Below are 71074 nucleotides of genomic sequence, written 5' to 3'. Positions count from 1 at the left end.
CCTGTGGAAAATCGGTTGGCCGTAGATGTATGGGTTTATTTCTGAACTTTTGCTTCTGTTCCATTGGTCTATATGTCTGTCCTTATGCCAGTACCACACTGTTTTAATTACTGTAGCTTTGTAGTAAGTTTTGAAATCAAGAAGTGTGAGTCCTCTGGCTTTGTTTATGTTCAGTATTGTTTTGGAAATTGTGATGTATCTTTCTTCATGTTTCTTGTGCTTGGAATTATTTGAGCTTCTTGGGTTCCAACATCTGGTTTGTAGGAGTTCCAGAAAAGAGGAAACAAGAGAGAAGGAAATCACCAGTGAAATAATTCAAGAAACTGTCTCAGACTGAAAGACACGAGTTTGTAGATTGAAAGGTTCCACCTAGTACCCAGCGCAACGGATGGAGAAAGACCCACACAGGGAACGTCACCGTAAAATGTTAGATCACTTGGGACAAGAAGATCAGAGAAAGTTTCCACTTAGGGGTGGGGAAACCCAGCTCACAGAGAAAGTCTAGGGAATGAGAAAGGGATCCAGCTTCTCCATCTCTAGCATGTGGAGGCTGGGAGACAAGGGAGCGAAGCCTCAAAACATCTGAAAGAAGGGACGTGGGCCAGAATCCTGGATGCAAGCACGCTCTCCCTTAATCCTGGAGGGAGGATGTAGACGTTTCCCCCGAGGCAGGTGGCCTCCGGGCCCAGGGGAGCACTGGAAGATGCACTCCACCAAAATGAAGGGGGAAAACAAGGGCCCTAGCAGGCCATCAAGGTGGGTACCCCTAGAGTGATGGGGAATGGGGCCGGGCAGCCATAGATATTTCGATAGATGGACACAGCATGCAGGACATGCTGAAGACGCAGCCCTGAGGGCCCACTCTCGTTTCCTACACGCCGGAGACGGCCCCTTCCAAGGCCTCAGACCACGTGGGCAGGCCGAAGATTCGACGGGAGAGGCCACCGTCCCTCGGGAGCTTTCTGGAGGGGCTGGGCTGTGTGGAGGGGTTGCTTACAGCTGCCTGACCCTGTCCCGGCCACCGTGCTCCATCCATCTTCTGGGAAAGGCCTCCTGTCGTGGACGTGGCTTCACTCCTCTGTAAAGAGCCCCAGGAACAGCTGGGTGTGCCTTTTGGGAATGGCCAGTTCCTTAGTCGTCAGCTATTTGTCTCTTAAGACCGAGGCTCCTCCCGGGTGTCCTGCAGCCCTGGGCCCCCAGCAGCCACGAGCAGGCCACACGCCGCTGTCCCCCGGGGTCTGTGCGGGAAGCCATCCCGGTCCCCACAGACAACCCGGCAGGCGGAGGCCTTCCCCACCAGGTCCGAGGAGGGCCTGGGACTGCATAGAGCTGGCGGGAGATGTGCTCTGACCTCAGGGGGGCTCATTTGATGATTTGACTGAGGATGGGGAAGTTTTTTCAAAAAAATATTTTTCAGTAGAACTGTGGTAGGACAAATAAGAAATATCAGGTCCTAATCCCTGGAACCTGAGAATGTTCCCCTCTTTGGAAGTGTCTGCAGGTGTGATGAAGGTAAGGCTCTCCAGATGGGGCGATTATCCTGGGTCATCCAGGTAGGCCTAAAGGCCCTCAAGTGTGCGTCAACAAGGGTCCGTCTAGGGGAGAGGCGAGGCAAGACCTGAGACATATGGACAAGAGGAGGAGGATGTGGCCGTGGAGACAGAGACGGGAGGGATGCGGCCGCAAGCCAGGGATGCCTGGAGCCCCAGAAGCTGGAAGAGCCGGAAGGACCCGCCCCCAGAGCCTCCAGAGGGAGCACGGCCCTGGGACACCCTGATCTCAGACTCCTGGCTTCCAGACTGGGAGGGAATGAAGGTCTGTTGCCTTCAGCCCCCTGTTCGTGGTCCTTTGTTTGTTTCCAGTGCTTTACTGTGACACGTGATGCGGCCATAAACATCTCTGAACACAGTGGCTAAACCTTACAGATCACTATTACGAACTGGCCATTGTTCTAAGCATTTCATGTGTATTCACTCCGTTTAAGTCCCGTGATTTAACCTCTAAACTTCTATGAGAGAGAAAGACACTCATTCCTCTGTTGCATAAGCCACTGTTACTTTGGGTCTGTGCTACTTACACCTGGGCCCGACCCTCACTGGGATGCTTAGGCAGGAGGAGGGGGGCTGCTAGGAGTGATGGTGTCTTCAGTTTTTCCAGAAATAGACGGCCACCTGCCCCCCACCCCGCATTAGCTAGAGCTGGTGTAACAAAGTACCCCAAACTGGGCGGCTTAAACAACACAAATTAATCCTCGCACAGTTCTGGAGGAGAGAGGGCCAAGGTCCAGGTGTGGGCAGCGTTGGTTCCGTCTGGAGGCTTTCCTAACTTCTGGGGGTTTGCTGGCAACTCTTGGGCTTCCCTGGGGTGTAGAAGCATCACCTTGACCTCTGCCTCCATCTTCACATGGCGTCCTCCCTCTGCATGTGTCTCTGTTTCCAAGTCACCCCTTTTTATAAGAACCCCAGTCATCGGGTTAGGGCCACCCTAATGACCTCATCTTAATTAACTGCATCGATAACTACCTCATTCCAAACAAGGTGCCATCCAGAGGTGCTGGGTTAGGACTTCAACCTATGAATTTGGAGGGGACTCAGTCAGCCCCTGACACCCCCGACATAACCTGCCCTCTTCCCTTTGTCAGTACTTCTGAAGTCATACACGACACTTCCACGTGGATCCTATCGGCTGATCCAGCTGCCAGCACACAGGGTACCTTTGGGGGAGTTTGAAAAAGGCAATCCCTCTACTAGATGCAGCCTTGAGGGTACACAGCTTGGTAAGGCTACAGTGCCTTTGTGCAAATTGGAAAAATGGTGAATTAGTCCATCACTGCCATTTCTCCAGGCAGACTCGGGATGCAGGCCTGTGCTGGGGACCCTCTAGTGTGAGCAGAGGTCAGCCTGGAGTCAGCTAGCCTCACCCTCTGCTCCACACCCTCGCTCTGGCCACAGCAGTATTAGCACAGGAGGCTGCCCTGCCCACTGGCCTGAATGTGGGAACGTGTCCCACCTTAGCTGCAAGGGAGGCTGGGCAGTGGAACATTTATTCTGTGGCCACAGGCTCAGCTTAAAATGGGGGGGGTGTCTAAGGAAGCCCTAAGGAAGAAGAAAAAGTAAAAATTGGGTGCCGGTTTCAGTCTCTGCCATACCCTCACCCTTTCCCAAGGTGCCTTTTTTAATGAAAACCCAAATGACAGATAGCTGGCTCAGGACACTGGTGTCCCAGAGAGCAAGCAAACTGATGGAGCCCCTTGGGCCCAAAGCCATGGTCAGCCCATGTGGCTTTCTCTAGTTGCGGTGAGTGGGGGCTACTCCTCATGGCGGTGCATGGGCTTCTCATTGCGGTGGCTTCTCTTGTTGCAGAGCGTGGGCTCTAGCCGCGCAGGCTTCAGTGGTTGTGTCGCGTGGGCTCCAGAGTGCAGGCTCAGTAATTGTGTCTCACAGGCTCAGTAGTTGTGGCTCATAGACTCAGTAGTTGTGGCACACAGGCTCAGTAGTTGTGACTTGCGGGCTCTAGAGCATGGGCTTGGTAGTTGTGGCTCGTGGGCTCAGTAGTTGTGGCACATGGGCTCAGGAGTTGTGGCTCACAGACTCAGTAGTTGTGGCTTGTGGGCTCAGTTGTGGCATGTGAGCTCAGTAGTTGTGGCTTGCAGGATCTAGAGCGCGAGCTCAGTAGTTTTGGCTTGCAGGCTCTAGAGCGCAGGCTCAGTAGTTGTGGCTTGCAGGTTCTAGAGCAGAGGCTCAGTAGTTGTGGCTCACGGGCTCTAGAGCGCAGGCTCAATAGTTGTGGCTCGTGGGCTCTAGAGCACGGGCTTGGTGGTTGTGGCTTGCAGGCTGTAGAGCATGGGCTCAGTAGTTGTGGCTCGCGGGCTCAGTAGCTGTGGCATGTGGGCTCAGTAGTTGTGGCTTGCAGGCTCTAGAGCACAGGCTCAGTAGTTGTGGCACACGGGCTCAGTAGTTGTGGCATGCGGGCTCAGTAGTTGTGGCTCACGTGCTCTAGAGCATGGGCTCGGTAGTTGTGGCTCGTGAGCTCAGGAGTTGTGGCTCACGGGCTCTGGAGCACAGGCTCAGTAGTTGTGGCTCGTTGGCTCTAGAGCACGGGCTTGGTGGTTGTAGCTTGCAGGCTCTGGAGCGCGGGCTCAGTAGCTGTGGCATGTGGGCTCAGTAGTTGTGGCACGCAGGCTCAGTAGTTGTGGCTCGCAGGCTCGAGTGCAGGCTCAGTAGTTGTGGCTCATGGGCTCAGCAGTTGTGGCACGCGGGCTCAGTAGTTGTGGCTCGCGGGCTCGAGTGCAGGCTCAGTAGTTGTGGCTCATGGGCTCAGCAGTTGTGGCACGCGGGCTCAGTAGTTGTGGCTTGCGGGCTCTAGAGCACAGGCGCAGCAGTTGTGGCGCACAGGCTCAGCTGCTCCGCGGCATGTGGGATCTTCCCAGACCAGGGCTTGAAGCCCTGTCCCCTGCGTTGGCAGGCGGACTCTTCACCACTGCGCCACCAGGGAGGTCCTCACCGCAATTTTTAAAAGAAAGAAAAAGCAAGCAAAGGGTTGGATCTCTGGGAGGCAGAGTGGCCGCGTTTCCCAACAGACTGGCGGGGCTGCCCGGTGGACAGCAAGGGAAGAGCCCAGCGAGCTGAAGGTACGGAAGGTGCACAGGCCCTGGGGCAGGAGATGCTCTCCAGGTCAGGGGACGGGCCGGGGACCAGATGCGCAGAGGGAGCAGGGTCGGAGCCGAGTCAGAGGGCAGCCCCGCCGCTGAGGTGGCCCGTCGCTTCTGGCTCGGTGCTGTTTCCTGCAGGAGCACGTCTGCCCTGCTCTGAGCCGTGCACCCACCAGAGGCTGGCTTTGGTGGAGTTCACATCGGCTCTGTGAACGGAAGCCCCGTGTGGCATGTGTGTGCCGGTGCTCTGGACAGGGCAAGTCCACGGTGTGCAGAGGTCTTGCCGAGCATCTCCTGATGCTGTTCTTACAGCAGAGGCCACCAGAGGAGGGGCCCAGGCCGGCGGGCGTCGTCAGAGCAGCATCACCAGCTCCTCCTTAATCCTTTACCACAGGGGTCCCCAACCCCTGGGCCACGGACCGGTACCGGTCTGCGGCCCGTTAGGAACCGGGCCGCACAGCAGGAGGTGAGCGGCGGGCATGAGAGCGAAGCTTCACTGCCGCTCCCCATTGCTCCCCGCCGCTGGCATCACCACCTGGACCGTCCCCCACCCCACATCAGTGGGAAAACTGTCTTCCACGAAACCGGTCCCTGGTGCCAAAAAGGTTGGGGACCGCTGCTTTACCAGAATGGCCGGGAGGACAGCAGGGGAGCAGAGAGGGAGGCCGGGCCGTCAGCAAGGCCAGGCAGGGAGAGACAGCCCGGCGTCTGGGCGCTGGGGAGAGCCAGTGGGCGTGATGGGGTCGGTTCTGTAGGAAGGTTGGCCCTGCCGCAGAGATTGGTACACCCACCCCCCAGGGTCCCTAAAAGCTGGCCGTGGAACTGGAGCTTTGCTCAGACGGCTCAGTGTGCCCCCCAGGGCCTCCTGGGCAGGACGCTTGCGTGGGCTCTGCCAGTGGACACGCCTCCCTCGAGTCCAGGAGCCCCGCCCTTGAGTCACGAAGACCAGCACCGTGGGCAAGGCGGGCGGGCGGCGTGCGTTTGTGAGTCGATCTCCTCAGAACTTAAGTTCTCTAATTTTTTTGAAACTTAAAATTAAGTTAGAATTTCAGTATTGTGTAATAATAACAAATACATGTCAGCTATTTTTAACTGGGTGGGTAAAATTGAAGAGTGCAGTTTTTTGGAACACGTATTTACTTGAAGGTTTACAACTTGAAAGAAAGGGAGAGATGGACGAACCACGTGTGCCACTGGAAGACCACCAGAACCGTCAAAGGCCCATTGATGAGCCCCGAGGGGACGAACACACCCCGAAGGGGAGCAGCTGGGGAGGAGACGAGGAAGCGCTGCGGGACCATCACATCTACGTCCTCCACGCATGATGCCGCAGCGAGGGGAACACGACGCAGGGTGGGGCCCCGCAGAGGCACCGCGTCTCCTTGCTTCCTGGCCGGGGTCGTGCAGGAGCCTCCAAGGCAGGACAGGAGGAGGAAGCCGGGGTCCTGGACGCTGCTGAGCTCTCCCAGCCCCCAGCCCCTCCCTACAGCCATGACATTGGGGATGGGGGCGGCAGTGACTCCCCCACCCGGGGAGGGGCCTTGGCTCAGCCAAGCCCTCGGTGCCTGCGTCCCCGGCCGGGCACGTGACCTCGTGGGACGGGCAGCCCGCAGCCCCGGTCGCTGCGGCCGCCACTGCAGCACGCGGAGCCTCCTGGGCAAGGCAGGCACTGGGGGGTCCGTGGAGGGCGGCCACGTGCGCATTTGTGCAGCCGTCGGCTGTTCGAGAACACGCATCATCGCTTCAGAGACGCGGCGGCACTTAATCGCCAGGACGCACAGGCTGCTCGTTACAGACGGGCCGTTATTTAAACAAGGCCCTAAAGCCTTCATCCTAGGGACACCTGATTTGCCACTGGCCCGTTTCTTGTGCGTTTTAGCGACAGGACTGGTCTCTCTCTGAGGTCTAGGGCTCAGCCTTCTCATGGACGCCTCCGGCTTCCGTGGTCTAGCCCAGCCATGTCCCCCGGTGGGACCGGGCCCGCCCACGTGGGGATCGCCACATCCACCTCCTCCGTCAGGTCAGGAGTGTCCCAGGCAGGGCGGGCCTCCTGCAGCCCCAGCGCAGGCCGTGGCCAGGAGGCTCTCAGCAGGCAGGGTTGAGTTACAAGCGCACCGGTCGGGAGGGAGCGGGTGGGAAGCAGAGCCCCTCGCCGCACAGCCCGGATGCCTGTCCTCGCCAAAGACACCACCACAGGGCCAAACGTGAGCTCCGCACCCTGGACGAGGCAGGTGACTGGCTGGAGGGCGGTGTCCCTGGCAACATGGGCCCTTCGAGCCCCTCTCAATGCCTCTTCCTGGGCCCAGTATCAAAGTGGGGGGAAGGTTAGTGACTGGATCCAGACCGGCACCAAAATCGACGTGGCTCACTGTCTTCTCCTGGGTCCACAGTGCCTGACGTGAAGGAGAAGGGGCCCCGCAAAGGCAGGGCACCAAGGCTGCCCAGGTAGGCACCCCCAGCAGCGTCAGGCAACGACGACATCTATCTGCTCACACTCCCCACGTCGAGCAGCTGCCCCACCTCAGCGCAGCTCCCAGCGTCTGCGAGGCCACCCACCTGTGCGTGGCAGGAGGCTGAAGCCGTGGCTGGGACCTCTGCACGTGGCCTGGGCTTCCTTACAAGGGCACGCGTCCCGAGTGGTACAGCGCCAACAGGACGCTGTCCACTTTGGTTCTACCCTCAGTCACCAGCGTCACAGACACGCATCCTGCCTGACGTCAAGGCGGAACCAGACCTCACCCAGTTTCTAGAGAAGGGGACTTGCTCGATGGAGAAAGTTCTAGAAGAGCACATGGGCCTGGAAAGACGGCTGTGGCCACCATGGGGAAATTAACCTGTGGAAACCCCAAGGCGTGCCGTGAACAAACATTGCCGGGCAGAGTCAGGATGGGAACGGCTTCAGGTGGCTCAACAGTCAAGTGGGAGGCGACCAAACAGCCCCTTAAATTCCCAATAAAAACAGTCTCTAGGCACAGTGCTTCCCACTCCCGATTCCCATTTTTAATTCCTGACCTGCGGTGCAGAGAGTTCGTTGTGCACTCCGACCCCGTCTGGACAAGGCCCCACCTCATCTGAGACGGGCTCATCCTCAGGACCCACCCCTAACGCCTGCCCTCCCCCCTCCCTCCCAGGCAGCCTCCCTGGGACCTTTGGAAAGATACGTATCCTTGAAAAACAGCGTTTTGTACATTTCCCATGTGCCTAAATGGTGAAATAGGTCTGGTTCCACTTCCTTTTTCTCCACTCACACCGATCGTAAAATCTTGTTTTCAGTAATCATTTTGGGGCCCCAGTTCCATTTTGGATGTAGAGGCCATGAGAACACTTCACAGCCTATCAAGGAGAAAAAGTGGATAATCTACAACACCTTTAATTCTGCTTGAGCTCAGAGAGCTGCGGTTGCAAGGCGAACACGTGACTGAATCCGAAAGAGGGACAAGCCCCCCAAGGCGGGAGGCGGGGTTGCAGACTGGTTCCCCTTTGGCATAGCTGGCAGCCCAGCTGCGAAGGGCACCGCCTCGGCCGGCGAGCGTTCTCTCCCCCGTGTGCTGGGGAGCAGGGCAGGGGCTGGAGACCTCCCCCCGCCCCAGCCCGGTGCCCCAGGAAGCAGGCGTGAAACACCGCCCACCACCCTGACCTTCCCCTCCTTCGAAGCAAAGCCTTAATCCAGCGGGGGAGGGATAACCCCCCGACCCCACCCAGGGGAAGGCTGCTGCTTCTGGGGAGGGGCAGGGAGCCTCTCAGCCCCAGGGACACGCCCCCAAACCCCGAACCCCACCCAGACACGAGGCAGGGGCTGCGGCAGAGGCGGGAGGGGGCAGGATGGCTGGAAAGGCTGACCCCTGGGCCCCAGGACCTGCCTGCGACCGAGCCTGGACCAGGAGAACACCTGCCTCCACCTGGGGGGGCGGGACGGGGTGGAGGGGACAGAGCAGAGAGACACGCCTCCCCCCCCCCGCCCCGCCCCAGGGCCGGCAGAAAGCCGGAGGCCGGGCAGGAACACGGACGGAGACCCTCTGGCAGGAGGAGTCTGAAGGCCACGAAAGCAGCGACAAAACTAAACCCCAAACCCAGCACAAGGGCCCAGCAGATGGACTCGGCCCCGCACCCCGAGCCGGCCGCTGGCTGCGCCCACTTCCGCGCGCGAAGCCTCTTGGCTTTGGTCTCAGCTGTTCTCCAAAAAGTGTCCAGCATTCGGTCACGTATCGTGAGACACGCGGCAAAGAGGAGACAACCCCTCGTCCTCAGAACCAGCCCCAAGAGTGTCCACATGCCACCTGTCGCCGTCCGAGCCTGGACCGCACGGCCGCTGTACTCGGCAGGGACCCCCAGGGCGCTTCCCTGACTCCTGCTGCCGCGGACAGCACGGCCGCGGGCACCTCTGCAGGTCCTCGCGTGACCCTGCAGAGGAATTCTGGCAGAGCCTGTAGGACCAGAGCCCAGCTCCATCTCCCTGGGGACCGCTAGGGCTCCACGACGGCCGTCCCAGTGATGCTCTCACACTCGGTGCCACCTTCCCAACTTTTGCCGGGTAAGGGGCAGTCTCATCGTGGTCTTGATTTAGTCTCTGGTGGTGGTGAGGCCCAGAACGTTTTCACGTGCTTGTTCACTGCACGGGTTTTCCTTTCAGTGAACTGACTAAAGATCCTCTGCCATTTTCTTTTGATTTCCAAGAATTCTCCCTTTACCCTCAATACGAACTCCTTGTCAGCTTTAAATGTTAGCAAAGAAAGCGAGGGAGAAGCGTTTCTCCCCAGGTGTCGCCTGTCGGCGGTCCAGGCTGTCGCCCTTTTGATTTGGCCGCGTCCACAAGGGCACGTCCTCTGACTCACGCATTCGGCCTCGTAGGTCCTCCTCGCCCGGTGGTAATGACGGTGAGCTCCTCCATCAGCTTCCGCTGGCTTCGTGGCCACTGGCCCTGGGAGCCTGGCCGCCCGGGTCGGCCTGGGCCCCGCGTCCCTGAGGCTGCTCTCATCGAAGCGCCAGGGGCGCCGTCCCACATCCCCACACTCCGCTCCTCCTGGGAACACCCCTTCCTTGGCTTCTCCGGCTCGATGCCGGGGAGCGTTTCCTGCAGCTGCAGGGCTGTCCTCCTGCAACAGAACTCTCTGGCTGGAAAACTCAGGTCTACACTCAGAGCATAAACTACGAAGGGCTTCACCACTTACTTGGACTGACTGTGGTGTTAATATCAAAAAAAAAAAAAAAAAAAACCCCAAAAAACCTGAGTTAACATGAAGCAAAATATTTTTAAAATATACCTGATTTTTTTCTACCAACCATTTTCTAAAAATGTATAAGCAACTAGAGCCATCAACATCACTAAAATGTTCCTTTTCAAAGACACTGGGATAAAAGAATTCCTAATTTAGCCCTGTATATTAAAGCCATTATTGGCTTTTATAGGCTGCACTCTTGGGTTCGTTTAAACAGTGATATAAAAAAAATGGAAACATCTGTGCAAGAAATGCCTTCTCAATACTATCTGTATGTAAAATACTTACCAAATTATTTCATTAAGCAACACTAACTAGTCCTTTATAGACTAACAGGGAAGAGCTGGGAGAGATCTTGCTGAGATGGCCCTGGACCCTCCCCTGCGGAGGCCGGGCCTGGGCTGGGGGTCAGTGTGATGAGCAGAGCAGGCTCCCGGCCGGCAGTGGGCGGAGGTGCCTGCCCCCAGGCCAGCATTCATTAAGTGATTACGCTATAGCTCTACTGTTCTGCAAATTTTAGTTTCAAAATGGTACGGAGACCTTAGGTCTTAGTGAAAATAAGAGGATCTGTTTGTAAAAGGACAAAACTAACTTGTGCTAAGAATTTCTTCTTAAGAGTGTATATAACACAGCACGTGGGCTAAACATAATACATACATTATTTAGGACATCTCATAATGCAACAAAATGCAAAACACTGGATATTTGGTCCAAATTCAGTTCTTTCTTTCACGACTTGCTAGCTCATTACTTATTCACTCAAGCTCTCTCTAGACAGAATTTTATTCATCAAGTATTACTCTGAGCTAGACCAAATCTTATAAACCAATTTCTTCCTTTTATAAACCAACTTCTTCCCATTTACAAATGAAGCACTTGAAGCCTAGAGGGGCCCAGGGCTGAGCCAAGGTCTCACCTGGTGAAATTTCATGCCTACCCTCTCACCTCTGACCTGAAAAGAGTTGGAGAGAGAAGAGGGTGACTCCCTTTTTCTGTCAGATGGATCCGAACCATGTCCTGGAGCAACACATTTCAGAGCTGTCCCTCCTCATTCCAGCCAAGTTCACGATTTCAGATGCACTTTAAAAAATTACTTAAGTCTGGGCTTCCCTGGTGGCACAGTGGTTGAGAATCCGCCTGCCGATGCAGGGGACACGGGTTCGTGCCCCGGTCTGGGAGGATCCCACATGCCGCGGAGTGGCTGGGCCCGTGAGCCACGGCCGCTGAGCCTGCGCGTCCGGAGCCTGTGCTCCGCAACGGGAGAGGCCACAACAGTGAGAGGCCCGCGTACAGCAAAAAAAAAAAAAAAAAAAAAATTACTTAAGTCTGCTGACTTTAGCTTGTAAGTATAAACGGTTTGGGAGTTAAAACTCTCTGACAGTGTTTCAATGGACAGCCCCCTTCAGTATGTCTGGAAACTGCTCTGGCGGGTAACGTGACAGCGTGAACTATTGAAGGCAATTCCTTGCTAATGAATCATTTTCTCATTACTATCAAAATAATTAGATTTGTGGTGAACTACAGTAAAAAACAAATAAAAACTTCCCAATTTTTCTCCTGGAAAACCAATGACAACCTGAAGAAACTTAGAAAAGAGTCTTGAAAATGTAAATGGGCCTGAATGCGCCAGGGCAGTGCAATCCTAATTTTAAGAATGTGCGGGGGTCACAACGGACCCCAAGTGCCACCAGCAAACATGTCAACATCTGAATGTTCTTTTTTTTTTTTTTTTTTTTTTGCTGTACGCGGGCCTCTCACTGCTGTGGCCTCTCCCGTTGCGGAGCACAGGCTCCGGACACACAGGCTCCGCGGCCATGGCTCGCGGGCCCAGCCGCTCCGCGGCATGTGGGATCTTCCGGGATCGGGGCACGAACCCGTGTCCCCTGCATCGGCAGGCGGACTCTCAACCACTGCGCCACCAGGGAAGCCCCCTGAATGTTCTTAAAATGGAAAAGCAGCTGCGGTGACACGAGCTTTAGAAAATAAAACGTCCATGAAGCATGTTTCTGTTTTTAATTTTTTTGCTTTGATAAATCAGTTGCTTCACAAAAATCCCTTTCAAAGACAACAATCCAAGAAAACAATTGTTACAGTATTCACATCTAAAGATTGTCAGTTCATAGACCAAACAGAACTAAAACGGGAGGATGGCAGAGTTATTTCTGTCCCTAACTGCCAGAGGTGGGCCGTACTCACCTTCCGGGGATGTCTGAGCTTGTCTAAAAGAAAAAGTGCTCCAACACTTTCTCGCCCAGGTAAGAGTCGGGTCATGGGCAGGTTATGCAGAGAGGACCCCCGGAACCCTCGGGGCTGAGGTTCCAGCATCAGGGCTCTGTGGTCTGTGAGCGAGCTGGGGCCGGGGCCCATCTCACTTTGCACGCTGGATAAATGCTTACACTGTCTTATTTCTGGAACCAAAATACGGAAAGCTCCGTTAGCGCAGCAGCTGGAGCGTGGCCGGGGCACGGCCCAGCCATCCGCTACCGGCTCACAAGCTAAGCAGCAGGTAACACACCGCGCTTAACCTGGGTCTCAAACCACCGTCAAAAGCATCCTTCACAGGGAAAGAATTTAACAGAAGCAAAGTCAAGGTCGAATTTGTTCGTTTAAAATGAAAGCTCGACGGGGTCGTGCTCTCACAGATGCTCTCAAAAATCCGAGGGCTGGAAAACGGGTATTTATTAGGCACCAACTGACCACCAATACGCCGGGCGGCGGTTAGCAGTCTGCCTGTCGGGTTGTTTAAAATCCCCTTGGTTACTCATGGGAAGAGCTTAAAGGAACCTCAGGCTGTGTCCAGGGCGCCTTCTCTCGAATGACCTTCATCCTTGTCCTCTGAATGTGGCGAGCAGCACGCAGACTTCGGCTGGAGGGAGTGTGGCAGAGACCCCGGGCACCGACGGCTGGACCCCCATGCGGCCCCGCGTAAGCGCTGCCGTGGCCTGTGCAGCACGCACCCTGGGACAGGATTTCTGCTGCAGGGAAACGCGGACCTGGAGCAACCACCTGCCGCGGTCACTGATCTGAGCCCAAGGGCTGAGGGATGGGTGGCGGGGGGGAGGAGGCGAGGGAGGGAGGAGGGAGGGAGGGGCTGGCCAGCTTCCACAGGGCCTCGCCTTAAATTCTAACTTCGTTGGACTTCAAATGATCTTTTAAACTGGTGTAGACTTGACTTAAAATATTTGAAATTGTTTACAAATGAGGAACGCAATAGCTGCTTTAAAATGTTATTTTCTCCCCCAAAAGAGTCGAGAATCAAGTTTTTCTTCTAAATCTCCTGAAATATTTTAAAAGAAATTTCTGTGTGTTTCTTGCTTCCTTCTGAGTTACCTAGGAAGTGCTCTCCTATGAGTAACTTTAATTATTAATAATTTCGGGGGGGGGGGAAGTCAGTTCCAGAAAACAATCTGCACCAGCTCAAAATACCCGCCATGTAGCCTTGGTCCACAACCAGTTACTGTCACTGCTTCTCAGGAACTGACGACCTTCCCGACCGTAAGACTGTCCTTGAGAAGTGCGCTGAGCTTGACGGTTACACAAAGATTTCCTCCGTGAAACCAGGGCCTCTGTTTCCTCTCTGAGAAAAAGCCCCACTTGAAAGCAAACCAACAGAAACAAATGAAAACCCAAGGAAACAAACCCAGTCTGCTCTTGTGGTTCGTCTGGTCACCAGGAACCGAAGTCCCAACACTACTCCAGATCTGATGTGATCAAGTCAGAGGGAAGAACCACGTGCAGGAGAGAACGCCGACCCCAGGACCAGTGTGAGACACGGCAGCAGGGCCACCGTCACCCCATCCTCCAGGCCCCGCTCGTTCCCGTCCCACAGTGGATGTCTGTTAATCGTGTAACAAAGCCGAGGGTCCCGGCTCTGAGCCAGCGGGATAGAGGACACTTTATATTAGTTTATCATAAACATTCTACACGTAACAGATGGCTGACTAAAAAATTCTAAAACAACACCCAGCTAACATGGTACACCAACCATTTAACTGTGGTCCAATTTAAATTAGACTGAAATATGTCAGTAAGAGCTTTTAACAGACCACTGGCTACCATTTCTTAACTTACCTAAGCTCTGCTTAGCAAGTACCTTTAGATGTATGTTTAAGATAAGTGTAGGATGCAATCTGAGCATTTACATATAGACTAAAATTTGAAGATATCAAAACTTCATTAAGTAGGTGTTTCTTTTATAGGAGTAAATGTAAATTGCTGCCCTGGGATAGCAGAGAGCCATGGAATGCGAGCTAACTTTGGGCAGGTTCGTCAAATTTGGTCAATTCAGAACATTCCGAATTGACACAGTAAAGCACGTACTGTTTCTCCTCTAGAAATTTCATCCTCGATATAGTCATCATCCAATTCATAGCGAATTTATAAAAATAGCTTTTTATCCAATAATTCCAGCAAGGTAAAAATAGGAGTTTCTTTTCACATACAGCAAATGACACAGGCTCACGGAACACGAGCGAACGGAACCACGTTTAACTCGCCATACATTCGCCACCAGGTCACACGCGGTTTATTGCTGTGTGTTGTCATCCGCCTCACACTGGCAGTTTTCAGGGGCAGAAGCTTCTTCCTAATCCACGGGCTCCACGAATAAACCAGCCCACTGAGACCTGCTTTTACCACAGAACTAAATTAAAACTGCATAATTTTTTAGAAAATGGCAACACTGTTCCTTAATCTAGTCAGGGGTTCAGGGGGCGGGGAAGGGGATCCGTCATTCGTCATACTTTTAGCGTTAAACCTTGAAAGAATTTCATTAAAAACACACACGCACACACGCACACACACACACACACCTTGAAAGAAATCGCTGCACCAGCAAAGACGCCCTGGAAGCTTACTAGGAAATACAAAAGTGCACTCTTCTATGCCTACATATAAAACATATTAGAAAGAAAACTGTGTAAAATGTTTGCTGTGCCAACTATAAAACGCGGGGCGGGCGGCCCTACTGCAGGGAGTCGCTGTTCTCCAGCACCAGCCCGCCCAGGTGGCCGGGCGCCAGCGCCGCCCCGCCGTCCCCCGTGCTGTCCACCGAGTCGTCCTCGCTCTGCTCGGCCATCATCACCTGCTGTACCGCCAGCGTGGCCCCGTCCGACGACAGGGATTGCAGGCTGTCCACGTTCATGCTCACGGGCGCGGTGATGGTCACGACGGCTCCTGTGGCACAAGGCGGCTGTCACCACGCCATCGGTGCTCGGATGCAAACCATTACCCCTCGACCCGTGGGGCCGGGCTGCCCGACCTCCCGCAAAGCCCCCTGCACGATCCTGGGACCACCCGCAGGGAGTTAAGGACCCGTGTCTCCAGGATGGGCCCCAGACCCTGTGCGGCTAAGCTCTCAGTCTACAGAGGGTCCGAGGGTTGGGACGGTAAAGGGCACAAACGGCCGGGGCGCAAAGCGAGTGCCACACGGAGGACAAGAGACCCAGGACATGGGAGAGGCCATGAGACAACAAGGCGGGGAGACGGGGTGGGAGGACTGGGTCAGAGGAAGGCAGGCCGGTCTGAGAGGGAGAAAGAGAACCTGCGACACGCGTTCCTGCTCCCCCGGCCAACAGCGGAGCGGGGAGACCACCAAGGGCCCGCGAGCGGGACGCCGATGAGACGCGCTGGGCCGAGGACGGCGCTGCGCTAGGGACCCCCACACGGCGGGTCACACGTGCCCGTCCATAAAAATCTCCACAGCACCAGCGGGTGAAGAAAGCAAGAGGATGTCATCTGTGGTATACATAATTCATATAGTATAACATGTTCAGGAAACTTTTAAAAACGATTCATTCATGCATTCATTCTTGTCTGTGCACAGACCACGGCATCAGACACGCACTGGGAGCCTCCACGGGAAACTGGTGCTAAGGGTTGTCTCTGGAGAAGATTAGAAGCCAGGGTGGAGGAAAGGTTACTTCTCACTGGATATCCCTGCCTGAACTTCTTGCCCAGTAGATAGGTATTGCCTTTTCCAGGAGCGGGGCAAGGGAGGGGGAGAGAGAGAGAGGAAAAAAACCTTTCTAACTAATCCTTGAATTAAAAAGGAAAACAAAAACGGAAAATACAAATGATTTAAGTATGAAGGTAAAACGACTGCCTATCAAAACCCAAATAAAGAAGCCAAAGCTTTAAACGCACATACCATGAGGGGCCCATTCCAAGCCCAGGGCCAGCCCAGCTCTGGGACACCCTGAGCATTGGCAGAGGACAGATGAGTGCATGTGTGCAGGAAACAACTGAGGCCTGGAAAAGAATCAGCCCCAAAGATCACAGAGCACAGTGTCCAGAGCTGGCAGAGCTGGACTGGACACACCCTGAAGCACAGGCCCTGGGCCAGGCACTGACAGGTCTTGCCTCTGTCTGTTGAGGGGGAAAAGCAGGCCAGGACCCAGCACTGCCGGGACCACCAGGCAAGAACCAATTGCAAAAGCAAAGCACAAGAGGATCAGAGAGAGCCGAGCAACCTAACTGCTAGAACATAGCTCAGGAAGACCTGGAGCCACACGGAAGCACCCATCCCCCGATACGGTAACACCCACAGTGTCTGGCGTCTAGTCAAAGACTACCAGGCATGCAAACAGGCAGGAGAACAACCCGTAATGAGAATTCAGTGGACAGAAACCAGCCCGGAGCTGACAGATGTTACAGTTAGCAGAGGAGGTCATCAGAACAGTTACTGGCCGCCGTGAGCTGCTTGTTCCAAACTTCAGTAGACCGTGAAAGATCCAAAGGCTCACATGGAGCTTCTAGACAATGTCCAGCATGAAAACCACAGGGATGGGATCAGCGGAAGATTAAACATCACAGAACACAAGACTGGGGAAGCTTCAGAATAGAAACAGAGAAACCATCCAGGATGAAACAGAGAAAAGGAATCCAAAATCCCGGAAAAAGCAGCCATAGCTGTGTGAGTTACAATGCCCTATCATACGGGCAACTGGAGCCCCTGGGGGAGGGGATCAGAAAATATATTTGAAGAAATAATGGCCCCAAACTTTCCCAACTGAATAACAGTAAACTGCTGAGCGGAAAAAGTCAGAGGAGAACGAGAAGGTAAGAATGCGATAGTAACACAAGTTATTCCATTTAAAAATACACACAACCATCTGAGGTGTGAGGGGCTCACGCACACAGAAGACGCCTGTCAACGAAACACAGCAACAGTGGCCCGTGATGAGGGGACGCGGGTCAAAGGGAAGAGGAAAAGCCGGATGAGGGCGGCAGGGACATAAAGGGTGAAGCACCAGGCGGTGAGCGCACAGCACGCCCACTCCCTGCACCGAAGCAGGAGGGACAGAAACAGACGGGAGGGACCTCGGGGGACTGGCCTTGGACCCGGCTCTCCCGGGCACACTTGCACCCCTAACAAGCAGCAGGACCAGCGCTCTCTCATGGTCAGATGCAGAAAGACCACTGCCTGCCCTTGGTTCACAGCCTCACACGCCCCCAGCCCCCAGCACGGCGGCCGCCCACCGGCTGCGAGGGCACAGGCCCAGGCCCGGTCCCCACCTTCGGACACGGTCAGCTCGCTGGCGGCTGGCTGTGCGGCTCCTGAAGCGATGGAATCGGGCCAAAACCTCTGGACGGGTCTGTTCTGAGCAGTTTTCTTCTTTGTTTTTGGAGTTTCTGAGCAACTAGAATCCAGCATCGGCTGCAGGATTCGTCTTCTTGCATTGATGAACCTGCGCGCAGGAAACAGGTCAAAACGGCCTTTCCGAGGCCGCCCAAGGCAGTAACAGGCCCACCTGACAAACCACACGAGCGGCAACATGTATTCCCTGTTAGAAGAAGCACTCAGAGTAACAACACGCATATTATCTAAATGTCCACAGAACGGGGTTGTTTTTAAAGTAATTCATTTGAATAAAGACCAACTCTTCCACGGTGCCTTTCTTCCACTTTAACTGATTATTCCCTGTTTGTGAAATTGATATTCATAATGACACTGATGATACTGTCAAAGCTGTGAATGTGGCATGATTTTCTCTGAGGAAGAGAAAGGTCAATGCAGCAAAACTACATACCCTGCAGTCTCGTGACGCCCGAGGCCTTGCAGGCTGTGCGTCTCTTATCTGAGGGTCCCACCCGGCCGAGCCCTGAGTGTGGACAGATGTCCGGCTCTGAGGTTGCCTAACTTCAAAGTCCTGAGATTCAAAAACATCTACAGTTGCACTAGGACATATTCTAATAATATAAATGACCGGGCTGGCGCCTCAGAGCTTCGTTCAGCGTCGATCTCTGGTCCCAGCAGCTGAGCGTGAGCTGGACTGGGAGGGTCACGACCGCCCCAGAAGCTCACCGCCGACCCCAGCGCCACCTGGGAAGGGACACCCACTGCTACCTTTCAAACTGTCTCTTTATCCATCTTTGTCAAAGCTGCTACGAGGCAGAGGCATAAGCTAATGGTGAGTGTTGTCCAGTCTCGCTCCAAGATATAATTTTTGCAAATATAAAAGGAAACAAAGTCACAAAAGGTAAAAATAGCTCCCAATATTAACTAAAAGACTTTAGAAAGTTTAGAATTTATAAAAGCCATGTTTTAAACTGTGATGAATTTCAAAATTAAAAGTTGAGGTCAAACCTTCTAGATAAGACAATTCTCTTAAGACAGCAGAGGAGCGACTTCGGGAAGGCCAGGGAACCCGCACGTGAGGAATAAACAGCGAGGAGAAGGCTGACCGGCGGCAAACACATCCGGACATCCAGAGACGCACCTCTGCGTCTCTCATCCCTCAGTCCACCCATCACTAAACCAGACACAGTCTCTACACAGGACCGCATGAAAATAACGGAGAACATGCTAAGACGTTCCAAAACTCACAGCCACACGGCACTCGAAACCTTTGAACTCTTGTTAACACTCTATCTAAAAGATCTAACAGGAGATAATTCAAAGAGTATGGTCTATTATGGCTACCTAAGTAAAAAATACTGGCCCAAATGCAAGACACTAGAAATACTTGATGCAATGCCAAAGCATACCTCCTGCATACACAACTGCCCAAAATGGAAGATTTTATCATTTATATTGGAACTCACCACCTGACCTTCAAGTTTAAATTTAACAGTTAAAATGAAAAGAGAACATTTACAAGTGGTAGAATCTGTATTTCCTTTTCTTTTACGCAAGCCAATTTCATTAACCTGAAATCAATTCCTACATCTGAATAATAAGTAAATAAAAATGAGGCAAATGACCGCCAAGCAGAATGCAAGCGCACACCTAGACCTCAACGCCACTTTGTGACGTGAACGCCTCTTATTTAAGGGAAAAACCATCACGGTCAGGGTCCAAGTGTCCACACTGACAGGTGACACAAGAACCAGAACAGGGTGTTTCATAAAGAAACGCTTCCCGCCCAGGACCCTGAGGCCTGCTGTGGGGCAGGACCACCGCGCGGCCGGCCAGCCGTGGGACTCCCTCCCCCAGTCACTGCTGAACAAGTGACACAGGTTTCAAAAGGTGGGAGGGGTGCGGAGGGGCCACCAGGGCTGAGGGGAACACACCTCGGCTGTCCACCGCCCAGAGGAGCTCGTCCACGGAAACATCGTGTTTCTGAGTGGAGGTTGGGGTGAGGGGCGCTGGTTAATGCCCTGGAGAAACCCATTTCTAATCGAGGGAGGAGGATGTCGGCAAAAGGTCCTTAGTGGGGTATCGAGCATTGAAAATTTAAGGTGAAAGTGTGTGTGATTTATGCTTACCTGGCTGCCACCAATTCCAGACTCTGATAACACAGGAATGCTAGTTAAAAGAACTCACATACTTCAACTAAAATTTACTACTTGTTGGTGTCAGGACTGCCAGGTGCTCTGTTATGCGGAATGGCACAGTTTCAGAAAGCGGGCACCACTTACCAGTTGTTAACTTGGAGTAGTGTCAAATTTGTCTGAGCAGCAATCTGTTTTTTCTCATCTTCTGTCGGGTAGGGATGCTGAAAGTAAAAAGAAGGGTCACCGTGAACTTCAGTTTTTAAAAAGGAACTCAAGATCATCCTGGTAAAACAGAAGCACACAAATAATCGTTAGTAAAAACTGGTGTCAAGGGTGCTTGTAGCTAAAACCTAACTTCAGTCTCATCATTTTTTCCAGAAATGCCTAAAACAAATGAAGCCTTTCTCCCAGCTGCCCAAGAACACAGGTGTTGCAGCAGCTAGTGAAAGCCCAGGCCGAGGTGTGACGCAGACAGGAGTCCACACGCTCAAAAGCCACGGCGTAGGGAAGAGCGCGGGGCATGCAGAGGGGCTCCTGGGCTGCACCAGGTGCTGCTCTAAGCACCCGATACGATCTATGGCTTTTGTATCAACGTTACAGGTGTAGTTCAAGGACCATAAACTGCATCCATTTAAAGCAGATAAATGGCTGAGTTTTGACCCACAGCAAGACAGAGCGCACAGATCACCCCTGTACATCCTACAGAGATTCACTGATTCCTCATGGTCACAGAGCTGTCGCCACCTTGATTTTACAAAGAGGAAGCTGAGCAGGGCAGTGCACACCCTCCCCGCATCCTGGGCCGGCTGAACAGGAGGAGGCAGGGAGCGGACGGGGCTGCTCCAGGCCGTCACATTCAGGCGACACGTTTCTGTCACGAGAAGCGCAAGCATGAGCTGACACTGGGATGCATGGGTGTCACCTACGGCGTTGCTAGACTCACGTGTGTGGCTGGCAGAGTACTGAACTGAGGGCTGGGGACGGGGTGTCTGCTATTCACTCTTTATTTCACGTATGACTGAAATATTTCACTCAGAAAAAGCCAGAAGTATAATAAGTACGGACACACCTAGGAAATACTGCAGGTTCAGTTCCAGACCACCTCAGTAAAGCGAATACTGCGATAAAGCGAGTCACGAGTTTTTGTGTTTCCAAAAATGTTATATAAAAGTTATGTTTATGCTCTACTGTAGTCCACGAAGTGTGCAGTAACATTACATCTAATAGAACAATGTACGTCCCTTAATTTACAAATACCTTATTGCTAAAAAATGCTAACCATCATCTGAGCCTTCAGCTGTAATCTTCTTGCAAAAGTCACATGAAAGATGACTGAGCACAGATTGTCATATCAAATATAATAATAATGGAAAAGTTGGAAATATTGAGAGAATTACCAAAACGTGACTGAGATATGAAGGAAGCAAACGCTGTTGGCAACACTGGCGCCGAGAGGTGGGATCCACGCAGGGTCGCCACAGACCTTCAGCTTGTGAAAAACAAACGTCTGAGAAGCACAACAAAGTGCAGTGTGCTTGGACCAAAATTCACAGACGTACCAGAGGAAGACGATTTCTATCTACAGTAATAAACAACTTCTCCAAGGTCGGTTTCCATCTGGCTGTAGAAACCAGTACGACATTCACTCTAAAATTTGCACGCACTGAAGGCCCTTATTTTGCACCGAGCAGGACCCCAGGGAGTGACTGGCACCAACAAAGTAAGGAGGTGGGGGTCTCTTTTGGTTTTTAAGCGAACACTCAGTGTGTCCGGAAGGGCCCTGTGCATTCTGGGATAACCGCATTTGTCCCAACAGCAGGGAAGCCACTCCTCACACTAACCGACAGTGATTCACTTCCATTCTACAGATGAGCATCTGGCCCCAAGGGAGTTTATGGAAACAGAAATATTGTTCTTGTCCTTTAGAAAGCTCGTAAAATAGGGGTTTCCCCGGTGGCGCAGTGGTTGAGAGTCCACCTGCCGATGCAGGGGACACGGGTTCGTGCCCCGGTCCGGGAAGATCCCACATGCCGCGGAGCGGCTGGGCCCATGAGCCATGGCCGCTGAGCCTGCGCGTCCGGAGCCTGTGCTCCGCAACGGGAGAGGCCACAACAGTGAGAGGCCCGCGTACTGCAAAAAAAAAAAAAAAAAAAAAAAAAGCTCGTAAAATAAAAAGGGGGCAGGAAGCACGTACACAAACCAGAAAACAAAACAAAACAAAACAAAAAACCCACCAAAACAGTAATGAGTGCTGCCTAGAGTGTCAGGAAAACTACAAGGAGAGGACGGTTATTTCAGAGAAATGGGGTCGAGAAGAAGACACAGGAAATGCTTCATAGGAAAAAAAAAAGGCATTTTAATTGAACCTCTGAGCAGGGTCTATTTTAGAAATGATTAAAACATTAAAGGAAACTTCACAGGAAAAGAGCCGATCCCATCACTTACTCGTGTTGTAGTCCGGTCACTACATTACAGGCGTGTGTACCGGTTGTAACACTCACGGTGTATTTACAAACACGTACGTCCTACTTTGTCACCTACGTCCACGTACCTACAGCTTCCTAGTGCTTTTGGCCCTCGCTTATCGTGTTCACGTGCTGTACCACCTTCCGTCACGCTGACAGGTCCTACCTCACACACCAGCCCATCTCCCGCTATCGCAGCGAACAGCGTTGTAATGTTCTGTCCCTAAACTTCTCCGCTGCTCGTGACCCTCGCCAGGACCAGCTTCTAGGCGGGGTCACACCGCCGCTGACGACCGCGTTCTCCCGCGGCACGTGAGCCGCCCCCGCTGGGCCGGGGCACAGCCCGCAGAGCCCAGCTCCGGGTGGAGGAAGGGGGCTCAGCAGCGACCAGGGCCAAACCCCAGGGGGACCGGAGGCGACAGCCGGGTGAGGACGGAGGTGGGCGCCCAGGCACGGACGTGGCCGCAGCCCGGGCGGGGGGCGCCGCCGGGGGCGAAGGGGCGCTGCGGAGACCCGAGGGCAGCACGGCGCACGGGGTGGAGGCGAGGAGGCCGGGGCAGTGAGGACGCGGCCGCAGCGGGTGCCGGCGGCGCCGACGCCCAGGCGCAGGTCCGGGCCGACCAGCTCAGCTCTCAGAAGCGGCCGGGCCGGGGCTGCGGATGGACAGGTCCGCGGAGAGGGGCTTCTCCCTCCCGGCCCTCCCGACCCTCCGTCCCTCCGCATCCGCCCGCACGCCCCCCGGGCCCCTCCCTCTGCCTGCACAGGCCGTAACCCGGCGCCCACCTTCCCACCGCGCCCCCCGGGGCCAGCCTGGTCCTTCCCAACCCGGCAGCAGCGAGAAGGCTGTCACTCCTGGCAGCTACTCGCGGTCACACCCTCCCCCAAGGTCGGGGGCATGGGGACTGGGACTGAGGCAGGTAACCAGCCAGCCTTCCCCAGAAATCGGTGGGCAAGCGTGCGCCCCAAGACAGGACGGCTTCAGGGGGACATGCCGAGGTCCAGGTGAGGACGGGGCCACGCAGACTAAGGCACGCCAAGCTCCCCCTCACGGTCACAGGCCCACGTGCCAACCCCTCCGTCCACAAGCTCAACTCCTCATCTCCCTCCCAAATGCAACGTACCAAACATCGCTATTTTCCCAGGTTTTGCCCCAGAGCACCTCTTCTCTGCCCACTTCTCTAATTAACCCCCCCTCCCCGCAGGCGCCCTCCACGGGCAGTTTCTCTCGCGGGCGTGTACCATTAACATCAGCTGCACTTATTCGCTGTCACCAGTTTTTGGGTAACCCTCCCTTCTGTCCGGTGCTCGACCATCAGGGACAGTCAACAGAACACCGATTCTTAAACCCAGGCCTACCAGCCCACACAAGTCCATTTCTTCTAGAAAATAAGCCAGAAAGAAAGCATCACGGAGGTCTGGCTAACTGCGGAGCACGCGCGTCCTCACCCCGATGTGCTGGAAGAGCCAGGACCTCATCACATTGGTGGCGTGCTTCGGCAGGACCCCCCTCTTGTTCTTAGATGAGCCGTCATCTTGATGCAAGATGCTGAGATCCTGGTTTAACTGTAACTGAAGCTTTTAAACAATTGAAAAACAACGTTAGAAAGCATAGAAAAGGATGACATATCCAAGTAGCTTACGAGTGCAGGTGGAGAGAATAACCAAGGATCTTACGGCTAAATGTCTTATTTACAGGAAAGGCATAAACACTGGGACCCTGTAGGGCTGATTTTCCGAGGACGTGGCCCCTCGCGTTGTAACCCTTTACCCTCGCGTGTCAGCCGCGCAGGGGCCCCCCGTCTGGCGACGCGGGTGGGACGGGCACCGAGAAGCCCCGAGTGTCCCATTCTGCCCGCAGCCGGGCCCCGCCCTCACGCACACTTGTCCTCAGCTTGTCTCCTCTAGCGACAGATGCGACAACAGCCCATTTCCTGGCCTGGAGCAGGATTCAAGCAACCGACAAGGATGGACGGGGAAGCTGGAAGGGCCACTAACTAGAGGAGCCCGGCCAGGAGGAGAGAAAGAAACACACAAAGTGCGGACGGAGCGACCACAGCACAGAGGGGCCAAGGCGACGACCTCTGCCCAGACGGCTCCACGGCCACTCGAGACACTGCCCCCCTCACTCTGAGAAGAGCCTGAGATACAGCCTGTTCACTCCGTCTCGAAAGGAGAGGACACGTGTGTAAGTCCCCTTAGATGAGCGTCCGTCCACTCACACAGACACGAGGAGAGAGCATCAGGCCCCACGCGTCCAGCCAGGGGCGGCACCTCACGCCCAGCGGCTGCAGAGACAGTGCCCGTGTCATTCACCCCCCAGACCAGGGAGAAAACCAACGCCCCGCGCTGGGGCCTCCACACAGACACATCGGGACCTCTCCTCTGTGATCCACGCTTTACCTTAGAACTGCTGTGTGACCACCTAGAGGGGTGGGACAGGGAGGGTGGGAGGGAGGCTCAAGATGGAGGAGATGTGGGGGTACATGTATGCATATGGCTGATTCACTCTGTTGTACGACAGAAACTAACAGCATTGTGAAGCAACTGCATTCCAATAAAGATGTACTAAAAAAAAAAGTAAAAATCAATAAATAAGCATCAACTTCTGTAGGTCAGTTTCAGTATAATATAGTCATAAACATAATTTACAGGATTTGGAAGTTTATTTTGGAGAGGTTTCTATTATTTGTACTTCCTCTGGATTTACATCATTTTGGATAATTCTTTAAAAGACTGAACACCAACATCTAAACAGACAGAATTTATGACTTAAAGAAGACATTACCACCACTAACTATACCTAAAATTTAAAACCTTAAACCTTACCTTAAAACCTAAGATTATCACTAAGGGCATAACTGTTTTTCTGGAATGCATGTGTTTGTTCGTTAAAGGACTGAACAGTATTTTTTTTTAAAAGATTGATTGATTAATTTTTGGCTGCGTCAGGTCTTAGTTGAGGCACGAGGGATCTTTCCTTGCAGCGCTCGGGCTTCCCTCTAGTTGTGGCGTGCGGGTTTTCTCTCTCTAGTTGTGGCATGCAGGCTCCAGGGCGCGTGGGCTCTGTAGTTTGTGGTACATAGCCTCTCTCATTGAAGCACGCGAGCTCAGTAGTTGCAGCGCGGGGGCTTAGTTGCCCCACGGCATGTGGGATCTTAGTTCCCCGACCAGGGATCGAACCCGCGTCCCCTGCATTGGAAGGCGGATTCTCTACCACTGGACCACCAGGGAAGTCCCAAGGACTGAACAGTATTAAGCACTGCCTGTCTGCTCACGTTTGTGTGCACAGGAAAAAGAATGAAAAATGGGCTTTTAAAACTAGTTCCACTAGGGCCAGAATGGAACCTGTCTGCTGTGTTTGCCTCAATATAATACATGAGCTTCTTCATGCAATGTGACATGTATTTCAGTTTCAGCGTTGCTTTTTTTGTGCAGGGTTAAAACAAATGTGGACTCATGAACAGGGAGAGTGACAGCTGGCCATACGACTCGACCTCACAGATGCCACCAAGGGGGCCTGGGGAGGCCAACGAAGCCGAGGGCCTGCGGGGGGACCAGCCAACTGGCCCACCGCCCTCCAGCAAAGCCTGAGCCTGCGCGTGGCAGGGGGATTTAAAAGCCTAGGAAACTGGGTGAAACCCATTTAAGAAGCAGTGGGGCCCCCACAGCACTCCCCATCGTTCTCTGTGGGTGACGGATCTGCCCCCAGCCCTGCAGCGACTCGGGGTCTCTTTCCCAAAGAAACAGACCAGAGGCTGAAGACTGAGCACAGCTGGAGGGTGGGAGGAGGGGCAAGGCTAGAAGGAGGGTGAGGAAGATCTGCACACAAGGTGGGAGACCCCGCCCACTCCTGCTCCTGCAACTATGCTTCCGCCCCAAGCAAGAGATCAGTCCTGCTCCGGGGACACGGAAGGAAGAAAAGGCTGAGGGAGGGTAGAATTTGGAGGCGAGGCCACAGGTGAGCCGGCCTGCCAAAGCCCAGCAGCTGACAAGCACCAAACAGCACCCTAGTGCCTCATGTTTACATTTAGAAGGACAGCCGACTGCCCCCAAACACCTGAACGCCTCCGTCACAAAAAGCCAACAGCAAAGCAAATGAATGGTGTGACGTGGGGGAGACAGGGAAAGTGCAGAAAGCAAAGCACACATCAACCACCCGTGAACCAAGAGTAGGAGAGCGCAGTGGGTAAAGAAGTCTCAGAAATGACAACTACACTTGAAATGTAAAACGTAACAGATGGGCTGGAAGACAAAAGGCAAGTTCTGGGAAAGTAGACAATGGGAATACAAATACAAAAATACAGAAAAATCAAGGGACTTGGTTCAGAAGGCCTAGTGTCCGATCAGTAAGGGCTCTGGAAGGAGAGAATGTGCAGGTTGGGGGCGGGGGCAGGGCTGTCACAGAGAGTTCAGGAAAATGTCCCAGCCTCAAGGACACGAGGTCCCCGGCAGTGCTCAGCACAGCCGACAAACAGGACCCGCGCCGAAAACTCAGGGAAAACGCGTCTGACAGAGGAGAAAACACAGAAGACAGGAAAGCGGAGCTCACACTGACCTTCTCGAAGGCAGCGCGGCTGCCAGAACACGCTGACAGCGCCCAGGGAGCCCCTTCCCGACCTGGAATTGTACATGCAAACCAACTGCGTGTCAGGATGAGACCAAGACTAAGTCACTTCTAGGTTTGCTAAGTCCCAACACGAGGCACATCCCACACACGTTTTCTCCGCAAGTTCTCCAAGAGGGAATGAAGCCTAGAAAGTAGAGGACGTGGGCCTGTGGAGAAGGGGCTCATCAGGGTGACGTGCCGGATGCCCGACGTGCGACGCCCGGCCAAGGTGGAGACCAGGAGGCCGAGAGCCCCGAGGCCACGCGGCCCCGACCAGCTACCTGACAGGGACGCCGAAAGCACGCTGGGGGATCCGTGAGGATTCAGCCACCGATGCCATGGAAACTGTGCGGCGGGGAGGAGACCCAGCTGCTAACTTGGGCAGCGTGATCACGGTCACACACGCAGCTCAGCAGCAACCAGCATTTACACGCTCGTGAGGATGTTCACAATGAAAACGCATCAGCCGCACTGTGTCTACATGAACGGCAGCCTGGCCGGGGAGGAGACGGGAAAGAGCACAGCCCCCAGCAGGACAGAAAGCCCAAGCTACAGGTTGTACGGGTGAGTTAGGGGAGGGGATTCTATTTCAAACGCGGAGGGACCGGCAGAAGCAATGGCCAGGAGGCCTGAAAGCGGTCGCCCAAGGGGAGCGAAGTCTGATCCAGGCCTCTCAACAACGCGGGCGCAGGGCGACCTGATACCAGAGAGTCAAGCATCGCTGTAAATCGCAAAAAGGAGGCGAAAACTTGTCACGCGTCAGACAACAGCACAACCCCGAACCATACGAATAACGGTTTTGTACACATAAGACTGTCCCGGGAAAGGGGAGCAGGGTGGGGCGAGGAGAAATCGGTGGAATCTCACTGCCCTGCCTACTTCTTATTTTCTCGGAAAAAAGTGCTTTTAAATGAGTATGTACTACGAGCACAACGGGGGCTCTTCTGTAGAGATGGCCCAGCCCAGGAAGAGCGTCCGGCTCCTCTGTGTGACCAACGCCAGGTCAGAAAATGCCCCCGTGGCCAATGCGCCCGGCGCGGGGAGGGGCCGGCCACCGCCGTGCGCCGTCAGAGACAGCCACGCGCTTTCCTGACCTCCAGTTTCTAGAACACAGAAGCCGTCACTGCTGAGGGAGACTCACCCTAACTACCTGCAGCCCAGCAAGGACCCAGACGTCGGCCAAATGAGAAGGAAAAACGCCCGGAGCGGCCACAACAGCTCTGCAGGATCACGTACCTACACGCGAGGGCTCCCTGGTCACGGAACGCCCCAGCCGGGCCCCAGCCGGTCTGTTTACTCTTCCGTGAACCCCCCCGCCGGCCCTGCGCCGGGCTTGTCTCTCCGGTTCCCCAGCCCTGCCGCCCTGCCAGGGACAGACGCCGGGGCTGTGACGGGGAGGGGACAAGTGCAGGGTGGGCTGCGGGGTCACCGAGGACCAGAGCAGAGGCGGCTCCTGGCCAGCAGCCTCAGGGAGCAGGGGCTCCGCAGACGTGACCCAAACTCTGCACGTCTGCTATGTAAACTCGGTCAAACTCTTCCTTAAACAGCAGAACGAATGAGCCTCCACTGTACAAGTAAGCACTGGACTTCACGGTGTTTCCTTCCTCTAAAAACAGTTCACTGTGAGGCCAGGAAACGCTCTGAAGACCAGCTTTCTGTTCCCAGCCGCCGTGAATGGAAAACTTCAGGGCTGGCGGGCTGGCTGGGGATGGCGGGCCGGCGCTGGGGGCGCCTACCCTCACTCCCCGTGGCTGGGCCTGGGGGCCACCTCGTGTCCTGGCCCCGGGTGTGCCCAGGCGGCCCCTGCCCCAGGCCCTCTCACACCTGCTTCTGATTTAAGAAAACACTGACATCCCCAAGGCCGGGCCTCAAAGTGGCTAACAAGGATGTACAAAGCATCTGTGCAGGCCGAAGACAAAGAACTAACATGAAGAATGAATCAATGGTCTTAAATAAGAACTGATGGCGGAAACACTGCTTCCAATTTAAACCTAGCTAAGTGTAAAAACTTAAAAAAATGTGTGTATATCCCTAGAACGTAGAGGGGACTGGTCTCACGTTACCACAAAGGCACAGAGAGGGTAAGACGACCCCAGGTTGGGGCACATCCCGGCACTGCCGGCGCGGGCACTTCTACCGGCCCAAGCCCGCCCCCTCAGCTGGAGGCCTGGGTCAGGGTGAACTTCCGGGGGTCCGGGCAGGGTGCGCCTACACAGCCTCCGCCCTCCTGAAGTGGAGACAACCACACAGCCCCACGTTAGACGGGACGGCAGTGGCCCCTCGCGGGGAGGGATCCTGGGGGACCCTCTCCTCCTTCCTTAGGCTTCTCTGAACTCTGTCTGCAACAACGCAGAAGATGAACCGTGAAGAAGACGCACGACACCGACATTCAGGTTAACTGGAGACCGCCCGAATGGCCTTCACGCCGAGGGGACGGCTGGAGCCCGGGCCGCCTGTGCCCCCACACCTGTGCTAACACGCCCCCAAGCACCCCGCGGGGCCAGCTCACGCACCTGGGAGTTCTGGATCCGGATGGTGCCGGGCGACAGCGCCTGTGTCACTACCTGGCCTTGGGGAGTGACGACGGTGACCGGCTGATAGACTGTGCCGCCTAGAAAGGGACCCGAAAAGCTGAGTCACTCTCCAGTCCCAACGATTATACCCGCTCTTCTCGGTGTGCTCACCGAAAGAACAAAATCTGTAGCTTGTGAGCTTTGAAAATCATTTTGAATGGTCAACAGCACTTTGCTAGTTGACTTTTGACTTGGGCGGCGGGGCGGGGCGCGCAGCCATGGCTTCTCATGAGACAACGCAGGGCGGGGTGGCTGGGGGGCAGTCTGTGAGCCCCCTCCTTTGTTCGCCTCCATTTCCTGGCATGTATTAAAGGACTTGGCCAAAGGTGTTAGATAACAAATATTTTGATTCTAGTTATTTTTTTCATCCAACGTGCTTTCATCTTCCTGCGGAGGTTTCCCTTTGTGTGATTATGTGGAGGGTTTTAGTTCAATTTCTCCCCCTCCTTCTGGGCCCATTCCATTTTCATGATGGTTCTGTATGTGCAACGTATAAGAAAAACCATCACAGGAAGAGGACAGATTCTAGAGCTCCCGGGTGCATCCATAACAAGTAATACTGACGCTAAGGCTGCACTTTCATTTGCTTATCATCGATTAATGACGCTACTTAAGATCTTCCAGGTGCTGCTAAGAGCACAATTAAAAACTATGTTATTTGAAAATTTCTGTTGGTTTTTGCTATATATTTTCAACTCCCATATAAAACCTTTCCTACCAATATTTTTTGAGAGGGAAACCCAATTTGTATAAAATATTTGTTACTGAGAATGAACAAGAGCCAGGCATTCAAAGAGCTCTAGACATTGACACTCCTGTATCGGGAACTGGCATTAATTAGAAACCATGTTTCTGCACTTCTTCATTCTAATATAAAGGACTTCTTTCTGCAAAAGCTCGAGGAAAGTGTCCTTTTTTCTGTCGTCATACCTGCCACGGTTGCCATGGTGACATTCCCCTGTTGCAGAGCGGATGCTGGCACCACGATTCCTTGGGGGCTGAGAGTTCCTGTGATGGCGCTTTGAATCTGCTGGAAGTCATAAACACACAGCGAACGGGTTATGTTATCAGAAAACAGAAAACCCATGTTTAAAACTCCAAAACACATGGCATAATGGCATCATCATTAAAGGAAAGATGCTTGAGGCAAAGAGCATCATCAGAGGACAAGCCTTCGTAAGGCATGCGTTACAGACATATCTGGAAGCAAGAGATGCCAAACTGACTGAACGTTAAATATGATATGATCAATACTGAGATATTAGTTTCAATTTAGCTTCCAAAAGATTATCTTTCACCTCATCAGCATATTAAACACACCCTATAGCCCTGGAGATATAACTAGGAAGACTAAAATTACCTGATCGAGTCACACACCTTCTCCATTCAACTTGGCTCAGAGTTTTCCAAGAACCAAAGCCTCCTGGACAGGATGAGCTATTCAAAAGATGATGCCACAGGCTGGGGAGTCACCCCCAGGGGCACAGCCTGTACCTGCCCTTCCCACAGCACAGAGCACACCGGAGCCCCCAGTGTCCACGTCTGTGGGGTGCTGGATCTGGGCCTGGCCTACTGCAGGCTCCATGCAAATGTCCGTAAATACCATGTCGGAGAATCTACCCATCTGAAGTCAGATCCAAATGGGCCAATTTATCCATTTCCTGTGATGGCTGGACTGGGAGTTGGCGAGGGACGGATCTCTGCACCTGACGTCCAGCACAGGGTCTGGCACATAGCAGGCACCCAGATATTTGAGCGGTTAAATAGCCTAAGTAGATATCCTTCAAAGACAATTACTCTGTGGGCTACCACATCCATTTGAACGTATAAGCTTTGGTAGATCTATATAAAGTTTGCTATATAAACTTGGTCAGAATAAAAATTAAGCAATCCAGGGCTTCCCTGGTGGCGCAGTGGTTGAGAGTCTGCCTGCCAATGCAGGGGACACGGGTTCGTGCCCCGGTCCAGGAAGATCCCACATGCCGCACAGCGGCTGGGCCCATGAGCCATGGCCGCTGAGCCTGCGCGTCCGGAGCCTGTGCTCCACAACGGGAGAGGCCATGGCAGTGAGAGGCCTGTGTACCGCAAACAAACAAACAAAAAAATTAAGCGATCCAAATCAGTATTCTAAGCTCCCACATCAAGAAGCTAGAAAAAGAGGAGCAAAATGAAACCAGAGCAAGCAGAAAGAAGGAAATAATAAAGATTAAAGCAGAAATCAATGAAATTGAAAATAGAAAAACAGAAAAATCAATGAAATAAGAGCTGGTTCTTTGCAAAGATCAATACAGTGACAAACCTCTAGTAAGACGGACAGACAAAAAAAAAAGAGAAAAAACAAATTACCGATATCAGGAATGAAACAGGGGAGATCACTACAGACCCTGAAGATATCAAAAGATGAAAAAGGAATACTATTGTAAATAACTCGACACACAAATTTGACATCTTAGACAAAATCCAACATAAAACAGATAATGTGAATAGCCCTATAACTAATAAGGAAACTGAATTAGTAATTTTAAAACTTCCGAAAAAGAAATCTCCAGGTCTAGGTAGTGTCACTGGAGAATTCTATCAAGCATTTAAAGAAGAATTAACACAATTAACCAATTCTACATATTTCTTCCAGAAAACAGAAGAGGAGGGAACATTCTCCAATTCATTTTATGAAGCTTATACTATCCTGATACCAAACCTAGCCAAAGACTGTACCGAAAAAGATCACTACAGACGAATATCCCTCAATATAGACACAAAAATGCTTAACAAAATATTAGTAAACAGAATTCAGGAATCTATACAAAAAGAATTATGTGCCAGGGCCAAGTGGAGTTTATTTCAGGAATGCAAAGCTTGCTCAATATTCAAAAAACATCAAGTAATGTAAATCTACCATATTAATAGATGAAAGAAGAAAAATCACATATCAATCTATGCAGGAAAGCATTTGTTAAAATTCAGCATAATAAAAACTCTCAGAAAAATAGGAATAGAAGGGAACTTCCTCAACCTGAAAAAGAGCATCTAGAAAAAAAAAAAAAAAAACCCACCACTATTCCCTCTGAGACTGGGAAGAAGGCAAAGATGTCCCCTCAATCCCATTCAGGATAGTACTGGATGTTCCAGCCAGAGCAATAAGGCAAGAAAAGGAAACGGAAAGTATATAGATCAGAAGGGAAAAAATAGAACTGTCCCTGTTTGCAGATGACAAGACTAAACAGGTAGAAAATCCTAAAGAATCTACATAAAGGATCTCCTAGGACTAATAAGGAAGTTCAGCCAGGTCCCAGGATACAAGACAAAGATACAAAAATCGACTGGATTTCTACATATTGGCATGGACTCTGAAGTTAAAAATATAATACAATTTACGATTGTGCAAAAAAGTGAAATACTTAGGTATAATTCTAAAACCACGTGTGCAGGAATTTTATGTCAAAAGCGAGAAAACACTGATGAAAGAAATCACAGAAGAGTAAATTAGTGGAGAGAGCGCCGCGACTGTGGCCTGGGAGAGTCAACACAGTAAAGGTGTCAACTCTCCCCAAGATGACACACAGGTTTAACGCAACTCCTGTCAAAACCTCAGTAACATTTTTTTGCAGATATAGACAAGATTATTCTAAAATTCATGTGGAAAGACTAAGGAACTAGAATAACTAAAATAATCTTGAAAAATAATAAAGTAGGAGGAATCCATCTACCCAATTTTGAGACTTATATAGCCACAGGAATCAAGACTCTACGGTCTAGATACACAGATCAATGGGACAGAACAGAGAACGTAGCAACAGGGCCTACAAATATGCCCAACTAGTTTTCGACAATAGTGCAAAGGCAATTCCATGGAGGAAGGACAGCCCTTTCAACAAATGGTGCTGGAGCAAATGGACGAACATAGGCAAGAAAAACCAAACCTGAAAATGGGCCATGGATTTAAATGTAAAATATAGAATGTTTAGGAAAAAAATAAGAGAAAAATCTTTGGGACCTAGGGCTAGGCCAAGAGTTCTTAGACTTGACACTGAAAGTATGACTCATAAAAAGAAATTCGATAAATGGGATTTTATCAAAATGAAAAAGGTTTGCTCTGCAAAAGACCCTGTTAAGAAGATGGAAAGATATGCTAGAGACTTGGAGAAAGTATTGGCAAACCATATATCCAATGGAGGACTTGCATCTAGAATACTCTCCAAGGTCAACCATTTTTTAAAAATCCAATTAGAAAATGGACAAAAGAGACGAGCAGACATTCTACCAAAGAGGATATACAGATGGGAAGTAAGCACATGAAAAGATGGTCAACATCATTGGCCATCAGGGAAATGTGAATTACAACCACAATGAAATGTCACTACACCCCTTCAGAATGGCTAAATATTACAGTGCTTCAACGTGGATGAACTTGAGGACATTATGCTAAGTAAAATAAGCCAAACACAAAAGGACAAACATGGTATAACTGCCCTTACATAAGGTACCTAGAGGAGTCAAGGTCACAGAGACAGAAAGCAGGATAGTGGGGGCCAGGGGCTGGGGGGGAGGGGGAGGGAGAGGGAGGAGTCAGTGGGACAGGGTCTCAGGTTGGGAAGGTGAGAACGTTCTGGAAAGGACAGTGGTGATGGTTGCACAACAATGTGAACGTGCTTAATGCCACTGAGCTGTGCACTTTAAAATGGTTAAAATGGTAAGTTTTGTGTTATGTGTATTTTACCACAATCTTAAAAATTCATTAAAAAAAAAAAAGAATTAGAAAGAAATGACTGGTACTCTGGCCTCCAGAAACATGGGCTCCAGGGGTCCAGAACACAGAGTGAAGCCTCCCTTTTTCACGGCACGAAGCCCAAGTGGGCTCTCTCTCCGGCCCGAGGGAACACATTCCCAGCACAGGCCACGTTCAGAGACCTAGAGGATCCTCAGGGCAGAAGAGCAGAGGGCAGCCCCACAATCCTGAAAGGGCTGGTGGCCTCAGACATCAGCACGTTTCACCCTTGCAGACGCTGCAGGGAGCGAGCAGGAGCACAGGGCCCGCCGTAAATACCTGGGACTGGACAGGGGAGTACGGGCTGCCAGGTTCCCCACTCAGGAGAGTTTCACTGTTCATTTTCGTTTTTAGACAAGCAATATAGCGACTGCAGAAATCTTTGCAGAGTTCATTAACCTTTTCCAGCTCAAGAAGATGAATACGCAGAACCTGGATTGCTTTTACCATCTAGAAGCAAGAAAATGAAGACCTTCAGACCAGAAAAAGGGAGCATGACGGTAAGTTATCATTATCACCACACGACTCTCCTTGGTTATGAGCCAGCCGAGGCGTCCTGTACCGCCAGGAACAGGAGGAGCAAGACACCAGATACTATGCAGAACCACCACGCATTCCAGCCCCACTGACCTGGGGCTTGTTGTTTCGGCTCCACCTGGCGTGCAGGGACAGAGGCGGTCACAGCTCCGGGAGCCAGCCGGGCCTCGACCTTGGCCTCGCCCAGCGACTCACCCTCGCCCTGCGACTGCTCCTTCATCTGTAAATGGGGATGAATCCGTACGCGCCTCCCGGGTGGTTCTTAATTTTGAAGAAGTTCAACTTACCAACTCCGCCTTTAATGGATTCTGCTTTTGGCATCAAGTCTAAGAACTCTGCCTACCCCTAGATTAGCCCCAGATCCTAAAGATTTTCTCTTACAATTTTTCTAAAAGTTCTTCGGTTTTATACAAAGTCACTACATTTGGGGGTAACTCGTCTCCCAGCGGTAGATGACTGACACTAGTGATGAACCATTAACATAGACACCACTTCCTGTGAACGAACAGCCTAAAACTCAGCTCCTTCCCCGTGACCTTGGTGGGGACAGTTCACACGTCTCTGTGGAGTGAACCCGTAGGCCAGTCAGTAGTGAGAATGACCAAGCATCAAGCTCTGCTAGGCCCCGTGCTAGGGCACCAGATAGGAGAGCCCTGGTCCCTGCCGGCCTGGCCCATGCTGGCTACCCCCGGGCCCTCCTCGCTGCTGGCCACATAGCAGAGATGCAGAGGCAGAGAGAGCATCCGGTCCTCGTCCCCAAAAGGCAGGCACTGTTGGTCCCATTTCGAAGAAGAGGAGACAGACTCGAAGTCAGACAACTCACCTGTAAGATCTCCTTGGCTGTAAGGGTTGAATATTAATGAAAAATTAAAAACAATAGCACCTAAGACCAAGGCAATTTATTCAGGGAAAAGTTTTCCAAAGACCCTTTCCTGCTGATGAGGGGCCTGAGGCTCTGGTCTGGGAGCTGGCCAACTCTAGTGGGAATCCAGCCCCAGACACAGGCTGCCAGGGCTGCCTAGTGCTTAAGGATGCCGCTCCCCTTGGGCACAGCAGTGATGTCAGCCCAAGGAACTCTCCATTGCTTTCGGGAAGCACAGAGAACCCAGGGTTTTGGAGCGCTGGATCTGGGAGGGGGGCACCCGCGTGAGCCAGGCTGGCTTCAGACTGAAAGCCTAAGGGAGGCCGTGAGGGGTGTCGGACCCCTGATAGGCCCGTCCCTGCTCCACACTCACGTCCCTGCTCTGTGCTCACAGGCCGCTCCGAGTCGTCACACAGCCTGTCACCCACCACCAGTGCCAGCCTCCAGACAGAGCTGTCCTGGAGAACAAAGTTGTGGTCCACGATCAGGGAAGAGCCAACACCTGAAGCTGGGCCCAGACACGTTCCCAGGAAGCAAGACACAGGGCACGCCGACCCCAGTGGCCTTCCTGAACATACAGGAGGGACTGAACCCCCAGCCCACTCAGGATGCAGGCTCAAGCCATCCTGTTGGATTATTACAGGAAGGGGTCAACAGAGAAGGCTGGAGACCTGGCGACATTCAAGTCACACACGGAAAACTATCTCATGAATTGTACAGTTCTCCCCTTTGGTAGAGTCACAAACAATCTAAAGTTCTAATTAGAAATTTAAAATTTATCGAACAGATTAAATTTAGAAGAAATAAAAATTAAAAACATGTATTTTACTTACTAAATTGTCAGTTTCTGGATCTTCACAAAAGAAGGGCTTTCCTTCCTTCTCTTGCTTCCTTACAAAGTTCTCAATGTCCACATCAAAACTGGCAGAAGTTGTGCCTTCCGAGCCCTGTGTAGATTGTTCACATTTTTCAAACAACAAAGCTAATAATGGAAATAGTGGATGCCTGGGGGGAAAAATTTTAAAATATGTGTTCTACACTTTCATGAAAATGTTTTAGTATGTACATATGCAATGTTTTATATAACAGCTTTGCTGAGATATAATTCACACACCACATAATTCATCTGTTTACAGTTTATAATGCAACAGATTTTAGTATAGTTACAGAGTTGTGCAACCATCACCACAGTCGATTTTATAATATTTTCATCCCCCAAAGAAACCCTGTAACTATTAGCAGTCACTCTCCATTTTCCACCAAACCCCAGCCCCAGGCTACCACTCATCTACTTTCTGTCTCTACAGATTTGCCAATTCTAGACATTTCATATAAATGGAGTCATATACTATGTGACCTTTGGTGTCTGGCTTCTTTCACTTAGCATGATGTTTCCTAGTCTCATCAGTGTTGTAACAGGTAACAGTACTTCATTCTTTTTTATGGCTGCATAATATTTCACTGTATGGTTAACACCAGTTGGACATTTTTAAATTTTACTTTTAGATCCATACTCCATTTTGAGTAGATTTTTGTAAAGGATGTGAGATTAGGTCAAGGATCTCCTCTCTGCATGTTGATGTCCAATTGTTCCAACTTGGACAATTTGTTGGAAACTCCACCTTTTCTCCACTGAGAAAATCAGGTAGACTGATTCTTCCAACTTTATTCTTCTTTTCAAAATTGTTTTAGCTGGTCTAGTTCTTTTGACTTCCATATAAAATTTAGAAATAACTTGTCTATATGTACAGAAATATCCTGCTACAACTTCAATTATAATTGCTATAGAGCAATTTTAGGAGAAATGACGTCATTACTATGTTGAGTCTTCCAATCCATGAACGTCGTATGCCCTTTATTTAGGTTTCCTTTGACTGCTTCCATTGGCATTTTATAGTTTTCAACATAAAGGTTTTGTATGTGCTTTATTAGAGTTATACCTACATTTTTTTGGAGCTCTCGAAAGTGGTATTTTCTCTTTAATTTCAGTTTCTAATTGTACATTACTGGTAGAGAAATAGGATTGGTTTCTGTGTGTTGCCCTTGCAACCTGTGACCTAATTAAACTCACTTATTTAGTTCTGGAAGTTCTTTGGTACACTCTTTGGGATTTTCTATATGTGGACAATCATGTCAGTTGTGCACAAAGCCAGCTTTATTTCTTCCTTTCTAACCTGATATACCTTTTCTTTCTTTGTCTTGCCTCAGTGAACTGGCTAAACGTCCATTACAGAGCTGAACAGGAGTCAGGGTGGACACCTCTGCCTTATCCCCAAACATGGGGGAAAACATTCCATCTTCCGCCATTAAGTATGATGCGAGCTGCAGGGTTCTTTCGTAGTTTCCCTACATCAGGCTAAGAAAGTTCCCCTCTATTACTGCTTCACTGACAGTTTTTAATCATAACTGGCTGTTGACTTCTGTCAAATGCTTTTCTGCCATCACTTGATATGATCACGTTGTGGGTCTCACTGGTTGATCTCTGAATGGTGAACCAGTCTCATACTCCTGGAATAAGCTCCATTTGGTCACTAAATATTCTTCTCTCTACATGTTACTGGATTTTATTTGTTAATATTTTATGAACGCTTTTTATGCCAAAGTTCATGAAGCATACTAGTCTTTAGTTTTTTCTTTTTTTATATTGTCTCTGTCTGGCTTTAGTATCAGAGTGATGTTCAATTCATAAAATGAGTTCAGAAACATTCCCTCTTCTTCTATTTTCTGGAAAAGACTGTGTCGACTTACTGCTTTTCCTTCTTTTTGGTAGAATTCTCCAGTACAACTATCTGGGCCTGAAGATTGCGTTTTGTAAGGTTGACTAAAATGTACATTTACATTCCAAAACTTTTTTAAAAAGATATTAGGAATAACGTTGTAATCTGAGAAAACTTTCACCCCAGTAGTTATCACATCATGCCTCACTGCTCTGCCTGGCTAATAGCTCACGTTCCACTTAACCAGATTTTCCGTTCTCTTTACTCCTCTGAACACCCACACGCTTCACATCTCATTGCTACCTATAAATGGCCTGCTTGTCTGCGTCCATCGGGGTCTGGGACCCCACAGGGGGAGGGCTCACTCCTTCCACATCCGGTTCAGAGCAGGTGGGGTCTTGCTCCGTTTTTAACTCTGTTACTACTTGCATCTGTGAAAGGAGGAAGAGGACTTTTGTTACTAAAAAGAAAATAAGCTGCTACCAAGTACAGTAAGTCCCCTATGTACGAACCTTCAAGTTGTGAACTTTCAAAGATGCAAACAGATTATAAACCTATTACACTACAGTACTATATAGCCAATTGTGTTAGTTGGATACCTAGGCTAACTTTGTTGGACTTATGAACAAATTGGACACGAACTTGCTGTTGGAAAGGAACACGTTCGTATGCAGGGGACTTACTGTATTCTATTCTCAAACAGAAATGCAGTGGAATGGTAAGCTGCCAGACAGTTATATGACAGGCAATAATATGTAAAGAATACTCCCAACAAACTCCTTTGAATTTAATGTGCTTCTAAATGGCTAAAACAAAGGTCAAATTTCCAAAACATTTAAAAGTTGAGAGGACCGATATCTGTGAAATGCTTATGATTTTCAGAACCGTAATAACTCTACATCCCTGAAGGGAACTGGTACAGGTGTAGTCTTTCTCGTCTGCCTCTCCTTGTTCTCTGTCCTCACACTGAGTAACGTGGCAGGAAGAGAAGAACAAACAAATAATCCAAGCTTTCTTATCCTGTCACAAAAACAACTCAAACCCAAGATGCTCCATATTTGTGACAGGACTGAAATTCTCCCTTACCTATCCTTAAACTCAGGAATACACAAGCTATAAAAATGTTACAGGGACTTCCCTGGTGATGCAGTGGTTAAGAATTTGCCTGCCAATGCAGGGGACACGGGTTCGAGCCCTGGTCCGGGAAGATCCCACATGCCGCGGAGCAACTAAGCCTGTGTGCCACAACTACTGAGCCCACGAGCCACAACTTCTGAGCCCATGTGCCACAACTACTGAAGCCCACGCACCCTAGAGCCCGCGAGCCACAACTACTGAAGCCTGCGCGCCTAGAGCCCGTGCTCCGCAACAAGAGAAGCCACCGCCATGAGATGCCCACACGCCACAACGAAGACCCAACACAATCGAAAATAATAAATAAAAAAAAATTTTTAATGTTAAGGAAAGCTACTGCATCCAGAAAGCAAAGACCAGCGGTGTTTAAAGAAAGTGTTAAACGTAAGAAGAAGCCTTAAAGATATTACCACTGAAATTGCTTTAAACTGGCTGTTGTTTGTAACTCAGGGGAAAAGGATTTAAATCCTTCAACATAAAGAATTCAGTTTACAAATAAAACAAAATCGCTACAGTAAACTTCTTGTTATCCCTGAGCAGATCACCACCCTCCTCGGCTTCTTCAGGACTGGGGTATCTGGGATCCACCTGCCCCGCCCACAACTGCCACCCCCATCCCTTAAGGAAGCAGCCTGTTGGGGAAACTGTGGTGGGGTGGGGGGGTGGGGGGAAGCTCATCCACGGAGATGGGAGAGGCTGCATCCTGCCAGGAACCCAGCCTGGTGCTCGGGACTGCAGCTGAGCGAGCAGCCCTGCAGGTCCGGGCTCAGGCCCTGTTCTCAACTCTCCAACAGGCCAGAGTGAGCAGGTTACTTCCATTCTGCTGCCTTTAGATGGAACAGTATACTTGGGAATTGCTTCTCTCTTAAAAAAATAAACCTGTGCGCCACAACTACTGAGTGGGACTTCCCTGGTGGCGCAGTGGTTAGGAATCGCCTGCCAATGCAGGGGACATGGGTTTGAGTCCTGGTCTGGGAAGATCCCACATGCCGTGGAGCAACTAAGCCCGTGCGCCACAACTACTAAGCCTGCGCTCTAGAGCCCGCGAGCCACAACTACTGAAGCCCGCGCGCCTAGAGCCCACGTGCCGCAACTACTGAAGCCTGTGCACCTAGAGCCCATGCTCCGCAACAAGAGAAGCCACCGCGATGAGAAGCCCGTGCACCGCAACGAAGAGTAGACCCTGCTCGCCCCAGACCCAATGCAGACAAAAAACAAAAAACAAAAACCAAAAGCGACTGACTAAAGCCCAATCAAACACAGTCCTTCTGGAGAAAACTCTGACAGTACTATAAAAAAAGCCTTAAAGGATTTATTTCAGGACTTTAAAAAAATGATCGTGAAAAAAGAGGCATCTAAATGTTCAACCAGAGGACCGGCTAAGTAAATGCGGTCTGTCTGTACTGTAGAAGATCAAATGCTTACTGAAAGGAATGCTCACAAGCGGTTCTCCACGTCACGGGAAGTGCTGAGCTGTTACAAGCGAGGCCTTCCCCGCTGCGCCCAGCCCTGCCCTGGACTCCCTGCATCAGGGCAGGGACCAGCTGGAGGGAGACGGACACGTAACAGGGTGTGTCGGAAGGTGATCACTGCCACGGATGGAGAACAAAGATCAGAGGAAGGGACCAGGAAGCGGGTGGCAGGTGGGGAGCGGGCCGTGGGGGTAACCAGGGCCAGTGGGGGGTCCTCGCAGAAAGCGGGGCGAAGCAAAGACCTGCAGGACAGAGCAAAGCAGAGCCCAGGGGCAACCAGAGCCAGGGCCCCGGGGCAGGCAGAGGTGAGAGCCTGTGAGGTCGTAGGGCCCTCCGGGCAGGGCGTCCACAAGGAGCCACCGCAGGGCCCAGGGAAGCAGGGACGTCGTTAGATGTGCATCTGAGAAGCAAAATCTCTTGGAAATATCAGAGGACTTCCTGGTGAAGAGAGCAGCCTGAAACACAATTCCCTACCTCTAAGAAGCAAAAACACTTAAAACATTTTTTTTAAATCAACAAAACCAAAATCACTGCAACAGGAAACATCCCAGGAATGGAACAAAACTGTCCATCAAGGGAAGACCCGACTTGGGAAGGGGACAGGGTTGCAGCTCAGGTCCTACACACCCCCTGAGTCACACCAAGTGGGGAGTGACAGGTGGGCAAGGTGCCCCAGGTTTGGGGGGGCGGTCCCTAAACCCTCGAGCAGGGAGCCGAGCGTCATGACCGTCTCCGCAGCTGCACCCCACGTGCCATCGGATGGTCCCCTCTGCCACCCACATGCCGGGGAACGAAACCGCACAGCTCCCGCGCAGGCCAGCAACTCGGCACCACGGGAGTCCATGATAATCACCATAACCTTTAAGAGCAACGATACTTACTAACACTGACGTGAGAAAGGTCAATTCCCAAGAAACTATGACTGAGGGGACTCAGAATTACTGGCAATCTGGGTGTCATTTAGGAAATTATTTGAACAATTCTACAGCTAATCTTTCTGAGCACCAAGATATAATAAATGCACCGAACGTTCACCACTGAAGCTGCACCCTCACGGAAACTAGCTTGTGACACACAAGGTACTCTTCGCGTTTCAGTACTAGGTCGGCTGACTACTTAGGACGTGGAACAGGGCGCCAGCGCTCACTTGTTGCCCATCTTGATAGCTGTCTATGCTCAACGTCTGTGTAGCCATCATGGTGAGTGAGTTCTTTATAAAACATCAAATCATCTTGAGTCAAAAGCAAACGGTGTCTGGGAAGACAAAAGCAGAGAAGCATCGGTTAATAACTCAGAGCATTTCTTGTCCCCTTATTCCACAGCACCCGTATACCTTTTTAAATACACATCTTCACCCGGAGAGTGAAAACCATCCTTCACACTGCAGTATAAGCCAAATCCTACTCAGCAGCCCCGCACCTGCCTGGCGACTGCGTGTCTGTACTTGCCCCGGGCCCGGACGCGTTATCACGTCTCCAGGCATTTGGGTTTTATTCCTTCACTCACCCAGCAAATGCCTAGTAATGTCTACACGTGAGGGACACTGTCCTGGGCCCTGGGGCTTTCCCGGGGCCACAAATAAGAGGAAGGCCAGGCAGCACACGGAGGGGCAGGGGCGCTCGGGCGGGGTGACACGACAGAGGGTGAGCGCGCAGCTGGCGGGTCACACGGCTGCGTAACGGGGCAGGTGCACTGACACTGAGCCCGGGGAGGCCGACCTCAGGCAGGAAGGACACAGGTGGGCTCAGGGAGGCTGCGCGGGGCATCGGCTCACATCTGCACGCGATGCAAAGGTGGGAACGCTGTCATTCACCTGTCACCACACACACAGGTAAATGAGACGAGAGAAACCAGGTGGGGATGCCACCCGTGCCCCCTGCAGACAGGAGGGCAGCAGAGCCATGTGCAGAGGGACAGCAGAGTTGGGGGGCAGTGGGGGACACGGGAGCAGGTCACACCCACTCATGGGCCACGTGAAGACTGTGCGCCTTCTTGGGGCGGGGGAGGGAAGCCCCAGGAAGGTCTGACCAGAAGGGCCCTGAGGCTCCCGGCTCGGGACGGTCCCTCTGACGGCGTGCAGGGCAGGTGAGGGACTGTAGGGCCAAGGAGGGTGGAGGCCGTGTGGACGGGGGCTGACGGGAGCACAGGGCGTGCAGATGGCCTGGGATGGGTAGAGGGGCGGGTCCAGGGAGGGTCGACAGTTCCCACCTGAGCCATTGGCAGAGCAGAGCCGCATGTCCCGAGGTGGAGCCAATGGTGGGGAGCGGGTTCTGCGGCCTGGGAGGAGAAAGCAAGAGACGGGACGCTGACGGTCTGAGACGCTGCTCAGTACCCACGGGGGAATTCTGAACGAGCGAGTCTGGGCCACCGGTACAAGCCCGGTAATCGTCAGGGCGTGGCCAGCACGTGCAGAGGTGTGAACGTGTGCTCCAAGATAGCCCAGGTCCTAACCCCCAGGCCCTGCAAGTGGGGCCTTACTTAGAAACAGGGTCTTTACAGGGGTAATCACGTTAGGGGTCTCGAGAGGCGTGTCCGGCCGAGAGGCGGAGGGGAGGCTCTGAGAGGCGCCGAGGGGGGGCGAGGGGATGGCCACGTGAACCTGTGTGAATCCGAAGCAGACTGGAGTGGTGCTGAGACAGGCCGAGGACACCCAGAGCCAGCCGGTCCTGAGCCCAGCGCCGGGAGGGGCCCGAGCTGCTCACCTACGGGCGTCCACCTGACAGCGGCTTCCCAGCAGCTGAGCTGAACAAAATGCACAGCAGAGGCCCTGGAAGGGCCTAGACCAAGAAGGCAGAGCCACAGCCAAGTGGGTCTCGGCTGGGGGCCAGTTCTCCACGTTACTTTCCAGCCTCCGCCGGCCCGCCCCACGAGATGGCAGCGCGGCCGAGCCCCCAGCTGCCGGATCTAGGCGGTGGCGGATCACTCTTCCAACTCTGGGCGCTTTCAAAATGCCCATAATAAATACTGGGGACAAGTCAACGTTTCATTTTAAAAACATATAGACGTGTAGTCCTTCTCTCTACCCACCTGGTTAAAACGTCAATATCTGACATAACTTGGTACAGCTGTCCTAAAGGAAAAATTTTGAAGTTTGCGTCCAAAGCTTTGAAGATACATGCTCTCTCTACAGTGGAACACCACGCAAGGAAGTGGGGGGAAAAAAGGCAACTCCATATGACTAACACTTTGTTGAGTAAGAAGATGGGGACAGAGTGCCCTGGTCTCACTCCCGCAGGACACCGAAGGCGCCTGGAAGAAGCTGCCAGCAGATGGCGCTGTCCGCCTGAAAGGGTGGTCCAGGCCTGCCGGCAGCCATCTATCTGCAAAGCCCGCAGGCGCTCAATTCCAGGCTGCAGCAAAATGATCCTCCATGTTGGGGCAGAAACACTGCCTGGCACCTGCAAGCGGGCAGGCAAACAGCCCCCCGCGGAATTCACAGGGTCATCCCGCAGAGCTGCTTGGGCTTGGGAGGAAGCGTGTGCCCTGGTCCAGGCCTCTGGCAACCTCAGCGATTCAGCTAGAGGCCCTCCCATCCCTGGCCAAGGCAGGCCCAAGACAGAATCTGAGTGACTAAGGGAAACCTACCATTAACTGGGAAATAAAGCATCCAACCCAAGGATGAAAGGTCAGCAGGCTCATCTTTGTTTAGCAAAAACTCTTCTTTTAGGTATTATATGAAAACCAAGGTTAACTTGAGATTTCTAAACAATCCATTAATCCCTAATTCTCTCCCCCATTACATAGAAAAGGAAGCTTCTATTATATTCAAACTCAACAACAGTGTCCTCACTCCTTTTTTTAAAGGTTATATACTCCATTTATAATTATTAAAAAATATTGGCTATATTCCCTGTGCTGTAAAATATATCCTTGTATCTTGTCTATTTTATACCTAGTGGTCTATGTCTCATAATCCCCTACCCCTACCTGCCCTTTCCCTCTCCCCACTGGTAACCACTAGTTTGTTCTCTGTATCTCTGAGTCTGTTTCTGTTCTGTTATAGTTACTAGTTTATTTCTTAGATTCCACATATAAGGGCAACATACAGTATTTGCCTTTCTCTGACTTATTTCACTTACATAACACCCCCAGTCCCTCCGTGTTGTTGCAAACGGCAGGGTTTCGCTCCTTTTTATGGCGGAGTCGTTCTCCATTGTGTAACTATACACCACCTCTTTATCCATTCATGTACTGATGGCCACCTCGGTTGCTTCCATATCTTTGCTACTGAAAACTGTGCTGCTGTGAACATTTGAATCAGTGTTTTCATTTTCTCCGGATATACGAGCCCAGGAGCGGGATTGCAGGACCATACGGTGGCTCTATATTTAGTTTGTGGAGGACCCTCCATACTGTTCTCCATAGTGGCTGCACCACTTTACATCCCCACCAACAGTGCACACGGGTTCCCTTTCCTCCAACTGTCTTCACTTCTTAACGTCACGCGAGGCTCTAAAATCCAAGTCGAAGATCTGCCAACCCAACAGACTTACAATACCATGGTCTTTAAGGGTGAGACACGGTTTTTGTCCATTTTATTTCTACAAGTTTCATCCAGTTAAAAAAGAACACATTTATGGAAACTGTCACTTTGGTACCCTTTCAAGAGTTCCAGCCAGATTAACACAAATGAAGAAAACACAACTTTCCAATTTTCATGTACAGAAACGTTAAAACTAAAAGTAATTAAAGAAATACAAAATTTAAAACTATACATCCTTTCTCAGCTAGCAATTATTAACTTTAAAACAACAGTGCACCACTTTGCTAGCAAAGATGAAGTGAAACCCAGCACCCTGAAGGAATCCTAGGTCTCAAAAACCGTGTAACTGGTTTGGAAGGCAATTTGACCATATGTACAGTTACCCATAAAAAAAAGTTACACTCTTCTCAAACTCAGCTAAGAAGATAGCGTTAGTGTTGTGACCTGAAAGGCAGACAAAAAAATGAAATGTGAGCCAAATCTAACAGGCAGGCATTTTAATATTTCTAAGCATTCTAGTCCAGGACAAGTGACAAATCAGGGAAGAACCAGAGGTAGACAGACTGGCTGAGTCCCACCAGGTGGAGAAGGCCTTCCTGCTCAGAGCAGATGGTGAGTCCGGGAAGGTCCAGGTTGGCTCAGTCCGCAGAGACAGGAAGAGGAGGTGCAGCATGTGGGTCAGACGGTGGAGGGGGCCCCAGGTCAGCAGCACCCCAGCTTCCCTCATCCCAGCCCACGTGGTCCCCCAGATGAGAAGCCCGACTCGCCTGAGATGACTTCCTTACTGCCTTAGTGGTGTCTCTAAGCCCTGTGGGAGACTTAGATTTTAATATTTTTGTGTTTAGCTCCAGAATAATCTATGTATTTGACATTTAAGTTGTTTGCAGTACGCAAGAAAATTTGGCAAATTAATCTTAGGTTTTAGCCTTGATTCCAATTTAAAAGTATAACTGAGTTACTGATTTTACACATTTCTTTTTTAGTGAAAAGGCACAAGAAATTTTTTTGCATAAATTTCATTTATGCAAGTTTACTGACTGCCAGGGACTATTCTAGGTCCTGAGGGTGCAGCAGTGAACAAAACCAAGTTCCTCGTCCAACGAACGTCACTTCCCGGTAGAAGGTTTGGAAAGTCTGAGAACTTGAGATTCACTACACGTGTAATTTTAAGTTACTGGATCTACTGAGAAGGTTTTATTTATGTGGTCAGATATTTAAGGTGCTTAAAACGAAAAGTGTATCTACTAAACTTAAAACTAGGGTTCAAAATGCATAAGGAGATTTAAGTTGTATATGGGACCGATCATTAAAAATGGTACATGTAGTCTGATCATCTTGAGTTGATCAAAGGCTTTCTTATGGGTGAAAGATCAAAATTTACTAAACTTAAAAGAGAAAAATGAAATCTATAAATCCTAACAAAAAAGCATAGAGAGAAAAACAGGCCTGTAGCTTTGTAGCCTTAACAAATGTTGATTTAAAAATAACCTCAAGGGCTTCCCTGGTGGCGCAGTGGTTGAGAGTCCGCCTGCCGATGCAGGGGACACGGGTTCGTGCCCCGGTCTGGGAAGATCCCACATGCCGCGGAGCGGCTGGGCCCGTGAGCCATGGCCGCTGAGCCTGCGCGTCCGGAGCCTGTGCTCCGCAACGGGAGAGGCCACAACAGTGAGAGGTCCACATACCGCAAAAAAAATAAAAAAAAATAAAAAATAACCTCAAATAATCTCTTCTCAAAAGAGAAGAGCTCAAAAGCCTCATTTCAAAGGGCATTAAAAACTCACGGCAAGCGGAACAACTAAGCCCGTGCACCACAGCTACTGAGCCTGCACTCTAGAGCCCGCGAGCCACAACTACTGAATCCTGCGAGCCACAACTACTGAGCCCACACACCTAGAGCCTGTGTTCCTCAACAAGAGAAGCCACCGCAATGAGAAGCCCGCGCACCACAACCAAGAGTAGCCCCTGCTCGCCGCAACTAGAAAAAGCCTGCGTGCAACGAAGGCCCAACGCAGCCAAAAATAAAAAATAAATAAATTTATTAAAAAAAAAAAGTTTGATGGTTTTTGTGGAGGTCTTCTGTAGCCGTGGTTAATTAATCCTGAAACACTTCATGTCACTATACTTTCTGGTGGACTGCTGGGTAAGAAATGCCCCCAGTCTGTGCAGGCTAACCTTGTACCCGCCAACATTTCTAACAGCTTATGGAGAGTCTACTGGTTTTTCTCAGCACACACAGATGCAATCCCAATCAAGATTCCTGCTGGTTTTGCAAAACTCAAAAAATTTCAAAATATCCTACAAGGCCACGAGTAACAACTAAGAAGTGGGTAGCAGCACAGGAACAGGCAAACAGGCCAATATAACAGCAGAAATGAGGCACCGGACTCGTCAGGGCTGGAAGGAAAAGTACCAAAGGTGCAAACAGCTTTGGAATTGGGATGCTTTTACAAACACCTCTCTGAACTCAATCAATTGCTGCGAAGTGCTGGTGAACCCGGCGTTCTGGTGCTGCTCGCCACACACACCGTATGTGGTCAACCACGCGCCCCCGCTTAGCCACGGGCACGCGGACTCTCGGCGACCTGGGCGGGCCAAGCAGCAGCTCCCGCAAGATCAGAGCCGCGTCAGAGTCCTGTTTACGCGGCCCGCGCTAACGCAGGGACGCACAGAGAGCTGGTCCAGAGGGTCCATCTTCATTTCGCACTGCCAGCGTTAGTGAGGGCGGGAAGGAAAACGAGGGAGGGGCTGTCTTCCCAGGGTCTATATATGTCCAGACCTACGTGCGGCACTTTCAGAGCGCATCCCCAAACCCTGACACGCCTCCCGAGATGGGGGTCTTTGTCCCCTCCTCTTCAACGTGGCCTACACTCTGCTACTTGCTGGGAAGCAGGAGAGCGCATCCGGAGCAACGCTGTGTGACTCCAGGGCTGCGGAAGCTCCCGCCGCCGTGTTCACCAGGACACTCGCTCCTGGAGCCCCCAGAAGTAAGAAGTCTGACCAAACAGGGCGCCCCCTGCGCTCACTGTGAGGAAGCCCAGGCCACAGCGAGAGTCCACGCAGAGGTGCTTTGGTCAGCGGCCCAGCTCGTGTCCCAGCTAACAGGCAGCATCGACTTCCAGATTTGAGAAAACCCCTCCGAAAGACTCCAGCCCTCAGCCACCCAGCCATCCTAGCTGAGGACCCCAGCCTTGTGGGGCAGAGACGGGCCGTTCCCACCGCAGCCCTTGCGAACTCCTGGCCACCAGACCCATGAGCAGAGCGAGGTGGGCGGCCTCCTGTGCCCCCGCCAGCAGGGACCGGAGCGCTGGGCAGTCTCTGGAGCCCTGCTGATGAGCAGACAGGTACAAAGAGGCGGAGCGCCTTTGAGAGGCCGATCTGTCTGGCTCCCAGGCCCTGCCATTCCTTCTGTGTGCTATTTCAGAGAACACAGCAGAACTGTCTTGTACAAATTAATAAACAGAACCCTTAATTAAATAGAGTTGGGAGGCCAGCAGGCGCACTCCCACGCCCCGACGGTAGGGCCGCCCGACAGAAAGTGCACAGACTCCTCTTCCCGCCTGGCAAGGCCTCAGCCAAGGAGACACTGCCCAGCCCCACCCAGCAGTGAAAAGCCACCGGATGGTCCCCATTCCTCCAGCAGACTCTCGACTCCAGAGCCCTCCTCTTCTGGCCACGCAGGGCCTTGCACGAGCTCCCCTTGGTTGCAGACCCCAGATGTCAATTCTTCGTTGGTCCCGAATAAACCCAGTTTTGCTGGAGAAGTAACCAGCAGTCTATCTGTTTTATGGCAACCGTTTCTAAGATAACTGTACAACTCACAAGGAAGTCAGGCGAAGGTTTGACAGTCTGACAACTTGGATGCCTACAAATGTTAATTACATCAATTCAATCTATGAATTATAGTGTCATTCAAAACGCGAAACACTAAGAGAATGGATGAAGAAGGTGAACCACCAGGTACACACCACAAATGACCTTCAGTCATGTAACGTTCAACGCTGCACACACGGGTAACTCTGCTTTGCAAACATTAACGAGTCTAAAGAAAATGACGGCCTGGTGGTAAGAAGTGTACAAGTGGCATCTCCCAATAACAGCCAAGGTTTGCAAGTCAGACATCTCCAAAATATCCTAACAATTACTGAAAAGGAAAGGAACTCCTCCTTCCTGACCGATCAACATGTATGAGAAATACATGATGCAGCCGCCGTATGTTGCCAGCACATGGTAACGATACTACCCGTGAGCATGTAAGAGTTGAAATGCTGGGCGATGAAGACCCCAACTGCAACCGTCAAGTTTATTTTCCAGAATTTCACTTTGGAGAAGAGCCACCTGGTGTTGATTCAACAACTAAGCTTTTAGACACAATCACGGACCATCACACCTCCACTCCCTGAGCTCCCCGTGATATGCCTCCGGGCCTCTCTCCCATGGCCACTCTTCCCAACCCCACCCATCCCCCAAGTCCATTCTCCACACTGCAGCCCCAGTGATGGGATTTCTTAAGGCTTGCTGCTTTCCCTCTGGTATCAATTTTCAGAGGAACGTGCTGGTTCCCTAGCGTTCCCGAACAGTGACCAGTGAGGCTGTGAGCCACGGGTTTAAACATGTAAAAACTAAGTACAGCTTTTTTATATATGTATATATTTTCTGATGTTCCAAATTATCCCATCTTTTTCCAATGTAAGCCCCTTCAGTTACCTCCTACAGCTTTTAACACACTAGTAATCCTTGATAGCTTTCTTGCTTTCAGGTAAAACGAGATACTCCAGGCTCATGTTGTTTATTTTCTGTGTCAGACCCAGACTTTGCCATTGATCCAAGGGGCTTTGATTCCAATGGGAAATGATATGTAGAAACCACAGTCTAGGTGTTGTGTGCTCATGGCTACTGGTTGGTCACTGTTTCTAGCCTTTCCAATGGACAGGGATAAGAAATGTTTTCTCAAAAAAATTTTTTAAAAACAAATTAACACTGATACCTCCAATTCAAATTGGGGATTACAGGGTATTTACTTTACTTCAAATTAATATTTGTATATCTCTTTTCTTACCCTGAAAATACCTTCCAAATGACAGTAACATAATAACTTATTGATCATTTTATATATGTGTGTGTATGTGTGTGTATGTATATATATCTATAGTTTCAAAATAATATGAATATTGCTACTAAGAATACAAGTACTAAAAATTGTTTAAGATTTCTTTGTAGTTCCTTTGTCTTCAGGATTTATCCTACTAGGATAGATGTACAATCCAATTTGTTTTGAAGTCACTGGAAACAATAATTCTCTGTGCACTTAAGCCACCAATTCAATTCCTAGTTAGGTTCTTGGTTTTTTTTTTTTTTGGCTGTGCTGGGTCTCTGTTGCTACGCGTGGGCTTTCTCTAGTTGCGGCGAGCAGGGGCTACTCTTCGTTCGCTGTGGTTCGTGTGCTTCTCACTGTGGTGGCTTCCCTTGCTGCAGAGCACGGGGTCTAGGTGCAGAGGTTTCAGTAGTTGTAGCCCACAGGCTTAGCTGCTCCGGGACATGTGGGATCTTCCCGGACCAGAGATAGAACCCGTGTCCCCCTGCACTGGCACACAGATTCTTAACCACTGGACCACCAGGGAAGTCCTCTTTTCTTTTTTTTTTTTTTAAGTATAATTTCCATGTTATTGTGTTTTCAGAGAAGAGTATTTCTTCAGTCTTTAAGGACTTAGTTCCTTACTTGGGCTTTGGTGGAGGCCATGGGGCAGCACCCGCAGGTCTAAGTCAGGGTGGGAGAGTTCCAACCTTCCGGCTTCCCGAGAACCATTCTTGACTACCATGCTGTGCTCACACAGTAACGTACTTTCACATATAGCTTGGGAAGCACACAGGTGTCGAAAACACTTGCTTCGGAAAAGTCCCTGATGGCTTCGGCCTCTACTATGTTCCAAATGACGAACTTCTTAATGGGCTTATTCTTGGGCATGCATTGGGCACAGCTGGCTCGGCCCCTTTTGGCGTGACCATTTTTCCTTCTTGGTCATCTTGGAAGCAAGGAGGCAAGGGAGCCCTAGTTAGATTCTTTTGATTCATTTTGCTTTAATTTTTAGGTAGTCCTCCCCCCTCCTTTTGATTTAATTTTACTATAGAAGATACGTTTAGAAACCTAATCTATAACCCTGTCCCCTCTCCAATAAGGAACCCCATTTTAACTAGTCTGGGGTTTAAGCTTTTTTATCATAAGCAAATATTTATACACCTCTCTCGGATAAAAGTGCATGCTCTTCTCAGCTCTGGGCCTTCCTTTTCTCACTTACCGTACCCTAAAGATGCTTCACGGTAGGTTGTCATCACCTTCACTCCTGTTTACAGCTGCAGACTGAGGACTACAGGTGTAGCAGACTCAGTGCAGTTACTTAACCAGCCCCTCTGTGGACATGGGTATGTTTCCAAGTCTTCAAAGGGATCTTCTGGAAAACCCAAATCTGATCAAGACACACCCACTTAAAACCCTTCAGAGGATTCCGACCGCCTACAAGATACAGATCATAACTTGTAACGCAGCACGACTGTTCAGCGTGATTGGGTCCTTACTGCGCTCCTCCCTCCCTGCCCCCCATCACCCCACTCCCCGCACGGCCAGCACACCAGGCCCTTCCAGGCTCTTCAGAGCCCTGGGCTTCCCTCAACCCCCAAAGCCTCTGAGCACAGTTCCCACCCCCATCTAGACTGGTCATCCTAATCCTCGGCCCCTCGCCCACTCCTGCTCCCTTGGACCATTCACATCAGTCATCCCCATCTTAGAAGAGCTGCCCCTGACCTCTGACCCACATCTCAGAGCAAAACATGCCTTCCTTTTACAGTCCTTCCGACAGCTGTAATCTTACATTATTCGGATGGGCCTTGGATTAACTTGTGCCTTTACTACTTCCTGGCAGGAAGGAGCCGTGTCTGTTTTTGTTCACCATTATACTCCCCACCACCAAGGCAATGTCTGGTACACAGCAGGTGCACAGTAATTTTGTTAGTGAATGGTTGTTACATTTAACACAGTAAGTATCTGTTCCATGAAAGTCTGATCTAACTCACGCCAGTGCCTTTTCTTTTCTTTTTTTTTTTTTTCTTTTCAGTGCCTTTTAAAAATGATAGATCTTGGGACTTCCCTGGTGGCACAGTGGTTAAGAATCCGCCTGCCAACGCAAGGGACACGGGTTCGAGTCCCGGTCCGGGAAGATCCCATATGCCACAGAGCAACTAAGCCCATGCGCCACAACTACCGAGCCTGCGCTCTAGAGCCCACGAGCCACAACTACTGAGCCTGCATGCCACAACTACTGAAGCCTGCACATCTACAGCCCGTGCTCCACAACAAGAGAAGCCATTGCAATGAGAAGCCTGTGCACCACAACGAAGAGTAGCCCCCGCTCGCCACAACTAGAGAAAGCCTGTGCACAGCAACGAAGACCCAACACAGCCATAAATAAATAAAATTTTTTTTAAAAAGAATTTCTAAAAAAATTTTTAAAAGATAAATCTTGACTACCTTCTCCATTTCATCTAAAGTTGCTGGTCTGTACAAGTTTTCTACCTCCAAGTTCAATTCGTATTTATTTATTTAGTTGCACCGGGTCTTAGTTGCGGCAGGCAGACTCCTTAGCTGCAGCATGCAAACTCTCAGTTGCGGCATGCATGTGGGATCTAGTTCCCTAACCAGGGATCAAACCTGGGCCCTCTGCATTGGGAGCTCGGGGTCTTACCCACTGCGTAACCATGGAAGTCCCTCCAAGGTCAATTCTGATCATTTATATCTTCTTCATAAACTATCCACAGCTTTTCAAATTTACTGCCATCAAATTGTACATGGATGTTCTTACTTGTAAAATTTTCATATCTGTAGTCATATCCCTTTTTATTTATTTATTTTATTAATTTATTTATTTTTGGCTGCGTTGGGTCTTCATTGCGGAGCACAGGCTCTAGGCATGCAGGCTCAGTAGTTGTGGCGCACGGGCTTAGTTGCTCCGTGGCATATGGGATCTTCCCGGACCAGGGCTCGAACCCGTGTACCCTGCATTGGCAGGCGGATTCTTAACCACTGCACCACCAGGGAAGTCCCCATCTTCTTTTTCCTCTAAAATGTACTATGTATGGCTCTAGGGCTGTACAAAAACAGGCCGCAGTGGGACGTGGCCCATAGGCCTGTAGTTTGCCAACCCCAGGCCTAAAGTTTAGCTGTCCCAAGAGACATGTTATACTTGACAAATATAACCCCAGCTACAGTGCACTCTGACTCAGCTTTGGTGATGTCAAGTCTCTTGCACTTTTCACTTAATCCACACACACGCTGGTGCGGCCAGGCAGCTCCCTCCCTCCCAGGCTGCCACACCCACCCAGCTAGGCTTCAGTTTCCCAGCAGGGCACCTCCCCAGCTGCTCTCAGAAGCTGCTCTAAGAGGTCCACCAATTCCACTAACCGAGAAACGCAAGAAATTCTGGGGTAATTTCAGTCTTAGTGGCTGTGAGAGCCGGTTATGAAGCCAGAAAAGGGCTGGGAGACAATACACACTATATCTCTGGATTTTAGGGGGCAGTTACTTATCTTTCCCAAAACATTTAATTGATGATCCTTTTCTAAACCAAACCTGTGTATTAATAAAGCTAAGAAAGCTGTCAAGGAACCCAAGACTCTCAAAATTCTATATTCAAAAAAACAGATCCTTTCCAAGACACCTTGCAGGACACCAGTTGTACGTCACTACAGTGCAATCAATTTTCATTCTGTGTGTGGGAGGGTTGAGGTGACTGCCACTCGAGAACACCAGTCAAATGTCCCCTGCCTTCTATCCTGGCTCCATGTCCCATCCCAGGGAGGTGTTCAGTCAAGAACTCATTCTGAGGAAAACGTTTATCAAGATATCACTTTATTTTTCAAGCAAGGTTTTGGGAGGTACCACTTGAAGTTTAATCTTCAAATAAAATCAGATGTTAAATCCTGTTAAAATCTATCCCCCCAAAATATTTCCAAGCCAACCACCTATGTCCACAAGAGACACAGCAAAATTCTAACAACAAAGGTGTTTAATGGTTTCAGAATCCATTTCAGTAAATTCTGAGCTGAATGGCCTTTCACAGCTGACAGAAGTTAAATTCACACCACAGCTTTGTTTTTAGGACCGTGACTATCACTGGCATCATTAAAAACTGGTATTTAAAACTTTCATGATATACTTGCTGTTAACGGTCAATGAATACGTTGTAGGAAAAACAGGAACCCCAACCCTTCAAGGCAAGGGCTCTTTCATGGGACAATCTTTCTCCCTAGGGTACTGCTGAGCTCAGGGACAGACCACCATGGACGTAGGCCTGGCAGCACCATCCCTACCCTGATCGGGCTGGCGCTCAGCTTGGCAGCCCAGAGGATGATCAAATAAACATGGGAAACAACAAGACCTAAATGCTTGAAAGGCTTCACGTCGGGCATGGCCAGAAGATAAAAGAGATTTAGGCAAATATTTAAAATGAGAAATGTGTCAATTTTGTAAATACATGAAAACATATGTAACAACACTGACTAAAAACACAACTCAAAGGAGCTGAACTGATGAATTTGTAAAAATTTATGCCTATCCCATTAAACTCGGGTTCCACACAAGGCATTTTGGGAAATGCCGTTCTAGGTCAGTACCTCTCAACCAGGGGGGATTTTTGTCCCCCAGGGAACACTTGGCGATATCTGAATACATTTCTGGTCGTCACAACTGAGGGTGGGGGTCCCTCTGGTGTCTGCTAAAATCCCACAATGCACAGGACACGAAGTACCCAGCCCCAAATGTCAGTGGGGCCCCAGCTTTGAACGCCTGCCGTAGAGGATCACAGGGGTGTTTCACTTAGGCTGCAATAAATTGTGCTGAAATAAATATTTGTTTTATAGGGTTCTTTTTTTCAATTAATTTATTTATTTATTTATTTATTTTTGGCCGTGTTGGGTCTTCGTTGTTGCGCGCGGGCTTTCTCCAGTTGCGGCGAGCAGGGGCTACTCTTCGTTGTGGTGCACGGGCTTCTCATTTCTCATTGTGGTGGCTTCTCTTGTTGCAGAGCACGGGCTCTAGGCGTGCGGGCTTCAGTAGTTGTGGCACGTGGGCTCAGTAGTTGTGGCTCGCAGGCTCCAGAGCACAGGCTCAGTAGTTGTGGCGCACAGGCTTAGTTGCTCTGCGGCATGTGGGATCTTCCCGGACCAGGGCTTGAACCCATGTTCCCTGCATTGGCAGGCGGATTCTTAACCACTGCGCCACCAGGGAAGCCCACATATTTGTTTTAAAAAAAACTGTGCACAAACACATAACTGAACTTAGACTATCACAAAGTTAAATTCCTGATTTTTAATGCAAAAAAAAAATACAAACTTTGTTAAAATGTCTCAAACAACGTGTGACATATAGTGAGGGCTTGCCAAACTCTCGTGAAGGCGTTCTCTCTGAAAGTCCGATCAGACTGTTCAGGAAGCTGCGATCACAATTCCTACCATCCACAGTCCCTTCCGAGTGACCCCGCCCACCACTGCAGATCCTGCTGAAAGGAGCCCACCCCTCCCTGGGGAGAGCTCGGGTACCAGGAGCCCCTGGCGCCCAGGTCGGCACCTGGGGGACACAGTGGAAGGCGAGAGAGCTCTCACCCTGTCTCCAGGATGTGCGCTGGGAAACAGGAAGAGGATGAGGTGGGCAGAGCTGGGAAACGGAGAACCTGCAGGGAGACAGCGTGCAGAAGCAGACAGTGTGCAGAAGCAGCCAGCGGTTAAGAGCAACAGTGGAAGCGAACGGGGAAGGTCAAGACCAGGGTGGCAGCCGGATCCCACCAGGGCCCAAGCCGCAGTTCCATCAGCCCCGAGGCCCAGCACTACCTTGGTCCCTAGATTCCTTTTTTCCTTTTTCCTGTGTGACCCTAAACCCCTGGACTTGAAGTCGGCCCGCTCCCTGCCGTCCTGGGGCCTGTCTACAACAGCCAGGCGTCCATCAAACACAGACGCAAACGCTAAAAGCATTTCCCACCACGTGCCCTGCAGCCTGCCACCAACAAGGCTCTGCTAGGCCAGAGGTTACACCAAATGACACACACCGTTTGGGTGGCAGGGTCGCCCTGAACAGAAATAATCCCCCAGACAGGAGCGCATCACCCCATACTGAGCAGCTCACCCTGAGGGGAGGGATGACAAAGCCTGCTGCTGGACCCGTCAGGACGAGCACACGCCAACACTGAAGGGAAGACTCAGGACAAAGGGCATCTGAAAGGTTCGCTGACTCACTGGCCCTCAATCCTGCCACGTGACTGACCAGTACTTTTGAAGACTCTGACGAAGCCGTAGGACCCTTTCCCCAGGGAATCCTAGACGGAGCGAAGCAGCCGCTCTGTCCCCTCCCCAGGTCCCCCAGACGCGTCCTCAGAGCCACAGTGCCTCTGCATCAGGAGTCTGAAACCACCTTGTCAGACGGCAGGTCTGCTGGGTCAGTACCAGGCCCTCTGTGAGTGAGACTCCCAGAAACAGTGACTAGACCAGTGGGGCTGACACACCGACACCAGGCACAGCTGCTGGCGACGGCACCCAGCAGCTAGGCACCCTGTCCACTCGCTGGAGGGCAGACAACACGGCCGGAGGGGCCTCATTTGATGGGGGCCTTTGCAGCCAGGCCTTTCCGACCAAACCACCATGCCTCCCGGCCCCTGAATGTTTATTCTAGCAATTTCCACACTGAACCTTTTCTGCACTGTATTTCACTTTCCACATCTTCTTAAACAGATCGTACAAGACAGAACAGTAACCTATCACAGTTGTGAGTCATCACAACTGGTGTCAGGCGGTAAACCCACGTGGCCTCACCCCACTATGACCCCATACTGTGAAGCTCTGGGTTCCCTCGGCTGCACTGTTTTTACTTCCTCATCTCCCTTACCATCAGTATAAGCATTTGAGGAAGGAAAAAGGAGGCACATACATATTCCTACTAAGGGATGGGCTGAGAGTAAATAGCCTTCCAGTGCACAGGTTCTTAACTTGGTCTCTGTGAACCTGAATGAGAAAAAAAAATCACATCTTTATTTGCAATAACATCTGGCTGAAATTTAACACTCATTCAATTCCACCGGTAGACATGAAATCCTGAAGAGCACCTGTGACTTCTTCATCACCCGAAACCACAGGTATTTTCACAAACCATTAGCATCATACACTCAAAAAGAAATTATTAGAGCCAGTGTTCAATCTGTTACTAAGTGAGCTACTAAAAAGCATGTAAAGAAATGTATCACCAGTTTGGTTCAATATTTTGATAACTGTACTTCAGTGTAATAGGTTCTCTTCTTGATCCTCTCACTTTTTCTAAACGTTTGTAGGAGGAGTCTGGAGGCCAGCAGAGCGCCGGGAAAGGTCCCCTGAGGCGCATGATTTGCATCAGTCCAGAAGTTTCAAGGTTTTCTTCTAAACAGTTTCAATTAGTTTGAAACAAAAGCGAAAGTTATAACCAGAATGTTACCTTTCACTAATCCTAAGTAATACTTTCCTAAAGTTACAACACACTGATACGGAAATGTAAATGCAGTACACTAGAGGACAGCTGTTTACACCCAGTTCCATTAATGCTGACACTTAAATCCTCAGCATAGAACGTTCATCTTCTGAGTCATACTTCACCTACCATAGTTCAATTCCCACTTGTAAATCTCCGAAGCAGGAAGAGTCCTTCCACTGCTGCCTTCCGAAAGCCCTGTGTCAGTCAATATCACACAACCGTGCATCGCTGATTCAACCAAATGCTGTAACTAAACGATCTACATACCACTCTCCACGCTCAGTAAATTAGGAAAAAAACTGATGCAAAGCAGATTTGAGTCAGTGAACCATTTTCCAAATGCATGTACAACTAGATTTGAGAGTATCACCAATAACTGTACTGGAAAAATTTTTACATTTCACTTCGATTCTTCCATACAATATTCAAAATACATTATATAGGGCCTCCCTGGTGGCGCAGTGGTTGAGAGTCCGCCTGCCGATGCAGGGGATGCGGGTTCGTGCCCCGGTCTGGGAGGATCCCATATGCCGCGGAGCAGCTGGGCCCGTGAGCCACGGCCGCTGGGCCTGCGCGTCCGGAGCCTGTGCTCCGCAACGGGAGAGGCCACAACAGTGAGAGGCCCGCATACCGCAAAAAGAGAAAAAAAAAAAAAATACATTATATAAAATTATGTATTATATAAATACATAAATCCCTTTTCAATATGTCAGGAAAAATCAAACAAGTATACCCAACGAAAGCTGAGGGTTTCATTTACCATAAAGTAGAAAGCACTCCCTTCCTAAGGAAAAACCAGTAGTTTCTATTAAAAACTAAGTCTTGGGATCAAGATTAATTTCAACCCCCTTACGAATGGCACATCTATCCTGGATGGTTGCAGGTATGCGATCAAATTTAATAAATGCATATTCGCGCATGTATAGGTATCCCCCCCGCAAGGATCTGTCTTCTGCCCTTACCCGCCCCCCCCCGTCGCCCCGCTCCCCCCCCCCCGGGACTCCGACCCCAGCAGCACGCACTGAGACGCATTCTAGGAGTCAAACTTCACGAAGGAGAACCTGGCTGGCCGAGGCTCGGAACCGCTAACAAAACAGCGTTTCAACAGCCCCGACGATGATATAAAGCAGACTAACGCTCCCTGCCTTTTCTGAAATGACTCACGATCTCTTTCTAAAGGAATGTGGAATTCCAGCGAGTGGCCAGACCGTGCCCGACGCGCCCAGGCCTCTACTTCACATCGGCCGTTTATTACTCGCGACGCATTTGTCACTCATTCCAGACACCGAGCACTAGGCTCCCTCCCAGTCTCGGACTCGGCGGCGGCCACCGCACGGCCTCGGGGGACCCCCGAAGCACCCCAGCCGCCGCCGCCCCCACCCCCACGACGCCGGCCCCGCCCCCGCGCGCGCGCCCGTTCCCGGCCCCGCCCCTGCGCGCCTCCTCAGCCTGGGCCCCGCCCCCGCCGCGCGCCCCCCGCCCCTCCCGCGCAGGGGCGCGCGCCGCGCTCCGAGAGGGACGGTTAGGAGCGCGCGCCTAACCACGGGCCCCGCGCGGCGGCGGCGGCGGCGGCGGCGGAGCCTTCCAGAAATTTCCGCGTCCCTAACCCCACACCGAAAAACAAGCGGAGCGCGCCCTCGCGCCGGCCCGGCGGACAGCGCCCCTCCCCGCGGCCGCGGTTCCCCTCCCCCACCCGCGCCCCCTCCCCGCCCCCTGCCCCGGGCGGCGGGTCTGGCGCGGCCCTCCCGGGCGGCGGCAACCCGCGGAGACTCGGGCGGCGGCGGCGGGGCGGCGGCCGCGGCGCCTGCAGGCCGGCGTGATTGATAGTGACGGGGCGGCGGAGCGGCGGCGGCGGCAGAGCGGTTGAGTGACAGCTTACCTGGGTGCCAATCTTCATCACACTGACAAGCGGCTGCAGCAATCGGGACCCGCAGTGCCGCGCCCGCGTCCAACCGTCACGCCGACGCTGGGCCACGCGACACAGCCTCGCTCAATGGGAGGAGGGCGACGCCGACGCGCGCCTCATCAATATTCACATAGGGGGCGGGGCCTTCCGGGCCCGGGCCCCGCCCCGGCCCGGCGCCGCGACGGCCGGGGGCGGGGCCTGGCGCCGGGGGCGGAGAGTTCGCCGGGGGCTGGCGGCGGCCGGCCCCACCCCCGCCTCGCTCCCCAGTCGGGCCCCGCCCACGACCGCCGCGCCGCGGAGCGAGGAGAGGCCCACCCCGCTGGCCGCGAGCCCCGCCTCACTACTACGCAGCTGGGGGCGTGGCCTGATCGCGCCACGCCTCCTCCGCTCGCTCCTCAGCGGCCGGGGGAGGTGTGTGCTGGGGCTCCGGTGGGCGAGACCATCCGCGATGGTCCGGCAGGGAGGGCGGGCTGTACCATCCGCGGTAGGAGCCTCGGGTCCTCTTCGCGCGCCCGGGCTGCCCTCGGAGGCCGGGCCGTGCGGGCGTTTGGCGCCCAGCGCCCTACTCTGCGCAGCGCCCTCTTTGTGTACAGGTCCGCGGCAGCCCCTCGCTTTCTTCCCCGCGATGCGCACGTGCGTCCCGAGCGCGGCGGCTGTGCCCAGAGACCCGCCTGACCCCGGGCGCCCTTAGCCCTGGTCCGGGCTCCAGCCACCGCAGCACGCTCGTCTCTGGTCTCGCGCTCTGCCCTCAGGCACCTGTCCCCCGGTGATCCACGCAAGGCCCCGTCTGCAGGTGAAGTGGCCTCCCTTAGAGCGACCCGGAAAGTGTGGTCCGTATTTCAAGGTGGACTTTCAAAGGCGGTGCTGCCTTGCGCCCGCGGGCCCCGCCGGTGGCCGTGCGCTCCAAGACGTTAAGGGAAGGGCAGGCCTTCCCTAGTGCAGAGGAACGGGGCTTGGCCGACTGCCCATTTTTGCAGAAACCTTCCTCCTGTGTGGGATCGCTGTCTAGAGAAGGGCTCCCGCGCTGCTCCGGGAAGAAGCAGACCCAGGACGGGAACACGTGGCTGGAAGGTGCCTGGGGTGGGTTCAGTTGTGAACAGCTCGTCAGGACATCCATCCCTCCTCTAAGTCTTCAGCATTCCACCAACACCAGGAAGCCACAGACAGTCTGTGTGGCCCTGCAGAACGGCTCTGTTTTCCAGAGAGTAGGTCGTAGCAGCGCTTGGGCTCAGGGGAGGCCAGTGAGCCACTGACCAGTGGAAAGCTGGAGAGAGGGGACCCCAGAATCTCAGTGATGCAGACCGGCTACCGATATGTGCAGGGCCCAGTGCAACATGGAAATGCACGTCCCTTGTTCAAAAGGTGTTAAGAATTTTAAGGCAGGGACAGCAGAGCATTATACGAAGCTCGGGCCCAGCCGTCTGCACTGGTCACAGGCGCGGTGCAGCAGCCGTGGCCTCACTGGCATCATTCTGGTGCTGGCCCAGGGCTGAAGCTTTCACCTGGTTCCCATCAGGTGTGTGGGGCAGCAGCGATCTCGGACCAGGAAGACCTGGGGGTGTGCAGCCCCCTGAGAGCCAGGTACAAGTTACCGGGCAGGTGAGGCCCAGGCCCTGCGCCCCAGCCTGGCCTCTGCGCCGGGTCTCCTCTGCCCGTGGCCCCCACGATCCGCCCGCTCTTTCTTTTCTCCTCTCTACAGGGCCATCCCCAGAAAAGAGGAAGAGCTGCAAGTGCCGTCAGTGATCCCCTCCAGGTTTGCGGCTCTAAGGCTCACACAGTTGGGGGCCCTCTTTAGGAAAAATAATTCAAAATGAGGTAGAAGTGGGGTCACGGAGGGCGAGGCTTCCTTTGCTTCCGTTTACCTCCCTCCACAGCCTGCCCCCTAGTATTGGCACCCGGGTGGTTTACTAACAGAAAAGGAACGTTTGTGCACAATCAGCTCTTCTGAGTACTTTCCTTCCAATTTCTTTTTTATAAAGATTTGCTACTATTTTCCCAAGGACCACGTCTAGGCGTGTGACATGAAAAGCCTCATATAATTGTTTATAGAACTGTCCAGAAGACAGCAGGTGCTGTGAGGCCAGGAGGGGAGAGCATAATAGGTGGGCACAGGCAGGGAGGCGGAGGAACGCTTTGAGGGACCCACAGGAAAGGCAGAAAGAACTCTGCCAAGGCGCCGGCCAGCCTGACAGAGCCCCGCTCTGTGCAGCCCTGTCTCAAGCTGGAGCGGGTTGGGGAGAATGTAGGAGAAAGGCGAGCCTTGGACCCTGCCTGGCGGAGCTTATGAGCCAGTGCACAAAGCCTGGGGTAGCCTAGATGGGGTGCAGGGAGCTTCACTGTGTGGGGGACATTACGGGGTGAAGGCTGGAGGAGGTGACGGGGGCAGGTAGGGCTTGGGCCATCCTCAGAGGATGGCTGGGATCTGGGGCTTGGGTAAGAAAAACGAGTGAGAAAAACACCTAAATATAAGGGCAAGTCTCTTGGCTTGTTATGGCGGCCAGTGTGGCTGATGTGTAAGCTGCTTCAGTTTGCATAGGTGAGCAGGAAGTCACCAGCGATGAGTAGGGGATGATCCTTTTAAAAATATGTCAGACCTCATCACTGCTGTGCTCAACCCCTCTGAGTGTTACCCATCTCATTCAGAGCAAAAACAAAGTCTATGCAGAGCCCCTGAGGGTCTCCCAGATCTCTCTCCCCTCTGCACTTCTGACCTCAGCTCCCACCACCCTTCCCCTCACCCACTCTGTTCCAGTCTGCCACCTTGCGGCTCCTTGCTCTCTGCAAGCATGATTCAGCCTCAGGGCCTTTGCACTGCCTATTCCCTGTGCTTGAAGCACTCTTCCCAAAGATATCTGCATGGCTTTCTCCCTCACTCCCTGAAATCTTTCTCAACATCACTTTCTCAGAAGAGGTTTAGAATTGCAAACTCCCAACCCATTCCCTATCCTCCTCACTGTGCTTCCTCCTCTGTGGTACTTGTGTAGATACATGTAACATATGATGTAACTGTATAACCATGTAACTTGTTTATTATGTCTATCATCCAACACTCCCACCCCCAATAAACACACACATAAACACTAGAATCTACTCTCCAGGAGAACAAGAATTTTACTCTGTTTTGTTTACTGATGTATACCAAGCCCCTGTACTAGTGCCTGGCAAGTAAATATTTGTTGAATGCCTGAACGAGTGCTTCTGAGGCATGGTGTATTGGTTATCTATTGCTTCATAAAAAATTATCCCAAACTTAGTGTCTGAAAACAACATACATTATCTCAAATATATGTGGGTCAGGAATCCGGGTGTGTCTTGAGTGGGTCCTCTGCCTCAGGGCCTGTCACGAGTGGCCGTCACAGCTGGGGTCTCATTTGAAGGCTTGACTGGGGAAGGATCCATTTCCAAGCGCACATCGTTGTGGGCAGATGGACTGAGGGCCTCAGGTCCTTGCTGGCTCTTGGCTGGAGGCCCCTTCAGTTTCTTGCCACATGGACCTGTTCAGAGAGGAAAACAGCAGCTTGCTTCATCCAAGCCAGCAAGGAATAGAGTCTACTAGGCAGACAGAAGTTACACTGTTATGTAAAGTAATCCCAGAAGCATCTTCCCATCACCCTTGTCTATTCTATTGGTTAGAAGCAAGTCTCGGGTCCTGCCCACACACAAGGGGAGGGGGTCACAGGAAGACACAAACACCAGGAAGAGAGGATCCCCCAGGACCATCTTAGGGCCCACCCAAGTGGTATTTCGTTTTCTGTGTAAAAGAGAGCACTGTGGTGTAGTCAGAAGAGCCCTGGGCTTGCAGTCTGCAGTGCTGGGGGTGGAGTCTGGCTTTGCCACTTGCCGTGTGAATGTGGATGAGGGCACTTGACCTCCCTGAGATCCAGCTCCCTGCCTTCAGTGGGGACTGTCGTACATCTCTTGGGATTCTGCAGAGGATGCAATGAGCTGCGTGTGGAAGGCTCCCAGCACACAGTGAGTGCCCAGGGCCGAGACTGGAGGACCCACGGGTCATCATGCCTGAGCCCCGTTTTTTTTAATTGTGTAACTTTTTTATTATGAAACATTATCTATCTGCAAGGAAGCAGATAGCATATACGTACATTTATATAATAATAAAAGGAATATAAATACTATTTCCCAATCTTGGGAGATAGAACAATGCCATTACCTTTCAAACCCACCGTCCCCTTTCTTAAATGCTTTTCTTTTTCTCTAACCAGAAATAAACATATCCTGACTTCTGTTTTTTGTTTTGTAATTCCTTTGCCCTTCCTTATAGTTTTACCATCTAGGTTTGAAATCTCAAATAATATATATATTTTACTTTTCACTGTTTTAAAACAATATTTGAATTTTATTGAGTCTTGTTCTTTTAACCTAATCTTTGGTTTGAGACATCCATTTATGAGTCTGCACAGTACTGAGGTTCACTCGTTTTTAGGGCTGTACACTATTCCATCTGTATAACCACTGTTTATCCAATCTACTCTTTTTTTTTTTTTGACATCTTTATTGGCGTATAATTACAATGTTGTATTAGTTTCTGCTGTATAACAAAGTGAATCAGCTATATGTATACATATATCCCATATCCCCTCTCTCTTGCATCTCCCTCCCACCCTCCCTATCCCACCCCTCTAGGTGGTCACAAGGCACTGAGCTGATCTCCCTGTGCTATGCGGCCGCTTCCAACTAGCTATTTTACATTTGGTAGTGTATATGTGTCCATGCCACTCTCTCACTTCTCCCAGCTTACCTTTCTCCCTCCCCGTGTCCTCAAGTCCATTCTGTAGTAGGTCTGTGTCTTTATTCCTGTCCTGCCCTTAGGTTCTTCATGACCTTTTTTTTTTTTAGATTCCACATATATGTGTTAGCATACAGTATTTGTTTTTCTCTTTCTGACTTACTTCACTCTGTATAACAGACTTTAGGTCCTTCCACCTCACTACAAATAACTCAATTTAGTTTCCTTTTATGGCTGAGTAATATTCCATTGTATATATGTGCCACGTCTTCTTTATCCATTCATCCGATGATGGACACTTAGGTTGCTTCCACGCCCTGGCTATTGTAAATAGAGCTGCAAGGAACATTGTGGTACACGACTCTTTTTGAATTATGATTTTCTCAGGGTATATGCCCAGTAGTGGGATTGCTGGGTCATATGGCAGTTCTGTTTTTAGTTTTTTAAGGAACCTCCATACTGGCTGTACAAATTTACATTCCCACCGGCAGTGCAAGAGGGTTCCCTTTTCTCTACACCCTCTCCAGCATTTTATCCCATCTACTCTTAATGAGATTTGGACTGTTCTTTCTTTGCAAGGATTATAGACATGATATTAATATTCTTTTGCATGTCTCCTGGGGTACACTGCAAGAATTTCTCAAGGGTGTGCATCTGATTAAGAATTGTTGGATCGTAAGATATAATGAGTGGCTAAAGCAACTCCCAGATGAAGTTGCCATTAAATAACGTGGGGAAGGCTCTGGCAGAGATGGTATTTGGGGGAAATTCAAAAGTTCAGTTTTGTGCATGCTGATTTTGAGGTATTTTCAAAATGACTTCTGAGAATAACAAGTGAGTGTTTTGTAAACAATCTGGAGTTTGTGAGAGAGGTTATAGGTAGAGATACAAATTTGGGACTTGTATCAATCAGGAAGATTTCAAGAGCAGTTTAATAAAAGTACTATTTTAGGGCTTCCCTGGTGGCGCAGTGGTTGAGAGTCCGCCTGCCGATGCAGGGGATATGGGTTCGTGCCCCGGTCCGGGAAGATCCCACATGCCGCGGAGCGGCTGGGCCCGTGAGCCATGGCCGCTGAGCCTGCGCGTCCGGAGCCTGTGCTCCGCAACGGGAGAGGCCCCAACAGTGAGAGGCCCGCGTACCGCAAAAAAAAAAAAAAAAAAAAAAAAAAAAGTACTATTTTAAAAAGATACTTAAGTATCCAGGGGGAGCAGTTTAGTAAAAGTACTATTTTAAAAAGATACTTAAGTATCCAGGGGACTAATTAACAACAGACCACTGTGAACTCCTAGGCTGAAGGGAAAGGGAGCGGGACCAGTCACTAGGACGCTGGAGAAAGATGTGCTTTCCTACCTTTCTATCTATCTACTTTGTCTCTCTCTGTGTCTCTATTTCATGGCTCGTGGTTTTGTTTTTATTTATGTTATTTTTAAATTTTTTTAAAAAAATTAACAATAATTTTATTTGTTTACTTTCACCTATGTCAGCAATTTGGGGTTTTTTTGTTTTGTTTTGGGGGGAGTTTTTTGCCACAGCTTATTTTATTTATTTATTTACTTTATACAGCAGATTCTTATTAGTTATCTATTTCATACATATTAGTCGTATACATGTCAATCCCAGTCTCCCAGTTCATCCCACCACCACCCCCCGGAGCCCTGGTTTTCTAAAGAGGACAGTTCGAACAATTAAGTCTCTAAAAGATCAGGGTGGGAGACACTGCCCCTAGCTGTGACAGTTCCTCCTCAAGGATCCCAGCACAACGCAACAGAGAAATGGCAGCCATGGCCAATGTTAAAAAATAATGTTGACCAAAGAAAGAATTGTGACTCTCAGGCAGACGTGCAATCAGCAGGTGGCAAACAGCTTCCTGAGCTTGTTAAATGAGTGAGGGAACTGGTAAGACGTTGCAGCCAGTTCAAAGGAAAATGCAAAGAACAGACATCTATATAGGCAGGAATATTGGCGTGAACTTGCAAATTGTGCAAATCTGGCTTTGGGTGGGAGGATTTGGGGACCATGGGGTGAGGGTTGTCCCTCCATCACAGAGTCCATAGACAAAAATAATTTGCATTGTTACCCGTTCTCTACAACTGTAAGATAGGTCAAAGGCAAGGAAAAGCTAGAATCAGATAACCCAGAAGGGTGAGCTCTAAAGAATGCATAGTTGCCCACTGGAGACACCCAGCCAACGTTTTTGTTTATTCCAGGTGTCCTTACACCAGGTGTATTACTTTGCTAGGGTGACCGTAACAAAGTGCCACAGACTGAGTGGTTTAAACAACAGAGTTATTCTCTCTCAGTCTGGAGGCCAGAAGTCCAAGATCAAGGTGTCAGCAGGGTTGGTTCCTTCTGAGGGCTGTGAGGGAGAATCTGTCCCAGGCTCTCCCCTAGCTTCTGGTAGCTTGCTGGCAAGCTTTGGCATCCCTTGGCTTGTAGACGTACCACCCTGATTTCTGCCTTCGTGGTGTTCTCCCTGTGTGCCTTTGTGTGCCCAGTTTCCCCCCCTTTTTAAGGGTATCAGTCAGATTAGATTAGGGCCTACCCCAGTGACCTCACTGTAACTTGGTAAAGACCCTGTATCTCCAAATACAGTCATATTCTGAGGTCCTGGGGGTTAGGACTCACCATATGAATTTTGCGGGGACACAATGCAACCCTCACACCAGGAAATCCTACCCTGGAAACACAGCTGGCCAGGCAGAATTGTGAGGTGGACTAGGGCCTGATCTCTGGTCACAGCATCAAATCGCACCAGGTGCGTGCTGTGTGGGTCCCTTCGCCACCCATAGGTCGGCGTGGTCCCGTGGCCATTTTATGATTGGTCACCACACCTCCAAACCAAGGCCTCTCCTGGCCAGTGGGCTCCAGCCCTGGCACCAGAATGGCTCGGCTTACTTGGGGTGACTCTCTGTCCCTAACTGAAAATCTGCTCATCAGGAAAATGTTGATTGAGGCCTTCTGGGGGCGGGGGCGCTGCAGTGGCCCTTGTCTCCCAGGCTTGCCTCCTGGCCAGGCATGCTCCCCTGAGGTGAAGCCAAGGATACCAAACACCAGTCAAAAGAAGCAAACAAACAGCAGATGCTACAGTGAAAAGCCAACTTCCTCTTGGTTTTATCCTGACCTTTTATTAACCAAGGTTTTGAACTAAGTCTTATTTACATAAACACGTTCCCTGATGCAATCTCATGTTTTTAGGCCGTGAAACCAATTTTCTCTTTATCATTTTCAGACACTCAGAGCCTTAACTGAAATACCGGATCGTTCCGTAGATTTTTCCTACATTAAACTATATTGTCCAGTTAAAAAAAAAGAGTATGAAACACCGTGCTAGAGGACAACGATCCCTGGCTCTCGCCTGACTGCACAGCCTTTGGACAACTTTGCCAGTGAAAGAGCTTTGTTCCAACCACCTGCCCCAGTGCAGCTGTGTCGATGGCACGAAGCTTCGTCCCGCAGCTCCTATTTCACAGCGGTCCCCTCTCCCTGGTCTCTTTGCGGGTCACACCATGATGGCTGCCCACCCCTCAGATGGACCACAGGTTCTGGAGTTGGCTGCTCCCGAGGAGAGCCGGGTGGCGACTTTTTTGAGCGGGACCAGAACAGACCCCCTCGGGCCACGCAGCTGCAAGTGGCACGGTGACCCAGCTGCTCGCTTGCAACCAGCGACTTTCCCAAACCAGCTGCTGCTTCAGCTTCCTTTGTGATCGGGCCAGTTTCTAAATTGGGTAACGGTCAAGAGGCATGGTCTGTGATGTCATGTATGTAAAAATCTGTTGCTCGTTGAAGTTACAAAAGTAATGACAACACGAGCTTTCACTTTGTTCTGATCGCTGCCACCGGCGTAGGGGGTCCAGGGTGGTGGGTGGATGAAGCCCACCTCTGCCCGAAGAATCCAGCCAGGCTGTGCATCCACTTCCTGGTCTGAGAAATGGAACTAATAAGCAGAATACAACTTCTCTTTATTGTTTGCTATGCAGAGTGATCTGATTTAAACATGACTCGAAGGCCCCTGCTTATTTTACCAAGCACGATGTCCTCAGCGTTCCTCCACGTTGTAGCAGGCGATAGGACTTCCTTCTCTTTTAAGGTTGAATAATATTCCATAGTCTGGATAGACCACATCTTGTTCATCCATTCACCTTTCAGTGGACACTTGGGTTGTTTCCACCCCTTGGCTAGTGTGAGTAATGCTGCTCTGAACACGGACGTACAAATACCTGAGTTCCCGCTTTTAGTTCTTTTGGGTCTATACCCTCATGGGTGTGCGGCAGTATCAGTGATTTCTTTTTTTTTTTTTTTTTTGCGGTACACGGGCCTCTCACTGTTGTGGCCTCTCCCGTTGCGGAGCACAGGCTCCGGACGCGCAGGCCCAGCGGCCATGGCTCACGGACCCAGCCGCTCCGCGGCATGTGGGATCTTCCCGGACCGGGGCACGAACCCGCGTCCCCTGCATCGGCAGGCAGACTCTCAACCACTGCACCACCAGGGAAGCCCCAGTATCAGTGATTTTTAAGACTCCTTTGCTTCCCAATTTCTTTAGCTGTCTTTCTCTCCCCTCCTACCTCATGAGATACTTAAGAGGTTAAATGTATAAGATAAAGAAATTCCTAAAAATGAGGAATTAGGAAGTTTAGACTTATATTTCCCAGAGGGATTGGAATGAGTCCCTTTTTTTAATTTTTATTTTTTTGCGGTACGCGGGCCTCTCACTGTTGTGGCCTCTCCCGTTGCGGAGCACAGGCTCCGGATGCACAGGCTCAGCGGCCATGGCTCACGGGCCCAGCCTCTCCGCGGCATGTGGGATCTTCCCGGACCGGGGCACGAACCCGTGTCCCCTGCATCGGCAGGCGGACTCTCAACCACTGCACCACCAGGGAAGCCCGGAATGAGTCCCTTTTTACCACCCTGAATTCTCCCAGTCAGAGCCTGCCCTGTCCCACTTCGCAGCTGGCTTTGGGTTCATGAAAACATATACAGTATTAGAAATTAAGACTAAAAGATTGTTTTTAAAAGATTTTTATTCATTCATTTAAACTTACAATAAGAAACCGATTCCATGTTACTCAACAATAAATAACTTTATGAAAAATCATTATTTTCAAAAAATGATTAGTGAGAACAAGGGACTTGTTTCATATTTTTGCAGATCTCTTTAATGTCTGGCTTGATAAAAGACAGCTGGATTCTCATAGCTGCTTCTGTGTTCAGTCTCTTGTAATATATTGTTTTAGTTGATGTCTGTGAAGAAAATTTGACCTCGCAGGCATGTGTAGCAGGAAAATGGAGGAGCGTTTATATAGGTTCTCCACCAAAACTGACACGTGAATGTTCCTTACAGGTTCATTGCAACGTGGACTCCAGCAGCACTGAAATGTACCTTTCCTGCTGTTAGACTAAAACCCACTGGGCTCTCTGGCACTTTGGATGGATCTATTACCCACACATGATTTTATAACATGGCCATTTGGTCATTTGGAAAATATTAATTCACTGAATTGTGCAGTTATTCCAAATGTTGACCCATTTCACTAGACAATATTAAAAATCACAGTTGTGCTGGATGTAAATTGGAGCAGCCAGTATGGAAAACAGTAAGGAGACTCCTCAAAAAATTAAGACTAGAACTACCATATATGATCCAGCTATTCCATATCTGAGTATTTATCCAAGGAATACAAAAACACTAATTTGAAAAGATAGATGCACCTCAATGTTCATAGCAGCAGAATTTACGATAGCCAAGATACGAAAACAACCTAGGTATCCATCAACAGACGAATGGATAAAGATGGTGATATATATATGTACCATTATGTCCCCGTGAAAAGGCAAGGACCGTCTTAGTATTATTAGAAAAGTAGATTTTTTAAAATATCAGTTATCTTTTAATTGAAGTATAGCTGATTTACACTGTTGTGTTAGTTTTTTTTTTTTTTTTTTTTGCGGTACACGGGCCTCTCCTGTTGTGGAGCACAGGCTCAGCGGCCATGGCTCATGGGCCCAGCCGCTCCACGGCATGTGGGATCTTCCCAGACCGGGGCACGAACCCATGTCCCCTTCTTTGGCAGGCGGATTCTTAACCACCACGCCACCAGGTAAGCCCAATTGTGCTTCCTTTTAAAAGAGAGAGACAACGCACTCAGGCCAGAGGAAGACAGAGGCAAGAGCTGTGAGATGACCCAGTGTGTGCAGCTGGCACTGGGCATGGGCTCAGCTGCATTGGGTCAGGACAGGATTTCCTGGGCTTCGGCACCTGGGATGGTTAGTTTTCTGTGTCAGCGTGGCTGTGCTGGGGTGCCCAGCTGTGTGGTCAAATACCCGTCTAGATATTGCTGTGAAGGTATTTTTCAGATGTGATTAACGTTTGAATCAGCTGACTTGGAGTAAAGCCGAGCACCCTCGTAATGCGGTGGGCCTCATCCGACCAGTTGAAGGCCTTTAGAGAGAAGACAGAGCTTCCCTGCGGAGGAAGGAATTCTCCCAACCGACTGTTTACCAGAATTTCCAGCTGCCAACCTGCCTGCAGACTTCAGGCTTGCTACTACCCACGTGGCATGAGCCACTTCCTTAAAATCAATCTCTCTCTGTCTCTGTGTCTGTCTCTCTCTATGTGTATGTCTGTATCTATCTATCTATCTATCTCTCTCTCTCTCTCTCTCCATCCTATTGGTTCTGATTCTCTGGAGACCC

At 50.8% G+C, this 71074-nt stretch overlaps 1 protein-coding gene across 3 annotated transcripts; it reads right to left on the bottom strand.

Moving 5' to 3' along the window:
- Positions 1–14282: 14282 nt before the first annotated feature.
- On the bottom strand, positions 14283–59727 carry PKNOX1 (PBX/knotted 1 homeobox 1). Of its 3 annotated transcripts, XM_082624831.1 has the most exons (12): positions 59613–59727; positions 42924–42992; positions 41863–41969; positions 38413–38540; positions 36226–36397; positions 34273–34443; positions 30159–30258; positions 29169–29266; positions 23496–23624; positions 19729–19805; positions 17383–17555; positions 14283–15042 (listed from the first exon to the last, which is right to left on the bottom strand). In XM_082624831.1, the coding sequence occupies exons 3-12, from the start codon at positions 41911–41913 to the stop codon at positions 14831–14833; spliced, it is 1311 nt and encodes a 436-aa protein (XP_082480957.1). In that variant the 5' UTR covers positions 41914–41969; positions 42924–42992; positions 59613–59727; the 3' UTR covers positions 14283–14830. The 3 variants fall into 3 exon arrangements, with proteins under 3 accessions (XP_082480957.1, XP_082480956.1, XP_082480958.1); XM_082624830.1 differs by lacking the exon at positions 42924–42992; XM_082624832.1 differs by lacking the exon at positions 42924–42992 and having other exon boundaries at positions 30159–30255.
- Between the last annotated feature and the right edge of the window lie 11347 nt (positions 59728–71074).

The sequence above is a fragment of the Mesoplodon mirus genome, assembly GCF_964341445.2.
Source record: "Mesoplodon mirus genome assembly, chromosome: 6".
NCBI classification, from domain to species: Eukaryota; Metazoa; Chordata; class Mammalia; order Artiodactyla; family Ziphiidae; genus Mesoplodon; species Mesoplodon mirus.
The sequence above is the reverse complement of the archived record's forward strand: the minus strand, read 5'-3'. Positions and strand labels throughout refer to the sequence as shown.

What these genes read in the sequence shown, in the direction of transcription:
- PKNOX1 (XM_082624831.1), bottom strand. Translation starts at nt 41,913, where the DNA reads ATGATGGCTACACAGACGTTGAGCATAGACAGCTATCAAGATGGGCAA. An exon ending in GCTATCAAGATGGGCAACAA is followed by an intron (nt 38,541 to 41,862) that starts GTGAGCGCTGGC and finishes CTCCTTTCACAG; the next exon opens with ATGCAAGTAGTAACAGAGTT. An exon ending in GACAAGCAGGCCATTTATAG is followed by an intron (nt 36,398 to 38,412) that starts GTAGCAATGAGA and finishes TTTTCCCCCCAG; the next exon opens with GCATCCACTATTTCCATTAT.